Source organism: Tachyglossus aculeatus, chromosome 18, assembly GCF_015852505.1.
Source record: "Tachyglossus aculeatus isolate mTacAcu1 chromosome 18, mTacAcu1.pri, whole genome shotgun sequence".
NCBI classification, from domain to species: domain Eukaryota; kingdom Metazoa; phylum Chordata; class Mammalia; order Monotremata; family Tachyglossidae; genus Tachyglossus; species Tachyglossus aculeatus.
Window position 1 is genome coordinate 21688018 of NC_052083.1, and position 72089 is coordinate 21760106.

General features: G+C 45.8%; 1 protein-coding gene and 1 pseudogene across 1 annotated transcript; both read left to right on the plus strand.

Moving 5' to 3' along the window:
* Positions 1–37310: 37310 nt before the first annotated feature.
* LOC119940046 lies at positions 37311–44799 on the plus strand (annotated as a pseudogene).
* A 444-nt stretch (positions 44800–45243) lies between these two features.
* Positions 45244–56663, plus strand: LOC119940047 (vomeronasal type-2 receptor 26-like). The gene is made up of 7 exons (XM_038760102.1): positions 45244–45298; positions 46712–46718; positions 46808–47099; positions 50333–50464; positions 50571–50798; positions 51841–51964; positions 55744–56663. Exons 1-7 carry the CDS (start codon positions 45244–45246, stop codon positions 56661–56663), a joined length of 1758 nt encoding a protein of 585 aa, XP_038616030.1.
* Positions 56664–72089: the final 15426 nt, after the last annotated feature.

A 72089-nucleotide genomic window follows, 5' to 3' on the forward strand; every position in this document is an offset into this window, starting at 1 on the left:
ATTGAAGGAACATCTCCTCTAAGAGGCTTTCCCTGACTAAGCTCCATTTTCCCTCATTGCCCACTCCCTTTTGTATCACCCTGACTTGTTCTCTCTTTGCTCTTCTCCACCTCACAGCCCGACAGCACTTATGTACATATCTTTAATTTTATATATTTGTATTGATGCCTATCTTCCCCCAGCTAGACCATGAGCTCTTGGTAGGCAGGGAATGTCATAGTTTATTTGTTGCATTGTACTTTCCCAGGCTCATAGTACATTGCTCTGCACACAGTAGATGCTTAATAAACATGACTAAATTAATGAATGAATCCTAATTTTAAAACTAGCCCGAATCTTAAACCTAACCCTAAACCTAACCCCAAACCTAACCTTAACCATAACTTATTCATAACACTAACTCTAATCCCTAACCCTAACCCTAGCCCCCAAACCCCAAACTAAACCCTTACTAGTCCCAGGAACTGTTCACTGAATGTTTGGAGCACCTTATGTTTTTAAGTCCAAATACACAACAGCATTTCCTAAGTATGGAAGAGCAAAGGTAGACATTAAACCCATTATAGTTTAAAAAATATTAAGACCACAAGAACATTAGTTCCATATTCTGATCAGACCTAACATAAGAGCCTCTGAATTTTCAAAAAAAGAAAATCAAGTTCTGCTACGTTTGTTGGATCAAAATGTGCTTTAGAGTATTGCACATATTACACTATCACCGCCACCCTGTTCGAATGTTTGTTCCACCTACTCATACACCTAGCCTTAGCCTAGTGCTAACCCTAACACTAGCCATAAAAATAGTAGTGATATCACAAAGGGTCACAAGATAGCAGCACAGGACAGAATTTGGAAAAAGTTCATAGAGCCAAGCATTACAAATGTCCACTAGAGGGTAGCAGAAAACCCACTTTTTAAAAACCTTGCAGAAATTTCTTTTTTTTTTTTCTTAGAAGAACTTCGTTCTCTGTGCATTGCCTCAACTTTTTTTTACTGGTACAAGACTTTTTTTCCTTAATTGGGTGACCAAGCTTTTGAAAGTTTTATTTCGGGCCTGTAAAGCAACAGACAGGTTAGCCTGGTTGGGAAAATCTCAGACTTCTCTAGAAGCACTAAAAATCATTCTCAATATGACAAGGGACTCTTCGTTGATTCTTGCTTTCCTGTTGTGTGACCTTGGGCAGGTCACTTAACATTTCTGTGCCTCCATTTGCTCATCTGTAAAATGGGAATGAATAATAATAATACTGATATCTGTTAAATGCTTACTATGTGCCAAACCCTGTACTAAGCTCTGTGGTTGATGCCAGATAATCAGGTCCTACAAGCTCTCAAGCTCACACTCTAAGTAGGAGGGAAAACAACCATTGAAACCCCATTTTGCAGATGAGGGAATTGAAGAAAACAGCTGTTAAAGTCACTTGCCCAAGGCCACACAGCAGGCAGCTGACAGAGCCAGGATTACAGCCCAGATTTTTTGACTCCTAGGAAGAGTCCGCCTCTTTCCACTAGACCACACTCCTTTCCAGGAAATACCTGTTCTCCTCAATGATTAGAAAATGAGCTTCATGTGGGACAGAGACTGTGTCCTACTATATCATTTTTATGTAGTTCTGTGCTTAGCACAGTGCTTGGTGCTTAACAAATACCACTCTTATTATTAAGATAAAATTTGGGAAACCTGTATTCTGTGTTTAACTTTGTTTTCTGCTAGCACTCTTGCCTGCTCATACAATTTGGAAAATCTTCTGGTTTGAAGCCACAGTTCACTTTGTGAAGTGAATTGCTGGATGGATTAGATAAATGGTGGACAACAACTGACGGCCCATCCCTAGTGGTTAGAGAAACCTTTTCCCTCTGCATAAAGGGAGATGCAAGACAAGAATTTGGGAGTGTTTTGCAACCTGTGCTTATTTATGTTTAATTTGGTTTCCTGCTGACAACACCACCATCTTCCCTGACAAGCCCCCTCCACCCAGTACTTTATACTGCTGCCTAGATATTTTTTAAAAATGTCCTGTTTTATCTCCCTTTCCTGCAAAACCTCCAATGATTGCCCATCCATTTCTGCACCAAACAGACACTTCTCACAATTTAGTTTGATGCTAAGATACATAGAGAGAAAGTGTAGGGTTTTGTGAAGAGGGGAGATGTGGATCATGCAGTGTTTCAAGAAGATGATCTGTGCTTTAGAATATGGTATAGACTGAATAGGGGAGAAGATGCAGGCTGAGAGAGCAGTAAGAAGGCTAGGGGAACAGCCTATCCCTGTCCAGGCCAGAGCTTCTCCTCAGGAGGTGGCAGTTTGGGTGGAGAGGAAGGGAGGGAAGTGGGAGACGTTGTCCAGGAAAAATTGGTAGGATTTAGGAGCAGACTGAATGTAAGAGCTGAACTATAATGAAGACTTGAGGATGAGAACAAAGTTTCAGACTTCTTGGACAGGGAAAATGGTAGTGTTATTGACTGAGATGAGAAAGACAGTGGGAGTAGTGGGCCGAGGGGAAAAGATGAGGAGTTCTGTTTTAAAGATGTAGAGTGTGAGAAGTGCTGGGGGGACAGCCAAGGGGAAATGTCTTGGAAGCAAGAGGAGATGCAGGATTGCAGTCAGTTGAGAGGTCCATGCCACAAAGAAAGATTTGAGGGCCATCTTCATACAGGAGGTAACTGAAACTCTGGGAGCAGATGAGCTTCTTAAGAATGTGGGGTAAACTACAAGACTGGAGGGCTTGGAACAAAGACTAGGGTTCACCCGTGATAACTAATCAATCCTAACAATCAATGATATCTATTCACCATTGGTATTTATATTGAGCACTTACTATGTGCAGAGCACTGTATTATGTGCATGGGAGACTACATAACAGCAGTTAGTTGACACATCCCCCACCCACAATTGACTTACAATCTAGAGGTGGAGGCAGACAATAAAATGAATTACAGAAAGGGGATGTGGCATAAAGTAAGGATATGAACCTAGGTGCTATGGGACAGAGATGGGATGACTATCAAGTACTTTAGGGCTCATATCCAAGTGCATAGGCAATGCAGAAGGGAGGGTAAATAGGAGAAATGAGAGCTTAATTGATGAAGGCCTCGGAGGAGATTTTAAAGAGAGTTTTGAAGGTAGGTAATGTGGAGTTGTATGGAGTTGGAGGATTTTGAGGAGCTGGGAGACAAGGTCTGAACTCACAGATTAGGAGTTGTTAAACACTTATATAACAGGCACGGTACTAAAAGCTGGAGTAGGTACAAGATAATTAGATTGGGCTTAGTCCCTGTCCCACACAAGGCTCACAGTATTAATCCTCATTTTACAGATGAGATAACTGAGGCACAGAGGAGTTAAGTGATTCCAAGGTCACACAGCTGACAAGTGGCAGAGCTGAAATTAGAACTCAGGTCCTCTGCCTACCAGTCCTGTGCTCTTTCCACCAGGCCACATAACTTCCTACCTCTCTGTATTGCAACAATTACAACTATTGTAATGAGTGCCCTCCTCCTGGACCTCATGTTCCATCGCCTGACCCCCACCTGGACAATTCTTCTTCCCGAATTCCCCTCTCACCATACTGATGTTTCACCATATCCCCTATTGGACCGTCCTGTCTTCACTTTGATTGAGCAGCAACGTTTACCATAACAGAGCCTCGAATTTGCATTCCTTTTCAAGAATAGCCCTGAGGCTTCCATTGGAAGGGAGGGAACATCTTTGTCCCAACCGAGATTCGTCCTATCTGGAGGCTGTGATTTGAGAATGATTTCTCCTAGAAGGCAAAATAGGGAGGGTAGGGATTTGGGGGTTTAAATGAATATGACTCAGAGGGGAGATAATTAGTGAGTCCTTAAAAAATGGATAGAAATAGAGTTTAATTATCAAATAGACTGTAAGCTCCTTGTGGGAAGTGATTGTGTCCACTAATTCTTGTATTATTCTCTCCCAAGCACTTAGTATAGTGGTCTGCTCACAGAAAATGTGCAATAAATATAATTGATTGATGGATTGAAAGGGGTATAAAGGAGGGATGTAGACTAAACTATGTCTGATTGGATTATGGCAAGCCATCCCTGGGGCCTCTCTCTAATCTTCTTTAACTCAGCTAAAGGATTTAATTTACCACACCGTTATATGAGATACTACTGAATGAATGACTCCCCACAGCACATATGTATCTATCTGTATATATCTGTAATTGATTGTTTTACCTATTTGTATTAATGTCTGTCTCCCCCTCTAGACCGTGAGCTCGTTGTTGGGTAGGGACCGTCTCTATGTGTTTCCAACTTGGACTTCCCAAGCACTTAGTACAGTGCTCCACACACAGTAAGCGCTCAATAAATACGATTGAATGAATGAATGAATGAGATGCCATTTTCAGTGGTTACACGTGACATGAGCCTCTTTAATTAAAACTTTTCCTTGCTGACAGGATCTGAAATTTTATTTAAATTTTATTAGAGACAGACAGGTGGAGAGAATGCTTCTGAAAAATTGAAATTAGTATCTGGCTGGGGTTTGGAGCCAGGGTCTTCCCGCTGAAAGGATGTTATATTTTATTAAAGAAGCAGCACGAGAAGCAGCATGGCTCAGTGGAAAGAGCACAGGCTTAGGAGTCAGAGGTCATGGATTCTAATCTCGGCTCTGCAATTTGTCAGCTGTATGACTTTGGGTGAGTTACATAACATATCTGTGCCTCAGTTACCTCATCTGTAAAATGGGGATTAGGACTGTGAGTCCCACGTGGGACAACCTGATCACCTTGTATCATCTCAAGCGTTTAGAATAGTGCTTCGCACATAGTAAGTGCTTACCAAATGCCATTATCATTATTATTATTATTGTTATTAAAACTTTATTAGAGGAATGTGTATCCTTAGAACAGTGCTTCACATAGAGCAAATGCTTACCAAATACCATTATTATTATTATTATTATTAATAAAACTTTATTAGAGGAGAGAATGTGTATCCTTCCCCATCCCAGTCCCCACCTCCATTGTCCCTGCTTTGGGAGGGGTTTAGAGTCAGTGCTACCACATCTCAGCAGATGGTGTGGTGGGTGCTGGAGTTTAGTAAAATTCTCTTGTTACCAGGTAATAGTGAGACTACCGTGGAATACTGACACTGAGAGATGGAGAATATGTTTCTAAAAAATCAAAAGCAATATCCTTTCTCCTTTCTCCACTGCTTCTGCTACAGGAAGGGTTTGGAGACTAAGCCAACACTTCTCTGTGCCTGTAGGCACTCCTGCTCCTCGGGAATAGAGTCACAGAGTGGGATGAGGAGGCAGAGAGGGGCTGGGAGGAGTAGAGGCTGGGTTTCCCAAATGTCCCACCTGAGCTGGGGCCACCCACAGCCACCTCAGCTACTTGGGGCAAAGAGCCATGAAGGAGGACAGAAAGGAGGTGGGATGTGGCTCGGGCAGATAGAAAGGGTAGAATCTAGGCTCATCAGAACCAAAAGGCTTATTTTTCATTTCTTTTTAAATGAGGAGAGTGTCTGCTGCTGCGTCTCCCCAGCCAGTCAACTCCACAGATGGGGGAGTGTCAGAGACAGGGGATTTTTTTATTTTTTATTTAGGCCAGCAGTAAAATCAGTTATCTGGCTACCTCACTCCCCTCCCACAGCCCCAAGAATGGAAGCAGCTGTAGTAGGAGCAGCTGCTCTCCTTGACCAGCCTGGAGGGCAACAGGGGTCAGCTCCAGGTTCACCCACACGTGCTTCAGTTTGGGAAGAAACCATGCTTGCTCCCATGTTCATCCTGTGTTCCTTCCTACCCACCTTCACAGAAAGTGCCACCTTCCTATTCTCAGGTTCCTCTTCCTATTTGCCAGATTGGGTGATCAAGTCATTCCTTAGAAGAGAGAGACTGTTCCAGAGATATTTGAGAATGTTGCCTGCTATATCATTTTGTAGGATTTAGCCTGAATGATGTGCCATAGTGAAAAAAAAAATCTGCTGCTCTGTCATGGAAACATTGAAACATTAGCTTTTATTAGCTAAAAGATTAGCTTTTATCTTCACCTAAATTATAGGCAACATTTGCTTGATGAAGACTTCTTTGGGATTCTTTTTCCTTTTCAGTGCAAGTGACTACCCTTTGGTAAACATAGAGACCATTAGGCAATCTTGATTAATTTATAATTCTTGATTCCACTATTATTCCAAAAGTTAACAATCTTCACTTTGAGTTGAGTACTCCAAAATGGATCAAGAACAATGACAACACTAATTCAAAATGTAAACAAGTGACCTGTGTGAACTCAACATTTTGTAACAGAGAAGGCAAACATTCCTGAAATCAATCAATCAATCAATAGTATTTATTGAGCACTTAGTACTGTTGCAGGGCATTTTACTAACTGATTGGGAGAGTACAATATAACAATATAGCAGACACATTCCCTGCCCAAAGGTTACCGTGTAATGGGGGAGACAGACTTTAATACAAATAAATAAATTATGGGTATATACATAAATACTATGGGTCTGAGATGGTTATGAATAAAGGGAGAAAATCAGGGTGACAGAGAAGGAAGAAGGAGAAGAGTAAAGCAGGGCTTAGTCACAGGAGCCTCTTGGTGGAGATGGGCCTTCAATAAGGCTTTGAAGGGTGGGGAGAGATTAACTGTCAGTCAGATGTCACATTCCAGGCTCAAAGCAGGACGTAGGTGAGAGGTTCAGACTCCTGATGGGATACACACTGCATTTCAAGGATCAAGGTAAGATAAATGGAAGAAAACATTTAAAATATCAAAGTCAGTGCATTTGGTATTTTGTGACAGAGAGATTAAAAGGCTTTTATTTCTAGAATATGGTGATTAATATTTAGACTCAAACACTGTGAAATCGTATATATATATATAGAAGATAGTATAAAATAGAGTATAAAAATATTCATTTACAGAACTAGTGATTCCTTTAAGGTTTCCAGAAAGCAATGTAGATCATGAGATGATGGGATCATGACCAAAAATGCAAGGCACAAATATTCCAACAAAGTCAGAAAACCTTGCGTTCTGTTTTGACAACGTTGTTATTGTTTCAAGGCTGCTATCTGAGAATCTGGTCAATTTCACAAATGGAATCAAACATTCACTTATCTTGCCTACTTTTGAAGAATAGAAGAAAAAATGGGACATGAAGGAGACTGCACTCCTGCTGGGCTGCATACGCCCTTCCCGAATCAGTGTTGGTATCTTCTGTTACCGTAGTATCATCATCATCATCATCAATCGTATTCATTGAGCACTTACTGTGTGCAGAGCACTGTACTAAGCGCTTGGGAAGTACAAGTTGACAACATATAGAGACAGTCCCTACCCAACAGTGGGCTCACAGTCTAAGAGGGGGAGACAGAGAACAAAACCAAACATACTAACAAAATAAAATAAATACAATAGATATGTACAAGTAAAATAAATAAATAAATAAATAAATAGAGTAATAAATATGTACAAACACATATACATATATACAGGTGCTGTGGGGTAGGGAAGGAGGTAAGATGGGGGTATGGAGAGGGGGATGAGGGGGAGAGGAAGGAAGGGGCTCAGTCTGGGAAGGCCTCCTGGAGTAGGTGAGCTCTCAGTAGGGCCTTGAAGGGAGGAAGAGAGTTAGCTAGGTGGATGGGCAGAGGGAGGGCATTCCAGGCCTGGGGGATCACGTGGGCCGGGGGTCGATGGCGGGACAGGTGAGAACGAGGTACGGTGAGGAGATTAGCAACAGAGGAGTGGAGGGTGCGGGGTGGGCTGTAGAAGGAGAGAAGGGAGGTGAGGTAGGAGGGTGCGAGGTGATGGAGAGCCTTGAAGCCCAGGGTGAGGAGTTTCTGCCTAATGCACAGATTGACTGGTAGCCACTGGAGATTTCTGAGGAGGGGAGTAACATGCCCAGAGCATTTCTGGACAAAGACAATCCGGGCAGTAGCATGAAGTATGGATTGAAGTGGGGAGAGACACGAGGATGGGAGATCAGAGAGAAGGCTGATGCAGTAGTCCAGACGGGATAGGATGAGAGCTTGAACGAGTAGGGTAGCAGTATGGATGAAGAGGAAAGGGCAGATCTTGGCAATGTAGTACCTTAACATTTATAATTTTTAAAAAAACCTATTCAGCCTATCGTTCCAGATGGGGCTCAACATTACTGACTTTGACCGAATTGAGAGAAAAACTCATTCACTTGTGTTTCTTACTTAACACGATAGAAGAAAAATGATATGTGGAGAAGACTGGCCTCTGATGTGCTGTAAACTGTAAAGTAACGATCAGTACAGATACTATACTGTTACATAATATCTAAACTGAAAAATTGAAATAACAAGGAGCCAACTCATTCTTAAGTGCAAAACGTGTTGAACTGTAAGTTAGTTTGACAGATTGGAGAGAAAAACACGTTCATGTTTAGAAGACTAGCATCTAGATGCATAGTACCCTTGAAAAGATGGATGGGAGCGAGATAGTTTCTATACATGAAATTGAACAGTTTAAATTTCAAGAGGACATTTCAGAAATTGGTTTAGCATGGTGATTTCAGCATAGTGATTTCTACAGATTTCAGCACTGAAATTTGATCAATTCAGTTCTCTGTGAAAACAATGCATTGAAGAGACTATACAGAAAGTCATATTTGCTTTACTTGACTACTTAGCAGGGATACTGTATTATTATTGGACACGGAACTGAACATTAAAAATTTCAAGAAGCTATTTGTTTTTTTTGCACCAGAAAGTTTCAAAGTGACTTAACAGAATATCAAGAAACACACACTCACTTTTCTTCCTTAGTATTATAGAAGAAATGAGACATAGAAAGATGAGACTTGTTATAACACAGATCAGTGTAAACTGCCTCCGTACATGCTAACTAAATATATGAAATTTGAAATAGAGGGAATTTGGTAATTGGTGCTAAACGGGTTTCAACATCAGTTAATGTTATGTATTGAGCTCTCAGCTGAAGTAGTTCTTTGGGTAGAATAGCCAGAAACTTACATTCACTTATCTTGTCTAAAGACATACGGATGACTAGACTTGTTCCCTTGATGAGATGTTAACTACAGGGAAACAGTGAGGGGTCTAGTATCTTCTGTTACTGTATACGTTGAACTGAACATTTAAAATTCTAAAGGGACCCATTTGGCATTTCAAGGCAAATGGATTTCAAAGGAAGTGATTTTAACCTAATGGAGAGAAACACACATCCATTCCACTTTCATTACAAGATAGGAATAGCATGTTCAGAACACTAGATTTGTACATTCTCCTGCTCTATGCTGCAGAATAAGGTTCAGTGAAGATATATTCTCCTAATGTATTCCTATTTTACAAGGTGTTGAGTACTTGTAATTTCAAGAAGCGCTCATTTAGCATTCCAAGTCTGACAGATTTCCATGCAAGTGATTTCTACAATTCAGAGAGTCGTGACTAGTGTTTAGATTCAACACATTGCAACAACATCAGCTGTATACAGAGAACCATTTTTATCCACCCATCAGGGATAAGCTTTCTAGGCATATTATATATGTTTTAGGATAATGGCTTAAGCTTATCAGTGGGACCACCCTGTGACTTTATTTCCCAACATACGGCAAAACAGAAAAACTTGAGCGAAGAAAAAAAGTTATTGTTCCAAGTGTGCTCTTTAAGAATGCATTTAATTTAATGCAACACACATTCATTTATAATGGGACATGCAGAAGTTCCTTATGGGCTGCATACTGCACCTCAAAATCAGTGCAGGTATCTTCTGTTATTGTAGTACTACTCTGCATGGACTGAACATTTGAAATTTTAAGAAGCTCCCATATGACATTTCTTGCAAAGCGGGTTTCAATGCAAGTGACTGATAGAATGGGGGGAAATACACATTCAATTATCTTTTTTACATAACAAGAGAGAAGAAAAATGGCAAATAGCAAAGAATAGACTCTGATATGCTGTACCCTGTAGAACAAAGGTCAGTGTAGATAGCGTCCACAGGGGAAACTGAACATTTGATATTTCAACTGAAGCCATTCGCAATTGGTGCTAAATGAGTTTCAGTGCAGTGTGTTATTTCAATTGTGCTGTCTTGGAACACAGTGCAGTTGAAAGAATGGACAGAATCCCACATTCACTTAACTTACAGGACAGATGAAAAATGATTATTAGCAGAAGACTAGACTCCTGATTAGATGTACACTGCATTGTAAGGATAATTGCAGATATAATCTTACTGAATGTGGAACTGAAAAATTGAAATTTCAAGCTAAACTAATTTGTCATTTTGTGCTAAACAGATTTCAATATACATGACTTTGACAGGCTGCAAAGATGCACCACTTTACTTATTTTTCTTACTAAACAAGATAGAAGAAAAGTGACTCATAGAATAAACTAAACTGCAGATGGGCTGTACACTGCAAGCAAGGCTCAGTGCAGTGATCTTCTGTTATTGTATTAACTAATGTACATGGAAGTGAGCAAATTATATTTCAAAAGGCCCATTTTGACTCGCTAACCCATGTCCTTACCAAACCCCTAAACCTAAATCTAACCCTAACCCTATAACTAACATTAACCCTAAATATGAATGAAATTCTAATCCTAAACCTAACTCTAACAGTAGACCTAGTGATAATACCTAACTTGGCTTATCCCTAAACCTTAACCTAAACCTAACCTGAACTGTAACTCTCACCCTAACTGTAACTAACCTTATCCTGAGCCTTAACCGTAACCCTAATTCTAAATATAAGCCTCAACACTAACTTTAACCTTAATCCAGGCCTCGTCCTAATAATTTGTCATTTGTTTCAGATAGTCCTGATCAAAGGAGAGTCCCAAGACCAGGAAGAAAAGCAGGGATAAGGCCCGCCAGGGCCAAGGAGTGGAGGAGGGTGAGGACCAGGTGGTGGAGGAGGGGAAATCGGCATAAAAGGGCTAAGACAAGGAAGAGGAGAAAAGCCAGGACCAACCAAAAGAGGAGGACCAGGTCCAGTTGCAGGAGGAGTTCCAGGACTAAGCATAGCCATAGGCCAGGACCAGGGGGAGGAAGAGAAAGGCCAGGATAAGACAAAGGAGCAGGGCCAAGACTGGGCAGAAGAAGAAAGAGGAAGGGAAAGGTGGAGGAAGACATCCAGGGCATGATGGAAAAAGAGGCCCAGGACCAGGCAGAGGAGGAGGACCAGGACCAGGTGGAGGTGGTGGACTGGGACAAGGTAAAGGAACAAAACCAAGAGGAAGGGGAGGAAGGCCAGTGCCAAGCACAGGAGGAGAAGAAGGGTCAGGAGGAGCAGGAGCCAATACCAGTCGGAGGATGACCAGGACCAGGCAGAGGAGATCCAGGACCAGGCTGAGGTGGAGGGCCAACACCAGATCGACAAAGCAGGCCAGGACCAGGCAGAGGAACAGGGCCAGGAGCAGGCATAAGAGGAGGAGAATGTATAGGAAAACTCATTACCCACACCTATCACTATGCGCGTGACACCGAAATCTATATTTCTTCCCCTGTCTCTCTCAATTCTTAAACTCACCTCTCTTGTTGTCTTTAGGACATTGTTATTTGGATGTCGTTCTGCCACCTCAAACTCAACATGTGCAAGACATAAATCATTACCTTCTCTTCCAAACCCTGTCCTCTCAGGAACTTTGTCATTACTGTAGACGACACAGCCAATCCTTCCCATCTCACAAGTCTGTGACCTTCATGTCATCCTTGACTGTGCTGTCTCATCCACCCCTCATATCCAAATACTGTCAGTCACACCTTCATAACTTCGCTAATATCTCCCGTTCTCTCTCGATCCAAACCACTACCCTTTTAGAACAATCTCAGCCTACTGGATTGGATTGGATTACTTCCTCACCTTCTTTTCTGATCTTCCATCCTCCTGTCTCTACCCATTTCTAGTCCATACTTTACTCCACTGCCTGGATTATCTTTCTATAGAAAAGTTCAAGACATGTGATCCCCTTCTGCAAAAATCTCCATTGGCTGCCTATCAATATCTGTGTCAAATAGAAACTCCTCACTATTGGCTCTAAGATTTCCTATAATTATACTAATAAAGAAATTTTTTAGCATTTATTGTGTCAAGCACTGTAGGGCTTAAAGTTTTAATACCTATTTAACAGATAAGAGAACTGGGGCACAGAGAGTTGGGACACGGTGGAGCAGCAGGGCCAGGACAATGTAGAGGAGAAGCAGGACCAGTGAAGGAGGAGGCAGGCCAGCAGTAGACAAAGGAGGATGGCCAGGTCCAGGAACTCGGTAAGAAAGATGACATGGATTGGGCTGTGTATGAGGGCCAGGAGCAGACAAGGTAGAAAACCAATACTGAGAAGGCCAGAACTGGGCCAAGGAGGATGGCCAAGACTAGTCAAAGGAGGAGATCCAGAAACCGAGTATAGGAAGGGCTAAGACTAGGGGGACGGACGTCCATTTGGCATTTGGTGGCAGATGTGTTTCAACTTTTATCACCTTAGCGAAAGGTGACTAGCGTCTAGACTCAAATACCATAGTCTACGCATAGATGTAGCCTAAGCTCTTTAAACAGTACATGTTTTGAAATACTGACTTAAAATAATCACTTCAAAATCACTACACATATGTCTACACAAACAGTGAAACAGAAAAACTTGAGATAAGTAAAGACAAAATTGTTCTGGCATAGACTGTGTTTCTTGATGTAGGCTCTAAATACGACAAAATGGACATATTCAAATTCACAGGTTAACATTATCTGCCATCTTAGACGTATAGAAGAAAATTGATACTGGCAGAAGGGTAAATTCCTGATGAGTCATATACTGCACTTTAAAGATCAGCATAGATATCTTCTGTTACAATTAAAATTTTAAGTACAGCCCATTTTGCTTATCATGCAAAACGGTTTCTTAAGCAAGTGACTTTGAAAAATGGCAAGAAACACACAATCACTCAACTTTTCTATTAGCAGAACAAAACTTGGTGCAGAAAACGAGACTCCTGATGACCTGTAGACTGAAGGGTAAGGGTAAGGATAGATTTCATTTGTTAGCTATTGTACATGCAATGAAACATTTGAAATTGCAGGAAAACTGATTTTTCATTTCGTGTCAGATGCGTTTCAAAGCAAGGTGACCTGCTAGAGTGAGAATTCAAGCACCATCCCCTTGAATAAGAGGAGTATAGAGAACATGTAAATCCACACACAGTGATGAGGACAAGCTTTCATGAACGCAATATAGATCCACGAGACAGTGCCTGAAAATTAGTAACAAAAGATCCCTTCACCTATGTGAGCTTTAGTATACTGACATACAGTAAATAAGAAAAACTTAAGTTAGGTAGTGTCAAAATTAGTTTCATGTTGTGTGCAATCTGTGAACTCATTCCATTTCACAAATGGAGAGAATTACACATCCACTTATCATGCCTACTTTGTAAGATAGAAGAAAATAGTACCTGTAGAAAGCTGGGCTCCTGACTGTACTTCAAGAAACAGAGTAGAACTACTGTAGATGGACTGAACATTTCAAATGTCGAAAAGAGTCCATTTAAGTATTTCATACCAGATGGGCTTCAAAACAAGTGATTTTCAACAATGGGGAGAAACTCACATTCACTTATCTTTCTTAGCACGATAGCAGATAAATAAGATATAGAGAGGAATGTGGTTTACACTGCAAAGAAAGGATCAGTGTAAACTGCATTCTGTAAGGGCAACTTAACATTTGAAATACCAAGACTGAAACTATTTGGTTACTGGCGCTACATGAGTTTCAGGTGCATCAAGAGTGTTGTCTGTAAAGGCAGTCCAGTTGAAGAATGGATAGAAACCCATATTCACTTAACTTGCCTATTTAAAAGGATAGAAAAAAATGACACGTGTGCCTGATGTACATTACATTGCAAGAATCAATGCAGCTGACCTCTGTTACTGAATTGCTATTGTACCTGTTATTGAAATTTCAAGAAAAGCCCTTTCGGTTTTTCGTTTAAAAATAGGATTGTATCAGAATGGAGATGAAAACTCTTCCATTTTTCTTAGGAGGATAGAAGGAAAATGACACATGGAGAAGACTAGTTTCTTGATAAGCACAACACTGAAAAGGCGTATATGACCAAGATAGCTTCTCGGCAGACAATTGAACAATTGAAATTCCAAGCAGACAGTGCTGGACGTATTTCAGGGGAAGACAATTTGATCAGTTGACTTCTCTTTGAAAGCAATCCATTGAACAGACTGGACAGAAAGTCACGAAAGTCACTCATTTTACTTGCCTTACCTAGCAGGATACAAGGGAAATGGTACTTACTAAAATCAAGGCTCTAGATGATATGTAAACTGCATAGCAAAGATCAGAGTAGATAGCTTCTGTTACAGAATTGCTGTTGTGCCTGCAGCTTAGCAGTACAGAAAACAATTGATTCATACTGAAGAGCAAGCACCCAATGGGATGTATGCCGCAATACATTCATCATTATAGATATCTTCTGTTTTTGCAATACTATGAACTTGAGCATTTCAAATTTTAAGAAGAGTCTATTTGGCATTTCATGCTAAAAGGGTTTTTGAGGCAAGTTGAAAAAAGGCTAATACAGAATAGACTCTGACTTTCAGAGCAAGTGCAGAGCAAGGTTTAATATACTTATCTTCTATTATTGCATTCCTATTGCACATGGAAAGGAACATCTGAAATATCAGGAAGAAACCACTTATCTTTGTTCCAAACACGTTTCAACACATATGAATTACTGGAGAGTGATGACCGGTGTTTGGACTCAAAAACATGGCAGAGGACGAGGGCCAGGATCAAGCAGAGCAAAAGGGCTAAGACCACTCCCTTGAGGAGGTACAGGAGACACAGAGGCGGTGGGCCACGACCTGATAGAGGGAGAGCATCACCATCAGACAGAGGAGTAGGGCCAGGACCAGGAGAGGAGGCAGGGTCGGGATCAGGAGGGTCAGGACCAGGTGGAGGAAGGGTGCCAGGGCTAGGGAGAGGAGCAGGGCCATGACCAGGCCCAGGAAGACCGCCAGGACCAGTCCCTGGAGGAGGGCCAGGACTAGGACAGGAAGAAGGGTTAAGACCAGGCAGAGGAAGGGGGTCAGGGCTAGACAGGGGAACAAGGCCAGTACCAGACCCAGGAAGAGTGCCAGGGCCAGTCCCTGGAAGAGGGCCAGGATCAGGTGGAGTAAGAGGGTCAGGAACAGGACAGGGAAGAGGGCCAGGACCAAGAAGAAGCAGAGCGCCAGTACCTGGTGGGGGAGGAAGGCAAGGACAAGGCCCAGGAAGAAAACCAGGACCAGACCCTGTAGGAAGGGCAGGAGACGGCTGAGGTGGAGTTCCAGGACCTGGCTACCAGGAGTGCCAGGACAAAGTGGCGAGTAGGGCCAAGACCAGAATGGGGAGGAGGGCCAGTACCAGTCGGGGAGGAGGGCCAGGGCAAGGCAGAGAGAAATGACCAGGTCGAGGAGGAAGGCCAGGATCAGAAGTCCAGGACAAGTCTCTGGAGGAGGGACAGGAAAAGGCAGAGGAGGAAGGCCAGGAAAATGCAGAGGAGGAGGGCCAGCACGAGTCCCTGGAGGAAGGATGAGGACAAGGAGGCAGAGTAACCTGGCAGAGCAGGAAGACTAGGACAAAGTAGAGGGGTAGGGGAAGGACCAAGTAGGGAAAGAGGGCCAGGACCAGGCAGGGGAGGAGGGCCATGACATAGTGGAGTTAGAGCACCAGGATATGGTGGAGGAGGAGGGCCAGGATCAAGCAGAGGAAAAGAGCCAGGACCACTCCCTTGAGAAGGGACAGGAGAGGTAGAGGAGGTGGACCAGTACCTGATAGGGGAGGAGGATCACCGCCAGACAGAAGAGTAGGGCTAGGACCAGGAGAGAAAGGAGGGTCAGCATCAGAAAGGGAAGGGGGGGTCAGTAACAGTCTGAGGAAGGGCGCCAGAGCTAAGGAGAGGAACAGGGCCAGGACCAGGTGGAGGAAGAGGGTCTGGAACAGTTCAGGGAGCAGGGCCAAGTCCAGGTGGAGGCAGAGTGCCAGTACCTGAAAAAGAAGAAAGGCTAGGACAAGGTCCAGGACAAGAGCAACGACTAGTCCCTGGAGGAAGGCCAGGAGTAGGTTGAGGAGGTCCGGGACCTGGACGAGTATGTGAGCCAGCAAACGTTGGAGTAGGTCCGGACCAGATAAGCAGGCAGGCCGAGAAAAGGCAGAAGCAGAGCATCAGGACCTGGCGAAGGAGGAGGGCCGGGACCAGGCCCAGGAAACCTGCCGTAATCAATCTCTGCAGGAGGGTCAGGGCCAGCTGGATGAGGAAGGTCAGGACAAAGGGGAGGAGGGCCAGGGCCAGGCAGGGTAGGATGGCCAGGTGCAGGCCCAGGAACATTGCCAGGACCAATTCCTGAAGGAAGGATATGAACAAGATGGACAAGGAGGGCCAGGACCTGGCTGAACAGGAGGACCAGGGCCAGTCAGATGATGAGCACCAGGAACTGGTGGATGTTAAGGTTCAGGACCTTGCCGAAGAAGAGGGCTAGGACCAAGCAGAGGATTAGGGCAAGGACCAACAGGGAAAGAGGACCAGGACCAGGCAGGGGAGGAGGGTCAGGACCAGGTGGAGAAAGAGGGCCAGGACCAGATGGAGGCAGAGCCCCAGGATCTGGCAGAGGAGGAGGGCTAGGACCAGGTCCAAGAAGGGTGCCAGAATTAATCCCTGGAGAAAGGCCAGGCCCAGCCCCACGAAGAACACCAGGACCAGGCAGAGTAAGAGATCCAGGACCAGTCCCTGGAGGAGGGACAGGAAAAGGCAGAGGAAGACAGCCAGGATGAGTGTCTGTAGGAAGGAAAAGGACAAGGTGGGGAAGGAGCATGGATCAGTGGAAATAGCCCGGGCTTGGGAGTCAGAGGTCATGGGTTCAAATCCCGTCTCAGCCGCTTGTCAGCTGTGTGACTTTGGGCAAGTCACTTAACTTCTCTGTGCCTCAGTTACCTCACCTGTAAAATAGGGATTAAGACTGTGAGCCCCACATGGGATAGACAACCTGATCACCTTGTATCCTTCCCAGCGCTTAGAACAATGCTTTGCACATAGTAAGTGCTTAACAAATGACATTATTATAATTATAATTATTATTATTAAGAAGACCTAGGACCTGGCCGAGCAGGAAGGCTAGGACAAAGTGGAGGCGTAGGGCAAGGACCATGCAGAAAAAGAGGGCCAGGACCAGGCAGGGGAGGAGGGCCAGGACATGGTGCAGTCAGAGCGCCAGGACATGGCAGAGGAGGAGGGCCAGGATCAGGAAGAGGAAGTGGGCCAGGACCTGATAGAGGAGGAGTATCACCAACAGACCAAGGAATAGGGCCAGGACCAGGAGAGGAAGGAGGGTCAGGACCAGGAGGGGAAGGAGGGTCATGAACAGGCAGAGGAAGGGCGCCAGGGCTAGACAGAAGAACAGGGACAGGACCAGGACCAGGAAAAGCATCAGGACTAGTCCCTGGAGGAGAGTCAGGGCCAGGTGGATGAGGAAGCCAAGGAAAACGGGGAGCAGGGCCTCGCAGGGAAGGAGGGACAGGCATAGGCCCAGAAATATAGCCAGGACTAATGCCAGGAGGAAAGATAAGGATAAGGCAGAGAAGGAGGGCCAAGACCTGCCTGAACAGGAGGACAAGGACCAGTCAGAGGAGGAGCGCCAGGAACAGATGGAGCATAAGGTCCAGGGCATTGCCGAGCAGGAGGGCTAGGACCAGGTGGAGGATTAGGGCCAGGACTAGGCAGAGAAGGAGGGTCAGGACCAGGTGGAGAAAGACGGCCAGGGACAGGAGTGGTAAAAGGGCGAGGTCAAGGAATCAATCAATCAATCAGTCGTATTTATTGAGCGCTTACCGTGTGCAGAGCACTGCACTAAGCGCTTGGGAAATACAAGTTGGCAACATATAGAGACAGTTCCTACCCAACAGTGGGCTCACAGTCGAGAAGGGGGAGACAGAGCTCTCATCCTATCCCGTCTGGACTACTGCATCAGCCTTCTCTCTGATCTCCCATCCTCGTGTCTCTCCCCACTTCAATCCATACTTCATGCTGCTGCCCGGATTGTCTTTGTCCAGAACGCTCAGGGCATTTTACTCCCCTCCTCAAAAATCTCCAGTGGCTACCAATCAATCTGCACATCAGGCAGAAACTCCTCACCCTGGGCTTGAAGGCTGTCCATCACCTCGACCCCTCCTACCTCACCTCCCGTCTCTCCTTCTACAGCCCAGCCCGCACCCTCTGCTCCTCTGCCACTAATCTCCTCCTCTGCCGCTAATCTCCTCACTGTGCCTCGTTCTCGCCTGTCCCGCCATCGACCCCCGGCCCACATCATCCCCCGGGCCTGGAATGCCCTCTCTCTGCCCATCCGCCAAGCTAGCTCTCTTCCTCCCTTCAAGGCCCTACTGAGAGCTCACCTCCTCCAGGCGGCCTTCCCAGACTGAGCTCCTTCCTTCCTCTTCCCCTCGTCTTCCTCTCCATCCCCCCATCTTACCTCCTTCCCTTCCCCACAACACCTGTATATATGTATATATGTTTGTACATATTTATTACTCTATTTATTTTTTATCTTACTTGTACATATCTATTCTATTTATTTTATTTTGTTAGTATGTTTGGTTTTGTTCTCTGTCTCCCCCCTCTAAACGTGAGCCCACTGTTGGGTAGGGACTGTCACTATGTGTTGCCGACTTGTACTTCCCAAGCGCTTAGTACAGTGCTCTGCACACAGTAAGTGCTCAATAAATACGATTGATTGATTGATTGATTGATTGAGATAGAGAACAAAACCAAACATATGAACAAAATAAAATAAATAGAATAGATATGTACAAGTAAAATAAAGAGTAATAAATATGTACAAACATATATACATATATACAGGTGCTGTCGGGAAGGGAAGGAGGTAAGACGGGGGGGATGGAGAGGGGGATGAGGAGGAGAGGAAGGAGGGGGCTCAGTCTGGGAAGGCCTCCTGGAGGAGGTGAGCTCTCAGTAGGGCCTTGAAGGGAGGAAGATAGCTAGCTTGGTGGATGTGCGGATGGAGGGCATTCCAGGCCAAGGGGATGATGTGGGCCTGGGGTCGATGGCGGGACAGGCGGGAACGAGGCACAGTGAGGAGATTAGCGGCAGAGGAGCGGAGGGTGTGGGCTGGGCTGTAGAAGGAGAGAAGGGAAGTGAGGTAGGAGGGGGCGAGGTGATGGAGAGCCTTGAAGCCGACAGTGAGGAGTTTTTGCCTGATGCGTAGGTTGATTGGTAGCCACTGGAGATTTTTGAGGATTTTTAAGGAGGGGAGTAACATGCCCAGTCCATATTTCACTCTGCTGACCGGATCGTTTTTCTACAAAACCGTTCAGTCCACATCTCCGCTCTCCTTAAGCCCCTCCAGTAGTTTTCCCTCACCCGGAATCAAACAGAAATTCCTCAATGTCAGCTTGCTTTAAAGCCCTCAATAAGTTCACCCCCTCCTACCTCACTTAGCTTCTGTCTGCCTACAACCCAGCCCACACACTCTGCTCATCTAATGCCAACCTACGCAGTGCACCTCAATAATGATGATCATAATTAAAGTGCTTACTATGTGATGAACACTGTTCTAAGTGCTGTGGCCCCATTGGGTGGACATAAAATTGGGATGCCATAGACCCAATACCATTCTGAGTGGGTGCAAGTGATTTTGAAACAGGTGGGTACATTCTATCCCCCTCACATATGTATAGTAGACCCAACCAATGAATGGGTCCACTATCAAGAGTTCATGAGCGGCTTTACAGAAACCAAGGTCGAGAATCCCTGCTCGGTGTCAATATCCCAATAGTTCAGCAGTTTCTCCCAGGGTTTGGTCTTATTCATAACTTCATATGATCTCAGGGTTCTCTTCTGATCACTCTGGAACCTGCTTAGGGCGGGATGCATGGATCCAGGTGGTTTGTCCCCAACCCTGTATCGCAGTTCCTGTAGTAATCAACACCCGATAAGGTCCCTTCCACGGTGGCTCAAGGACATTCTATCATGTGAAGGAATTAACACCTATCCAGTCACCTGGTTTGAGTCTATGGCTCTGGTTTGGGTCTGATATTGGCAGTGCTTGTTGTACTTGTGAATGTAAGGCCTTAAGGAAGTCACTGACCAATTTACAATAGCCCAATAAGGCATCATCGATAAGGGTTATATTCCATATTTGCCAGCCCACAAATAGGCACATAGGCACAGAGAGGCACATAGGCTTCCCCATCAGCCCGTAGTGTGGGCTCAAGCCTGTCTTTCTACTAGGCAGGTTTTCCAGACCTAACAGGGTCAGGGGAAGGCTTTCTGACCATTTCAATCCAGTGGCAGAACACAGTTTTACTCATCTGTTTTTCAGCATCCTCTTGTACCGGGGATCGATGGTGGGAAAGGCGGGAACGAGGCACGGTGAGGAGACTAGTGGCAGAGGAGCGGAGGGTGCATATTGGGCTGTAGAAGGAGAGAAGGGAGGTGAGGTAGGAGGGGGCGAGGTGATGGAGAGAGTCCTCTGCTTGGTCCTGGCCCTCTTGCTCAGCTAGGTCCTGGACCTCCTTATCCATCTAGTTCTGGACCTCCTTACCCCGCCTGGTCATGTCCCTCCTTAAGGGGCTGATCCTGGCCCTCTTTCTTTGCAGATCCTGGCCCTCCTACTCCGCCAGATCCTGGTGCTCTGACTCCCCCTTGTCCTGGCCTTCCTTCGCTACCTGGTTCTAGCCATCCTGCACAGCCCAATCGTGGACTGCCTCCAATTCCTTTTCCTGGCCCTCCTACCCCTCCTGCTCCTTGGCCCGCTTCTTCACCCTGGTCCTGACCCTCCTCCAGGGACTGCTGCTGGCTCTCTTTCCCTACTTGGTCCTTGCCCTACTCCTCCGCTTGGTCCTAGCCCTAATGCTCAGCAAGGTCCTCGACCTTCTCCTCTACCTGTTCCTTGGAGCTCTTCATCCGACTCATCCTAGTCCTCCCGTTCAGCCAGGTCCTGGACCTCTTCCTCCTCCTTGTCCTTATCCGTCCTCCAGGGACTGGTTCAGGCCCTCATTTTATGTCTAGTCCTCTCCCACCCCCAGGGTCTGGTCCTTGACCTCCTCCTCAGCCAGGTCCTGGCCCTCCTCGTAGAACTTGTCCTAGCGCTCTGACTCCTCCTTGTCCTGGTCGTAGGCCTCTGCCTGGTCCTGGACCTCCTCCCCCACTTGGCCTTGGCCCTCCACTCAATTCTAGCCCTTGCCCTCCTCCTCCACATTGTCCTGTCCCTGCTCAAGTCAGTGGTCCTGACGTTCGTCCTGGGCTTGATCCTGGCCTTCCTCCTCTGCCTGGCCCTGGGCTTCCTCCTCTGCCTGGTCCTTGGTCGCCACAGTGCTTGGCTCATAGCAAGCGCTTAACAAATGCCATCATCATCATTATTATTAGAACAGTGCTTGGCACATAGTAGGCATTTAACAAATGCCACCATCATCATCATCATTATTATTATTATCATTATTATTAAAACAGTGCTTGGCACATAGCAAGTGCTTAACACATGCCATCATCATCATTATTATTAGAACAGTTCTTGGCACACAGAAAGCGCTTAACAAATGCCATTATTATCATTATTAATTATTAGAACAGTGCTTGGCACATAGAAAGCGCTTAACAAATGCCATCATCATCCATCCTCCTTTTCCAGAAGGGGTACCTGAGGCCCAGAGAAGTGAAACGACTTGACGAAGGTCACCCGGCAGACAGGTGGCGGGGCCGGGATTCGAACCCGCGACCTCAAAGGCCACATTGGTTTCCTCGCTGCCTCCGATGGCCTGCAGGCCGCTCCTCCTCCGGACGCTCCCTTCTTCAAACTGTCTTTTTCCCGCCAACGCGGCCCAAGGAGGAAGTCTGACGTCACACGCTCCTGCGTCGTCACGCTTACCGCATGAGACAGGACGATTCGCCGGGCGCGCGCACTGTCTCCACAGGCACGTCCTCGGCTCGCGCACGCGCACGTTCTCGTCCTCGGCTCGCGCACGCGCACGTTCTCGTCCTCGGCTCGCGCACGCGCACGAGCTCGTGGGCTGCTGGAGGGTGCGGTCCTGCCGCTCTTGCACCTGTTCATTCGGTCAGTCATTCAGTCGTATTTATTGAGCGCTTACTGTGTGCAGAACACTGTAGCAAACGCTTGGGAAAGTACAATTCTGTATCAGAGACAGTCCCTATCGAACAGCTATTTGTTAAGCGCTTAGTATGTTCCAGGCACTGTATTAAGCGAGGGGTTCTAATCCCCTCCCTCAATAATAATAATAATGACATTTCTTAAGTGCTTACTGTGTACAAAGCACTGTTCTAAGCGCTGGGGGCGATACAAGGTGATTAGGTTGTCCCCTGCGGGACTCACTGTCTTAATCCCTATTTTCCAGATGACGTAACTGAGTTAAGTGACTTGCTCAAAGTCACACAGCTGACAAGTGGTGGAGCCGGGATTAGAACCCATGACCTCTGACTCCCAAGCCCGTACTCTTCCCTCTGAGCCATGCTGCTTCTCTCCCAGCCTCTTGGCTGGGTGACCTTGGGCAAGTCACTTCACTTCTCTGGGCCTCAGATGCCTCATCTGTAAAATGGGGATTGAGGCTGTGATCCCTATGAGGGACAGGGACTGTGTCCAACCTGGTTACCTTGTATCTACCCCAGTGCTTAGAAGCACATAGTAAGTGCTTAGCAAATACCATTATTATTAGTAGTAATAATTATGGCATTTATTAAGCACTTACTTTGTGCAAAGCACTGTTCAATGCGCTGGGGAGGTTACCAGGTGATCAGGGTGTCCCACATGGAGCTCACAGTCTTCATTCCCATTTTACAGCAGAGGGAACTGAGACACAGAAAAGTAAAGTGACTTGCCCAAAGTCGCAGAGCTGACAATTGGTGGAGCCGGGATTTGAACCCATGACCTCTGACCCCAAAGCCCGTGCTCTTTCCACTGATCCATGCAGCTTCTACCAGGCCACGGAGTATTATTATTATTATTATCATTATTATTATTAAGAGGAGGGATTAGAATCCACGACTTCTGACTCCCAAGCCCGTCCTCTTGCCACTCGGGTGTGCTGCTTCTACTAGGCCACAGAGTAAGCACTTAACAAATACCATAATTATTATTAATCCCCCTTTGACAGGTGAGGTAGTGAAGCACAGAAAAGTGAAACGATTTGCTCAAGGTCACGCAGCAGAGAAGTGGTGGAGTGGGGATTAGATTCATTTATTCAGTTGCATTTATTAACTCCTTGCCTGCAAGGAGTTTACCCTCTCAGGGGTAGGGGCATGGGTGCAAAATCATTTACGGGTTGGGGGAAAGAGGAAATGGAAGGTGGGTAGGCGAATAAATGCGGATTTATCTTGAGGGCGAGAGCTGGCTGTTTCCGTTAGTGCTCAGTAACTGGGAGATTTCCTGGGTGGAAGAGGACGGGAGGCCTCTCGGCGTAAATGGAATCGCAAAAGGTTTTCGAAAATGGGAGGAGTGGTGGTTGGCTGGTCATGAAGTGGGGAGAGGGCTGGGAAAATTGCCCAAAAAGTTAGAGTAAAGGAGGAAGGTTGCAAGCTGGGGTATGGTGGGAGGGAGGGGGTTCACGTTGAGGAGGTTCTGCTTGATGAGTTGGATGGACAACCTAAGGAGGGGTTTGAAGAATGCAGCTGGGGGTAAGGATGTCAGCGAGGCGGCTTATGCAGTTGTCTGGGTGGGAAGCAGCATGGCGTAATGGTTAGCGCACAGGCCTGGGAGCCAGAAGGTCATGGGATCTAGTCCTGGCTCTGCCACTCATCTGCTGTATGGCCTTGGGCAAGTCATGTCACTTCTCAACCCAATTTGCTTGTATCCACCCCAGCGCTTAGTACAGTGGCTGGCACATACTAAGCATTTAACAAATACCATAATTATCATTATATGGCAAGCCCCCGAGTACAGTACAGCACCGTACTAACTGCTTGGGAGAATGCAGTATAGCCGAATTAATAGACGTGGTTCGTACCCGTAATGAGCTTTATAGTCTAGAGGGGGAACTGGACTGCTGGGGGGAAAAGACGGGACTGCCGCTCCTTCCCTCCTTCCTCTGCCTGTGGGACAGAGGACCAGAGGGAAGGCCAGCAGGTGGGCCAGTGACCCATCAGGGTGTCGGCTGTGTTGGAGAAGACCTTGGCCGAGGGCTGCTACCACGCTGGCAGAAGTGCTGCTCCAAGTCCTTCCGTGGAAGCGTTATGTCACAGGGCCGCTATCCAAGGCCAGGTGGGCCATAAAGTGAGGAGGAGTTGTCCCTGGGCTGGGGGTGACGGCAGGTCAAGGGTCGTGGGGGATGGGAGAGGGCGACTGGGGTCCTGCAGTGGCTGGAGAGAAGGAAGGGGAGATGGGGACCTTAGCTCAGGGTCCAGCCCCCAACCTGTGCTGCTCCCTCCATTTCTCCCCCAGATCTGGCCCCACCAGCACACCAAGCACCTGCTCTGCACTTCCCTGGGGGGCGTAGAAGGAGAGGTGTTGTGATTACTTCCCTCAGGAACTGACTAAAGGGATCCTTCCTCCAAACCCACATCACCCCTGTCTAAGCAGAGGTCAGCCCTCCATCTGGTTGGGGCTGGACTGAGGTAGTGAGGCCGGGCTCTAGGGGAAGGCAGGGGCTGGGGCAGGCCCTGTAGCTGGAGGCCAAGGGGCAGCATCTGTGCCTGAGGAGAGAGTGTAGCTTGGGGAGCCTGAACTTGGGTTCTGGTCCCTGCTCTGCCCCTGGCCTGCTGGGTGACCTTGGGTAGGTCACTTACCTTCTCTGAGCCCCAACTTCCCCACCTGTGGACCGGGGATCATATCACAGCGTTTCCTCCTAGACCCTAAGCCCCATTTGGGACATGGCCTGCGTCCCATTGGTTCTGTTGCATATTCCTTGGAGCTTAGCGTGGTGCTTATAATAATAATGTCATTTATTAAGTGCTTACTATGTGCAAAGCACTGCTGTAAGCGCCGGGGAGGTTACAAGGTAATCAGGTTGTCCCATGGGGGGCTCACACTCTTAATCCCCATTTTACAGGTGAGGTAACTGAAGCACAGAGAAGTTAAGTGACTTGCCCAAAGTCACACTGCTGACAATTGGCGGAGCTGGGATTTGAACCCATGACCTCTGACTCCAAAGTCCGTGCTCTTTCCACTGAGCCACGCTGCTTAGCACCCGGGGAGCATGCTCAGTTGCCACTGTCATCAGCGCCACTGTTAGGCCCTTCTAGTGTCCTTCTAGACTGCAAACTGGTTGTGGGCAGGGAATGAGTCTACCAACTCTGTATATATGTATATATGTTTGTACATATTTATTACTGTATTTATTAATTTTATTTGTACATATTTATTCTATTTATTTTATTTTGTTAATATGTTTTGTTGTCTGCCTCCCCCTTCTAGACTGTGAGCCCGCTGTTTGTGGCAGACCTAACATCTGGGCCACCAGATGTTAGATGCCAGTAAGCCAGGCCACCTGGCCTTCTGTGCTCACAGGAAGACCTACAATGAGCAATGAAGGAAGTCAGACTGCTAGATGAATAACTTGACGCTGTTCTGAGAATTGCCTTGGGAGCGCGCCGATCTAGGCATGAGCTCAGCCTTGCTGATAAGCACAGCCTAACTGATGAGCTCAGTCTTGCTGATAAGCTCAGCCTTGCTGATGAGCTCAGTCTTGCTGATGAGCTCAATCTTGCTGATAAGTTCAGCCTTGCTGAGCTCATGCCTAAATCGGCACGTTCCCAAGGCAATTCTCAGAACAGCGTCAAATTATTCATCTAGCAGTCTGACTTCCTTCATTGCTCCTTGTAGGTCTTCCTGTGAGCACAGAAGGCCAGGTGGCCTGGCTTACTACCTAGGCCCAGGTGTTAGGTCTGCCACAGCTGTTGGGTAGGAACCGTCTCTATATGTTGGCAACTTGTACTTCCCAAGCTCTTAGTACAGTGCTCTGCACTCAGTAAGCGCTCAATAAATACAGTTGAATGAATGAAATGCTTACTATGTGCAGGGCACTGTGCTAAGCGCTTGGGAAAGTACAATACAGCAATAAAGAGTGACAATCCCTGCCCACAACGAGCTCACATACATCAATACAAATAAACCGATACCAATATAAATAAATAAAATTACAGATCTACACATAAGTGCTGTGGGGCGGGGTGGGGGGGGAAGAGCAACGGGAGCAAGTCAGGGTGACACAACAGGGAGTGCGAGATGAGGACAATTGGGGAGTAGTCTGGGAAGGCCTCTTGGAGGAGATGGGCCTTCAGTAAGGCTTTACAGTGGGGGAAAGTCATCGATGATGATGGTATTTTTTAAATGCTTACTATGTGCCAACCACTGTTCTAAGCGCTTAGGGGGAATACAAGGTAATCCGGTTGTCCCACGTGGGGCTCACAGTCTTAATCCCCATTTTCCAGTTGAGGTAAGTGAGGCACAGAGAAGTTAAATGACTTGCCCAAAGTCACACAGCTGATAAGTGGCGGAGGCAGATTGTCTGGCAGATCCTTCCGACTCCCAGGCCCGTGATTTCTCCACTAGGCCACGCTGCTTCCTAGCATCTCCATCACGAAAAAGCTCAGGCTGCCCCATCGTAGTCATCATTCAATCATATTTATTGAGCTCTTACTGTGTGCAGAGCACTGTACTAAGCACTGGAGAGAGTGCACAAGAACAATAAACAGACACATTCCCTGCCCTCAGCCCCAGTCCCGGAGACAGTCTGGCAATAGTATTATTATTACTATTTCTTGAACTGTTTTCCCCAGCCATTTCCAACACATGCATTCATTTACACCCATTGTCAGTACTTAAGTGATTTCTGTATTTACCCTAGATGTTAATATTTTTCTGCCCGACTTTTCCATTAGAGAATAAGCTCCTTAGGGGCAGAGGTTATTTCTCTTCTTTATCTTGTACTTTCCCAACTGTTTAGTGCAAGTATTTGGCCCAGTGGGTGCTCAATAGATACTATTGCTATTAGGGAAATGTGTGTGATCTTTCTTCGTTTATTTTATAAAACTGGAAGCCTATTTTGATAGAAAACTGAAGCAGCATGGCCTAGTGGATAGAGCATGGGCCTGGGAGTCAGAAGGACCTGGGTTCTAATCCTGGCTCTGCCACGTATCTGCTGTGTGACCTTTGGCAAGTCACTTCACTTCTCTAAATCTCGGTTACCTCATCTATGGAATGGGGATTAAGACTGTGAGCCCCGTGTGGGACATGGACTGTGTCGAACCCGATCGGTTTATTTATCTACCCCAGCACTGAGAAGCAGCATGGCTCAGTGGAAAGAACACGGGCTTGGGAGTCGGAGATAGTGGGTTCTAATCCCGGCTCCACCAGCTGTTAGCTGTGTGACTTTGGGCAAGTAGCTTAATTTCTCAGTACCTCCGTTACCTCATCTAAAAAATGGGGATGAAGACTGTGAGCCCCTCATAGGACAACCTGATCACCTTGTAACCTCCCCAGCGCTTAGAACAGTGCTTCGCACATTGTAAGAACTTAACAAATACCATTATTATTATTATTATTATTATTGTTATTATTATTATTATTAACACAGTGCCTGGCACATACCATTAAAAAAAGTCTATGCGTCTAATTCTGGCAAATCAAGTTTATATAGTGTCCGCGCTATGATGGGAAGAGTTGGGATTCAGAAAACCCCTTCGGTAGTTTGAGACAGAGTAACTCTCAAAGTGTCTGCCGGGATTTGCAATCTCTGAACATCAGGAACCTGACCCCAGAAGGCATGGCTCGATGACATTGGTAGTGGTAGCAAACGTCCACGGGACAGCAGCAGAGCCCAGACGTTGCGCACCTCGCTGAGACAGCAGGTGATGTCGTAGACTTTCCCGTGGATGACCACCTACATCTCCAGGTGCGAGTTGCGCTTGACCACCTCCTCCAGGCAGTATTTAGTTTCGTGTCTCGGATTTGCACTCATAGCCGAAGAGACACAATTTGTTCTGATTTATAAAGCAGTGAATTGAGACTAGGCCTTTGCTCAAGGAAAGGAGAGTTTGTTTATGTTGATGAAGCTTAGAGCTATGGCACGTGGGACTAACCGTAATGGAAAGGTCTAAACTGAAACGTCAAAGTCGATTTGCCCATGCTGTGCAGCAGTGGCATCGGAAAGAGTCAAAGGCAGATGATCAAGGGATCAAAACGCCGATCAAAGAAAACCACAGAGAGCCTGCACACTCTGCTCTTCTGGTGCTAACCTCCTCATTGCCTCATTCTTGCCTGTCCCTCCATTGACCCCTGGCCCACGTCCGACTTCTGGCCTGGAATGTCCTCCTTCCTCACATCCGCCAATCACACTTCCCCCCCTTCAAAGCTCTACTGAAGGCGCACCTCCTCCAAGAGGCCTTCCCAGACAAAGACCCCCTTTTCCTTAGTTCCCTCTCCCCATCGCCCCGACTCACTCCCTTTGCTCTACCCCCTCTCCCCACGTCACAGCACTTGTGAATACATGTACATATCTGTAATTGTATTTACTTACATTAATGCTGGACTCACTCCCTTTGCTCTACCCCCTCTCCCCACGTCACAGCACTTGTGAATACATGTACATATCTGTAATTGTATTTACTTACATTAATGCCTGTTTACTTGTTTTGATGTGTATATTTCTGTAATTCTATTCATATTGGTGCTGTTGATGCCTTTTACTTCTTTTGCTGTGTGTATGCATCTATATTTCTATTTATCTCGATGCTCTGATGCCTGTTTACTTGTTTAGACTGTGAGCCCGTTGTTGGGTAGGGGCCATCTCTATCTGTTGCAAATTGTAGTTTCCAAACTCTTAGTCCATTGCCCTGCACACAGTAAACACTCAATACATACGATTGAATGAATGGAGAAGCAGAGTGGCTCAGTGGAAAGAGCCCGGGCTGGGGAGCCAGAGGTCATGGGTTCACATTCCTGCACTGCCAATTGTCAGCTGTGTGACTTTGGGCGAGTCACTTAACTTCTCTTTACCTCAGTTACCTCATCTGTAAAATGGGGATAAAGACTATGAGCCCCACGTGGGACAACCTGATCACCTTGTATCCTTCCCAGCGCTTAGAGTAGTGCTTTGCACATAGTAAGTGCTTAACAAATGTCATCAGTTATTTTCTTTTTTATTTATATATGTGGTGCAGGGACATGTCAGGAGCCCCGGCCCATGTCCTTCCCCTGCCTGGAATGCCCTCCCTCCACACATCCACCAAGCTAGCTCTCTTCCTCCCTTCAAAGCCCTACTGAGAGCTCACCTCCCCCAGGAGGCCTTCCCAGACTGAGCCCCCTTTTTCCTCTCCTCCTCCCCATCCCCCCCACCCTACCTTCTTCCCCTCCCCACAGCACTTGTATATATATATATAATATATGTATATATATATATATATTTATGCAGATTCATTATTCTATTTATTTTACTTGTACATATTTACTATTCTATTTATTATGTTAATGATGTGCATCCAGCTTTAATTCTATTTGTTCTGACGACTTTGACACCTGTCTACATGTTTTGTTTTGTTGTTTGTCTCCCCCTTCTAGACTGTGAGCCTGTTGTTAGGTGGGTACCATCTCTATCTGTTGCCAACTTGTACTTCCAGCGCTTAGAACGGTGCTTTGCAAATAGTAAGCGCTTAATAAATGCCATCATAATAATTCCCAAGCGCTTAGTCCAGTGCTCAGCACCCAGTAAGCGCTCAATAAATACGATTGAACTAATTAAAGGGAGCACACCTCCTCCAAGAGGCCTTCCCAGACTGAGCCCCCTCCTTCCTTTCCCCCTCCTCCCCCTCCCCATCCCCCTGCCCTACCTCTTTCCCGTCCCCACAGCACCTATATATTTGTTTGTACAGATTTATTACTCTCTTTTACTTGTACATATTTACTATTCTATTTATTTTATTTTGTTAATATGTTTTGTTTTGTTGCCTGTCTCCCCCTTCTAGACCTTGTACCCGCTGTTGAGTAGGGACCGTCTCTATATGTTGCCAACTTGTACTTCCCAAGCGCTTAGTACAGTGCTGTGCACACAGTAAGCACTCAATAAATGCTATTGAATGAATGAATGAATGAATGAATGAATGAATAAATGAAAAGTCCAGTGCTAGCCATCGATCGATTTTGGTCAAGCCAATAATAACATTAATCTAGTGGAAAGAGCATGGGCCTGGGACTCAGAGGACTTGGGTTCTGCCACTTGTCTGCTGTGTGGCCTTGAGTGGGTCACTTCTCTGTGCTTCAGGGTTCCCATGTGTAAAACGCTGGATTCAATTCTCTTAAGCCCCAGTGTGGGGGGGAAAAGAAAAACTGAGTCCAACCTGATTATCTTATTATTATCTTGATTATTAACCTGATTACCTCATTGCTTAGCTCAGTGGCTGACATATAGTGTTTAACAAATGTCGCTATTATTAATGATGATGCTGATGCTGATAATAGACTGAGCTATTCTCAAGAAATATGGGATGTATTCGGTCAGGGCAAATCTCAATTATGCCATACCTTACTTGCCTGGATCATGTGTGCTACCTAATTAAGTAAAAAAAAATTCCAAGAATCTCATCATATTGGTTGCTTCTGTAGTAGCCTAAAAGTACTAGAACTTGAACCAAGGTAGGGGCTGTGCCAATCCATCAGTGGCATTTATTGAGCGCTTATTATGAGAAGAGCATTGTATTAAGCACTTGGGAGAGAACAATACAACAGTTAGCAATCAATCAATCAATCAGTCGTATTTATTGAGCTCTTACTGTGTGCAGAGCACTGTACTAAGCGCTTGGGAAGTACAAGTTGGCAACATATAGAGACGGTCCCTACCCAACAGTGGGCTCACAGTCTAGAAGGGGGAGACAGAGAACAAAACAAAACAAAACATATTAACAAAATAAAATATAGAATAGATATGTACAAGTAAAATAAATAAATAAATAAATAAATAGAGTAATAAATACGTACAAACATATGTACATATATACAGGTGCTGTGGGGAAGGGAAGGAGGTAAGGCGGGGGGATGAAGAGGGGGAGGAGGGGGAGAGGAAGGAGGGGGCTCAGTCTGGGAAGGCCTCCTGGAGGAGGTGAGCTCTCAGTAAGGCCTTGAAGGGAAGAAGAGAGCTAGCTTGGCGGATGTGGGGAGGAAGGGCATTCCAGGCCAGGGGGATGACATGGGCCGGGGGTCGATGGCGGGACAGGGGAGAACGAGGCACGGTGAGGAGATTAGCGGCAGAGGAGTGGAGGGTGCGGGCTGGGTGTATAAGCAGACTCGTTCCCTTCCCACAGTGAGTTTACAGGAGGTGTCAGACATCAAAATAAGCAAATAATATATAATCTGTAACTTAAAGATAGGTACGTAAGTACTATGAGGTCTAGGATAGGGTTATTATCAAATGTCCAAAGGTCACAGATCCAACCGCATAGACAATGCAGAAGGGAGAGGGAGCTGCGGGGAAAAGAGCTTATTCGGGGAAGGCCTCTTGGAGAAGGTATGACCTTAATCATGTTTTGAAGGTGAGGAGAGTGGTAGTCTGCAGAATATGGAGGGAAGAGGGAGTGGGAAAAGGGTTGGCGGTGAGATAAACGAGATCGGGGCACAGATGTTAAACTGGCACTGCAGGAGTGAAGTGTGAGGGCCGGGCTGTAGTAGATGGTGAGGAGAGGTAGGATGGGTCGAACTGATGGTAAGTCGATGGTCAGGATTGCAGGGGGAGAAGGATGAGAGGTGGCACCTGGGCAGGATCACAGGGATGGGACCCCCTTTTACCTCACCCCCCTTCTGTCCTTCTACTGCCCAGGCAAGACACTTCACTCCTCTAGTGCCAACCTACTCACTGTACCTTGATCTCGTCTGTCTCGCCGCCACCCCCTCGCCCTCGTCCTGTCTCTGGCCTGAAACGCCTTTCCCTCCTCATATCTGATGGACCAAAAGTCTCCCCACCTTCAAAGCCTTACTGAAGACACATCTCCTCCAAGAGGCCCTCCCTGACTAAACCCTCGTTCCCTCTTCTTCTACTCCCTTCTGCCTCGCTTTGCCTCACTCCCTTTATTCATCCCCCCGACCAGCCCCACACCATTCATGTTCATATCTTCGTATCTGTAATGTATTTATTTCTAGTCATGTCTTTCCCCCCTACCGAGATTGCACATTGTAATAATAATGGTAACAGTGGTATTTGTTAAGCTCTTACTATGTGCCAAGCACTGTTCTAAGCGCTGGGGGAGATACAGAGTAATCAGGATTTCCAACATGAAGCTCACAATCTTAATGCCCATTTTACAGATGAGGTAACTGAGGCACAGAGAAGTGAAATAACTCGCCCGAAGTCATACAGCTGACTAGTGGCGGAGCCGGGATTAGAACCCACGACCTCTGACTCCCAACACCTTTCCACTGAGCCACGCTGCTTCAGTGTACTATCCAAGCGCTTAGTACAGTGTTCTGCACAGGGTAAGCGCTCAATAAATACGATTGAATGAATGAACTACGGCAGTTGATCGGTAAAGCCCAGTGGGTAATAATAATAATAATAATAGTATTTGTTAAGTGCTTATTATGTGCCAGGTATGTTTCTCTGGTATGTGGCGACTCAGCAGCTCCCAGCTAGGTGGAACCACAAATCCTTAAACTGAGATTAGCAAATCATTAGAGCAACTGTCCGGAGTGAATGGGTGGGTGTTAGGTCATTAGTTGTCAGTGGGGGGATTATTAAAACGGTGTTATCACCTTGGTGAGTCGCTGTCCTGCTTCTTTGGCAGGGCGTCTGGATCCCGGTGGGCGAAGGGTAGGGATGGTGGAAAGAATGGCGGTTCCTTTCTTGTGCTGTACCAAACTCCCGGGACACGGATGTGGGGAAGGAGGGAAAGGAGGTTGTCTATGTCTCCCCCGGTGCAGTTCCAGGCTTCCGGTGCCCGGGCTTGGGGAGAGGGACCCAGGAGGCCGGGGTCTTTTCCTTCTGGGCAGACCCTTCCCCCAGGGGTGATCCTAGGCCTCCGGTGGGAACGGGAGGGTAAATTTAGAGAAGCAGTGTGGCTTAGTCGAAGGAGCACTGGCTTGGGAGTCAGAGGTCTTGAGTTCTAATTCGGCTCTGCCACTTGTCTGCTGTGTGATTTTGGGCAAGCCAGTTAACTTCTCTGTGCCTCAGTTACCTCATCAGCAAAATGGACATTAAGACCGTGAGCCCCAAGTGGGACAGGGACTCTGTCCAACCCAATTTGCTTTTATCCATCCTAGGGTTTACACAATCAATATTATTATTATCATTATTATTATTATTACCCTTCTGGTTGGAGATCTACCCCTCTCGACAAGGGGCACAATCGTAGAAGCAGATGGTCATCCCCACCCCAGCTGTTTTCCTCAGTCCAGGGGTGCAGGTTTCGCTGCAAATGGAACTTGGAACCTGAGCATCAAGAAAGGACAGATATGCACACACACACCCAAACACACACACACGAGAGAGAGAGAAAAGTATTAGCATTTGGAGGAATGGCCACAGGCTGATAATGCCCTCACACCCAGAACTGCCCCTTTCCTATCTAGCTGAAGCTGTTTTCCCAAATGATGACCTCTTCACTAATGGTCAAGCCATTGCCCACAAAAACCTCGCAGTGGAACTCTCCCACCTTCACTTGTGTGAAGGAGACACGTCCATCATCAGAGCCAACAACCGCGGCCTCAGCAACGTCCTCCTCGTCACCCTCATGCTCTCCTTCCTCTGTTCCCTCATCTTCTTCTGCCGTCCCAGTACAGCGTCCTGCCACCTCTGACACACCGCCTTCAGCATCATATTTTCCGTGGCCGTGGCTTCGGTGCTGGCCAAAACCATCACAGTGGTCCTGGCCTTCCGGGCCACCAAGTCGGGGAGCAGGTTCCGGGGATGCTTTGATCCCCGAATATCTAACTTTGTCATCCTCATCTGCCCCCTGATCCAAGTGACCATCTGGGGGTGTGGTTGGGGACCTCTTCCCCTTTCCCTGACTTCAACACACAAGCTGAGTTTGGCCACATTGTTCTTGAGTGCAACGAGGGCTCCATCACCGCCTTCTACTGCGTCCTGGGCTACATGGGCTTCCTGGCCCAGGTCAGCTTCAGCGTGGCCTTACTGGCATGGAATCTGCCGGACACCTTCAACGAGACCGATTCCATCACGTTCAGCATGCTGGTGTTCTGCAGCATCTGGATCTCCTTCCTGCCCACCTACCTGAGCACCAAGGGCAAGGCCATGGTGGCCATGGAGATCTTCTCCATCTTGGCCTCCAGCGCTGGGCTCCTGGGTTGTATCTTCGGACCCAAGGTTCATGTGATCCTGCTGAAGCTGGACAAACACCCGGAAAGAGTTACTGAGTAAATTCAATGTCAACATTAAAACCACTTGATATTTCTACCATTGACTAGTACTAGGTAAATTCATGTTCCCCTCCGTCCCTTATCACAATTTTGGTTTTGAAAGGTCCCCATTATGTTCCAACTCTGATGAGTCATTGAGTCGTTTCCGATTCATAGCGACTCTATTGATATAGTTTCCCAGAACATCCTATCCACTGCTTTAAATCGTAACCTTTCAAACGGCTCTTCCGTTATCATTGTGGTTTCTAATCCATCTAGCTGCTGATCTGCCTCTTCTACATTTTCCTTGGACTTTTCCTAGCATTAGTGTCTTCTCCAGAGAAAAACTGTCCTCCTGGTGATGTGTCTGCAATCTGCTCTTCTAAGTCCAGCCATTTGGCCTTCCAAAGACGACATTGGTTTAATTTGCTCCAAAACTCATTTGTTTGTTTTTTGGGCAGCCCATGGTATTTGCAAAAGCTTTCTCCAGCTGCACATTTCCAGAGACTCGATTGTTTTGCTATCGTTTTTTTCACACTCCAGCTCTCAGTTCCATACAATGTCACTGGAAACACCATAGAATTAATCATTTGTATTTTTGTAGCAATTGTTACTTCAGCACATGATTTTTTTCAAGGCTTGTCATAGCAAGTCTTCCTAACATTAATCTTCGGCGTATTCTTGAACTAGTAGTTCCTTTATTATTGAGTATATATCCCAGGAGAGAAAAATTGTCAACGATTTCAATATTCTCTCCATCTCATATAAATATGTTTAAACCTTCAGTTGTCATGATCTTTGTTTTCTTGACATTCAAATGCAGGCCCATCTTTTTTCTCCGCTCCATAACTTTTAATGATAAACCCTTCAAATCTTCCTCACTTTTGACTAGTAGGGTAGTATCATCAACATACCTATATTTATATATATGTGTGTATATATATATATATATATATATATATATATATATATATATATATATAGTGTGTGTGTGTGTGTGGATTATGTATATTTAATGTATATATACTCATTATATATATTAATTTCTGTGACGTCAGTTTATTTAAAATCACTCCTGATGGTTTCTCTGCTCTACTGAGTCTTTGATAACTGTGTAACTGTGATTTGGAAAAAGATACCATCATTATTCTTCTAGACTGTGAGCCCGCTGTTGGGTAGGGACCGTCTCTGTATCTTGCAAACGTGTACTTCCCAAGCTCTTAGTACAGTGCTCTTCACACAGTAAGCGCTCAGTAAACACGATTGAATGAATGAATTATTCACACTGGTGCTGGAAGATAGTTTTCTGTTTCGAACATGGCGCTAAGGCCTTTGTCACAGCGAGCTGCTTTTCAATTCTTTGTTTAGAGTAATACCACAATTTTGGAGCAGGTGAGTTGATGGTCTCTCTCTCCCCAACTTCAAAGCCTTATTGTAGGCACATCTCTTCCAAGAGGCTTTCCCAGACTAATTCCCACTTTTCCTCATCTCCCACTCCCTTTTGTGCCACCCTGACGTGCTCCTTTGGCTCTTCCCCTATACCAGCCCCACAGTACTTATGGACATATATGGAATTTTATGTATATTTATTGATGTCTGTTTCTCCCCGCCCCTATACTGTAAATTCGTTATGGGCAGGGAATGTGACTGTTTATTACTGTGTTCTATTCTCCTAAACGCCTAGTACAGTGTTCTGCACACAGAAAACACTGAGTAAATACAATTGCATGAATCCTGGACCCCACACCCTTACATCTTTCAAATCCCACCGAGGGCCCATGGCATTCCATGATTTCTTTCCAGTTTGGAGAAATTGATGGTCTTTACAACCAACATCAGGATTTTGCAGCCAAGTGCAAGTGAGTCCATCAGAACTCATCCTTCCTTCATAGAGCAACCCAACTCAGCCCCTGACACTGAACCATTTCCCGTCCTGAGATTGGCACTGTCTGTTGCTCAATGTATTGTAATTTATTTCTCATTTCTAAAGCATGTCTTCCCCAACCTAAACAGTGAGACTTTAGAGAGCTCGTGTGTGGGTTCATATATCTGTTCATTTGTATTTATACTTGTTTTGCTCTCATACCGACTCTTGGCAAAGAATTATTCTCATCCCAAGGCAAATAATAAATATCATTACTACACTATCAGATCATAATTTATTTCCTTCAGGCTCATGTGGTCTTCTTTCAGATTTCCCATACTGGAGTTTCACGACTCATCTATTGATAACCATTCCCTTCAGGTGTTCCCCCACCTCTACCACCCCCTTACTTATATTTCCATTGCTAGTGATACTGAGATCTTATTCATTTGCATGGGAATGTGGCTCAGATAGGCATGAGTGAATTCTAAATATGATCTAACGCTTTGTTACATTATATGAGATTTCAGTTCACAATATATTCAAATCGTGTTTTCCACTCTCCTGACTCGTGACCTATGGACATTTTCTCAAATGATGCAAACATTGCTGGAATGTCATCTCAAATTTTAAGGAGGAAGCAATTATCCAGACACTAGACTTTCGTTGGCTTGGGCATGAGACACAAAAGCCATGTTTGTTTAACATGTTTCCAAGGGTTTGTATTGGGGTCAGAACTCTATCTACCCTGCGAGATGGTATGAACAGGTGAGGAGAAGGAGGGAAGAGAAGTCTTTTTGCCTTCTGCAGTTTCTGAATCATGTCATTCCTCTATTTCACCTGCAGATGTTTTCCCTGAATCAGAGATTTCCCTTGGAAAACTCCCTGACACTTTGAGTGTGGTTAGCGGTGCCTAGTTGCCCCAGCTCCATTCCCATGCACCAGGAATGACGGCAAACCCGTGATATTTCAGGTCGACGGACAGTGCCCTGCCCCCTTTTGCTCTCGGCCTAGAGCTGATCATTTAGTGGTATTAACTGAACGCTCACTGTCCAGGTTTGGTGTCTCTATCTACCCGGCACCTTGCTGTGACATTACTGGGGCAGTTACTGTTTGTCCTGTTTCTACAGCAATGTTGAAGGGAGCAGAATCTAAAGAGGGTGGGTCTTAGTAGTGCTAACATATCGATCGTGACTCACAGTAGATCCTGGAGACCATACTTACAAAATCCTGGGTTCCATGCCTCCTTAGGGATAGAAGAAGGCCTCATACAGAAAGTCTAAAAGTGTGTCAGGCACTCTCTATACATAAGCTATTTGAGAAACTCAGGGATTTAAAACAGGTGCTTCACTAGGCTCACCTCGTTGGCATGTGATACTTTCCACAGTACTCACTACTAGCTTCATTTTCGGGAACTTTCTGATTCTACCCAGCTCTCCCTGAACCCTGCCTCGGGCTAGATTTTGTAGTCCAAAAACGCAACTGAAACCAAAATGGAAGTTTGAGGACGGGAAATAAGGACAGAACGTGGTTAGAAGAAGGCTGACAAAAGTTTGATCCCAAGGATTGAGGTAAGCAGTAAAAAAGCTGATAAAAGACCTAAATGGACTCAGAAAAGACAGGTCAGGACTGGATAGAGAAGGCAGGACAGAGAACTCGAATGGTTTGGGCAACCAAAATGAAGGAATCTGTGAAGTCTGAAAATCATCACCTGCAAATAAGGTGAGGCTGATGAAGCTGCTTTTTGAAATCCACGCAAAAGATTCTCAATGAAAAAGGTAGAGGATCCCAGAAAGACTAGTTGGAGTATAAATCTAATCTCAGGAAAACAAGTTAAAATTCCATCAGAGTTTGTCATTCCGGCCTGTAGCCTGCAATTTAAAATCCCTATGGAGCTTCCCAGTTTTCGTCAATGACTTCTTTTGTACACTCCATCGTTTTCTTTTGGCATAACTCTTTGACCATAAATTCCCAAAGTTCTTCACTTTTGGAGAGAAGCCTCCCTTTCACTTTGGCTGTTATGTAAGCATCCCACCTCCATCCAGACTATTGGTGGTGTCTGCATATTCATTCCACAGCAAGGTGGAAGGGATCCTGCTTCTCTTCCTAGCTTTGCTGAGTACTGGTTGGACCAGGCTATTTAGGAACGAGAGTGAAAGTGGGAGAAAATTCAATTTACTGGAACCAGGGACATGAATTTAAGTGAGATCAGTCCGGCCCCACTTCTTATACTCTGGGTGAAAAAGGAAGGGTGAGGGGAAGGAGGAAGATTTATTTTGTCCAGGTACAGGTCTTCTCGACAGAGACAGTCGCGAGAGTGAATCAGAGCACGGGGCTGTGGTGGTTTCTGCTTGAGCAGAAGGTAAGGGAGGGAGGAGAAAGAGGAGACCATTATGCCCCATCCCTATCAGGGGAAATCTGAGCCTGTGAAAAGGTCTCCTCACACAGTATCAGCCCAGAGCCTATAAAAGCTCTCTGAACCGCTCCTCGCTGGGGCTGGCCAGGACTCAGACTGTTTGCCTGGGCGAGTCAGTTTCTGAGTCTGTGCCAGCTCCCTTAAGAGGACGTTATAGCTGGCAGGGGGCATCGGTTTTGAATGGGACTGCAGCAGCCAGGTGATCTGGGACTCAGCATCGTCGTCAGCTCAGGGTAGGCTCAGGGCTACAGCTCTGGGACCGGGACACGCAGTCCTGATGCTGCTGCGGCAGATCTTGCTTCTTTGCTCACGGCTCCTGATGCCAGCGGTCTCTGTGTCGGGGAGCCAATGCTCCTTGCGCAGGGAATATTCGTGGGGGTACTACACAGATGGGGACCTGGTGATTGGAGCGCTCTTAGCTCTGAATGTGTTTGAGGGATATCTGCCAGAATTTAACAAATATCCTTTTTGGTTTGATAAAAAAATTTGCGTGTGTCATTTGCGCTGGTAATATGTCTGTGTGAAATTTTAAATGGATACGGATGAACAGGGATGTATTTCCATTCTCTGAGAGACGGAGGGATTGGGGCATGCTTTGCCACTGTCACGATTGCTGTTTTTCCTGTCACATTTGCCGAGCGATCTCCCCACTCCCTTGTCTCGCTACCTGCTGTTCTTCTCGTTGCCTTCCACGGGTCTGATTGATTTTTAGTGCCAGAGAGGAGGTAGCAGTTCCTTATGGCGCTTTCTGAATTCCCCCGCACCCCTTGCATTGTTAAACAGAGATTGATTGATCTCCCAGTAACAACAGGCTGCTTCTGCTCAATGGGAACAAACTGTAGCACACAACCCCTCAGCCTCTTACTTCCCAGGTCCTAATAACTCTCATCCCTGATATTCCCAGTCCCCAGGTCTCAGCCCTACCACCAAGCCCTCGAACTCTACTCCAACAACACCTGGAACAGAGCTCTCCCCATTTCCTTTTAGCCGCGTTTCCAAACATAACCAGCACGTCCTGGTCCTGCTTTTTGCCCTGTCTCTGATCCTGCTCTCGGGCCCAGGCCGGACAGTTCGCGATTACAGCTGCGAGGGGTGGCGTAAATTGGTGGCCGTCATCCGGGGAATCAGGTCGACCTTGTCCATGCCATGGCCAACGTCATCGGATTCCACAAGGTAGGGCATCTCAACCTAGTCGTAATCGCTATCACTGTATTATACTCAATGCTCCCTAAACCCTTCCCCACAAGCCGAGGTCTGGAAATAGGTAATTATTTTTAGAAAAATTCTGCAACTTACTAAATTGAGTTGTCAGGGTGCATTTTATGACCTAACTGTCGAGAGCAACTCGGAAATCTGCAGGGATATACGTTCGTTTCTCATATCAGTTAGATGTTTCCTGCCTTTCCACTGCTTCTTTCCACATGTCACTGGATGAATATTCCGGTTTCGAATATTTGGTTTGTTCTTGGGTAGAGAGACGTCCCGAGAAAGGGGAGGCTGGGAATTCCTTGACCGCTCTAATGTCCGGATAATATATTAAATATAATATAATATATTTATAGAATTTATATAATATATTGAATACATTAATAATATATACATATAGATACATATATATATAAATATATATAATATACATTTTAATTGCTTGAGGGGATACACGTGTACTGTTTTGATGAATTTGGGGGGAAATCTTGGGATGGCATCAACTTGCTTTACTTAATTTCCCATCAAAAATGACATTGGGTGATGGGTGATGCTCTTTTGGTAATACAGAACTTTCTTTAGAGAGATTAAAAATGCCAACTGGGCATAGCAATGCATATTGATTAGCTGCATAACAAAGCTGTTGGCCTGAAATCCAGTTCTTACCATGTCAATGTTCTACTTTATGCCTCCAAATCCAAATGCTTAAGCGATAACTGAACTTTGTTGTTTCTCATCCAGATCATTTACGGACGCTTCGATGCCTCCCTGAGGAATTCGGCACAGTTCCCTCCCTTTATCAGATGGCCCCCAGGGACACCACTCAGCAGTGCGGAATAGTTCTGTTGTTGCTGCATTTTGGCTGGACTTGGGTCAGTCTCATTGTTTCCAATAACATTGAAGGTAAAACCTTCACCAGACACCTGACATAGGAGATGAGCAGACACGTAGTCTGTGTGGCCTTAACAGAATGGATTCCTGAGACTGACTACTATGACACAAAGGATGTCCAAGTATTGTATCAAACGATTAATGATTTGTCAGCCAATGTGTCCATTGTCTATGGTGACATCGACTCCCTCATCATGTTTAAATGGGTTGTCTGTTGGTTTGATGTTATCGGTAAGGTTTGGGTCAACACGGCTCACTTTGATGACACTGTGAGTAACGATTATCACCTAAGGGGCAATTCTTTCAGGGGCTCTTTGTCATTCTCCATCCACTACGATGATATGCCTCATTTTAAGGATTTCCTCCTAGCAGTTAACCCGTCTAAGTACCCCAGTGACGTTTTTCTCAAGGATATCTGGCAAGCTCGAATAGCCTGTGACTTTCAAGCATCACAGCATACAGACCCTACAAGTAACAAAGCCTGTATAGGAAATGAGAGCTTTGTCATCCTAGGCTTACAGAACAGTGACATGGAGCTGACTGGGATAAAGCTCATTTTGTACAGTGCTATGTATAGCGTGGCCCGTGGGCTTCATGAAGTGCTTTCATCCAGGTCAGAAAGGGAAATGTCCGGGACAGAGGACACAGTGGTGCCCCATCCATGGCAGGTAAGAGTCCCCGACATTCCCCTGCGGCAGAGCTCTCTCCGTGCAGTTTGCAACTTCTCTCTGTCATGCAAGTTTCTTTGTCCTTTCATTTCTCACTACACTCTCTCCATGGCAGCTCCACCCGTTCCTGAACTAGCAGCATCAGTTCAACGCCAGCACTGGTGGTCGGTCAGCAATACATTGATGGAAAAACTCAGTCAGCCCTAAGATATGATATACTAAATTTACAGGAACCCCAATGGGAGAAGTTGAAATGAGTGAAGCTCGGAGAGTTTAAGCCTCAGGCATCTGAAGGAAATGACCTGATCATTAACAAAGAGGCCATTGTGTGGAGTTTAGTATTCCACCAGGTGAGGAAAGAGACAGTTTCTGTTGTGAAGGCATTATCAAGTCAACTAAACCTTTGATCATCCCCCACATCCCCAAGTGTCCACAAAGGGGGAGGGCCTCTGCTTCTGAGTAAGCCCCTCCTCGCCTGCTCCCACACCTATTTCGTCTGACTGGTATGTGGTCACCTTATTGACAATCTCCCAAACTCTCTCCCCATCACTTCTCAATTCCCTGGGGGTGGTGCCTATGGAATTTTTAACAACAGAAAGGCCAATCTCCCATCATGGGGGGGAAAGTAAGGATCTAGAAAGGGCATATTAGACATTGATGATCATTCATCTTTAGTCTTGGGGTTCTTGTCCACGAGGATAACCAGAATATGGTCCTTCCACGAGTCCTGGCGCTGCTCCCTTGGACAGAGACCTTAGTTGAATCTGATTCAGTAATAATATTTCCCCTGGTCTCATAGTTCGTGGGGACTAACAACATCGTTTGGTCAAGGTCTTACCTTCTTACTGTCTTTGGGAAAATATTTTCCAGGTCTCCCCTATGGACTCCACTAGCAATATCTGTGCTCCTACCATTTCTAACCAGAAAATCCTTGACAAATGAAACCAAACCCTAAAACGCAAAAAACCAACCCAAAAAAGCAACCCCAAACATACCAACAAAAGAGAAACCTATTGACCTTTTGCTGTTCAGGTACTCTGAGTAAACTTTCATGTCCCCACAGATGGCCTGCATTTCTCGATTCACATTTCTCTATAGATATCCTGAGGTGGGATTCTTTTGAGGCATTTCTATGGGGCAAAGACTAAGGCATTTCAATTGAACATTTAATTGATAGCAGAGTGTAGAGGAAGTTTCATGGACCTGGGAGTCAGAGGATCTGAGTTCTATCTCCGTCTCTACCACTTGCCTTTTGTGTGACCCTGGGAAAGTGACTTCACTTCTCCCTGCCTCAATTTTCTCATCTGTAATATGGTGATTAAATTCTACTCCCTCCTATTTAGACTATAAACTCCAAGTGGGACAGGAAATGAATCCACCTGGAGTATTTTGGATCTGCCCAAGAGCTTAGTATTTTGCTTGGGAAATAGTGAGTACTTAACAAATACAATAATTATAATATTGCTATAACTAGTGTTAGTATTTTTATTGTCATTACTGAAGGGGCTGTTCGGCTCAAGAGAAAAGGCCTGATCTGAGTAATGTTTCTGAGGAAAAATGAACAGGTTCTAGCAAAAGATTGGATGTGAGAGAGGAATTCCACTGATTACCTAGTGATGGTACCAAGATTCAGGATTTGAGGATGTCAGTGCTGTCAGCGGAACTGGGTAAGTTGGAAGGAAGGGACGTCTTAAAGGGGCCTCTTACATTATCCTTTCCTTACTGATTCTCAGACCCCTCCTCATTCCGTGTGCAGCAAAACCTGCCTCCATGGATTCAGGAAAACTGCTCTGGACAGGAAGGCCATCTGCTGCTACGATTGTACCCTGTGGCCCGAGGGCGAGATCTCCAACCAGACAGGTAAAGGTCTGAGGGAACCAGGCATCCAGTGGCCAGTGCAAAGGTGACTGACCATATCAATGATTCTGGAATGTCTATCGAATCACCATGGTGGCTGTTGAGCACACAGCATTCACTCCCACTGTCTTACCATCTACACTGAATTCTACATAGCAACTAGTGATAAATCTGCATTTTTATGGTTTGGTAATGCCCTTCCTATGTGCTACTCACTGTGCTATGTGATGAGAGAAACAAACTAATCAGATCGGACACAGTCCATGCAGCCCAGGGGGCACACGCTCTCAATCCCCATTTAGCATAATAAATAACGGAGGCAAAGAGAAGTTAATTGACTTGCTAAAAGTCTCACAGCAGAGAAGTGGCAGAGCTGGAACGTTAACTCGCATCCTTCTGATTCCAAGGCCCATGCTTTATTTACTAGGCCAAGCTGTTTCTCATAAAGGGACTAGCCCATAGTAAGCACTTAACAAATACCACAATTATTATTATTATTATTATCATTACTCATCCATATATCCATCTTTCCAATCTTATCTTCTTCCTTTCTCCACTTTATTTCATGTCTGTCTCCCCAGCTAGACTACAGTTCCTTCAAGGCAGAAAGCATATCTCTTAACTCTATAGTGGGGGCAAATAGATATGTATATCCCTTACAGATGCAACTCACTGTATGAAGTGCCCTGACGATGAATATCCTAGTAAGCAGAGAGATCGCCGCCTCACCAGAGTCATGACTTTCCTCTCCTATGATGAGCATTTGGGGATCGTGCTGGTTTGTTCGACTCTTTCCTTCTCCCTGATCACAGCCCTGATCTTGGGGATCTTTATCCGGCAACGAGACACGCCCATCGTCAGAGCCAACAACCGCGGCCTCAGCTACATCTTCCTCATCTCCCAAATGTTCTCCTTCCTCTGCTCCCTCATCTTCATTGGGAGCCCCAGCACAGCGTCCTGCCTCCTCCCACAAACTGCCTTCAGCATCATATTCTCCATGGCCGTGGCTTCGGTGCTGGCCGAAAACTATCACAATGGTCCTGGCCTTCCGGGCCACCAAGCCAGGGAGCAGTTTCTGGGGATGGATAGGTCCCCGAATAAGTAGCTTTGTCGTCCTCGTCTGCTCCCTGATCCAAGTGACCATCTGCGGGGTCTGGCTGGGGACCTCTCCCCCTTTCCCTGACTCCAACACGCAGGCTGGGTTTGGCCACGTCGTTCTTGAGTACAACGAGGGCTTCATCACTGCCTTCTTCTGCGTCCTGGGCTACATGGGCTTCCTGGCCCTAGTCACTTTCACAGTGGCCTTTCTGGCCCGGAATCCTCCGGACACATTCAACGCGGCCAAATTCATCATGTTCAGTATGCTGGTGTTCTGCCGCATTTGTATCTCCTTCCCGCCCACCTACCTGAGCACCAAGGGCAAGGACATGGTGGCCATGGAGATCTTCTCCATCTTGGCCTCCAGCGCTGGGCTCCTGGGCTGTATCTTTGGGTTCAAGGTCTATGTGATCCTGCTGAGGCCGGATAGGAACACCTGGTACCAGTTACTGAGGAAACCCAATATCGGCATTCAATCCCCTTGATATTTGTCCCATAGACTAATGCAACGTAAACTAATGTTCCCCCACTTCCCCTCTCGAAATTTAGGTTTTGGAGGGCCTCTATATTGTTCCAACTCTGCTCAGATACAAGGCATTCTTAATACATATTTCAATGTACTTTGGAACAGAAATCTATAAATATCTTTGCCATCATTAAAAAAATACTCCTGGCTACTATCTGCTTTATTTATTCTTTAATTTAATTTATTACTATAAAAAGGTTGCAATCGTTATTCATGTTGGTACAGGAAGCTAAGTTTCTGCTTCCAATACGGCCCTCACAACACTGTCACTGAGAGCTGCTTTTTGATTCTTCGGTTAAAGTGCTACCATAGATTTGGAGAAGGTGAGTTGATGTTCACTCTAGATCCATACATCTTTCAAATCCCCCTGAGGGTCCATGACATCCTATGATTTCTTTCCGATATGGAGAAATTGACGGTCTTTACAACCAGCACAGGGATATTGCAGCCATACACAAGTGATTCCATCAGAACTCATCCTTCCTTCACACAACAGCCCAACTCAGCCCTTGCCATGGAACCATTTCCTTTTCTGGGTTTGCCACTGTCTGCTGCTCAATGCTTCTGATTTATTTCTCATTTTGAAAGTCTGTCCTCCTGAACCTAAACAGTGAGACCTTTGGGACCTCTGGTGTGTGTCTTAATCTGTTCATTCGTATTTATGCTTTTTTTAATCCCAACTCGTTACGAAAAATCGTTCTTACCCCATAAATAAATAAATACCATTACTACACTAGCTGATCTTCATTTCATTTCTTCACGTTCATGTTGTCTTCCTTCAAACTACGTGTACTGCAGTGTTTTGACTAATCTGTTCATATCCATTCTCTTCCCATTTCCCACCCCCCACACCTTATTGATATTCCAATTATTGGTAATAGTGAGATCGCAGTCATATGCATGGGAATGTGGCTGAGATAAGCATGAGTGAATTCTAAAAAATGATCTAACACTTTGTTACATTATATGAGGCTGTGGTTAGTGATGCATTCAAAACTCAGTTTCAACACTCCCGGTTTGTAACCTATTGGGATTTCAATTGAAATTTTCTCAAATGATGCAAACATTGCTGGAAATCTCATATCAAATTTCAAGGAGGAAGCAAATATCCAGGCACCAGGGTTTCTGTGCCTTGGGCTTGAGACATAATAATCACTCTTGTCTGAGATATTTCCAGAGGTTTGCATCAGAGGCCTGAGCTGTTTCTTCTAATAACAACAATAATAATAATAACGGCATTCATTAAGCGCTTACTATGTGCAAAGCACTGTTTTAAGCGCTGGGGAGATTCCATGGTGATCATCTTGTCCCACGAGGGGCTCACAGTCTTAATCCCCATTTTACAGATGAGGTAACTGAGGCAAAGATAAGTTAAGTGACTTGCCAAAAGTCACACAGCTGACATTTGGCAGAGCCGGGATTTGAACCAATGAACTCTGACTCCAAAGCCCGTGCTCTTTCCACTGAGCCACGCTGCTTCTCTGTGAGATGGTATGGGTGCAGGAAGTGAAAGGCGGAAACAGCAGGCATCTTGCCTGCCACAGTTTTTGAATGAGTTCATTCTTCGATTTCACTCGCAAATGCTGTTTTCCCTGCCACCTTTGCTGACCGTTCTCCCCGCTCCATTGTCTCTCTACCTGCTTCTCTTCTCGCTGTCTTCCACGAGTCTGGTTGATTTTTAGTGCCGAAGTGGAGGCAGCAGTTCATTATGGCTCTTTCAGAATTCCCCCAGGCCCCTTACACAGTTAGGCAGAGACTGCTTTGCTCTCCCTCCTCGCAAAGACAGGCTCAATGTACACAAACTGCAGCCCACACCCTCCTCAGCCTCTTACTTCTCAGGCCCTAATAACCCTCATCCCTGATGTTCCCAGTCTCCAGGTCTCAGTCCCTACCCTCCGACACTTCGAACCCCACTCCAACAACACCTGGAACAGGGCTGTGAGAATTCTCTCCCTTCTTCCTTATAGCCACATTTCCCAACATAACCATCACGTCCTGGCCCTGGTGTTTGCCATGGAGCAGATCAACAAAGACCCCAGCCTCCTGCCCAAGGTCTCCTTGGGATTCCACATCTCCGATAATCTATTCCGGGAGAGGCTGGCCATAGAGCAGTCTCTGGTCTTGCTCTCGGGAGCGGGCCGGACAATTCCCAATTACAGCTGCGAGGGGAGGCGTAAATTGGTGGCCGTCATCGGGGGAATCAGGTCTACCTTGTCCGTTGCCATGGCCAGCGTCATCGGATTCCACAAGTTCCCCCAGGTAGGGAATCTCTGCTTAGTCCTAATCACTGCCCTAATGCAGTAGATGTCCCCTCAATCTCTCCCCCCAACAACCAGGTCTGGAAACGGCTACTTCTTTGGGAGAATTTCTCCAGATTCCCACAGTTGTGTTGTCAGGACCATCCTCTGCCTGATCTGCAGAGAGGGATTCAGAAATCTCAGTTTGTTTCTCCTATAAGTTCGAGGTTTCCTGCCTTTCCTCTGCTCCTTTGGTTCAAGAATTTGCTGGGTGATGATTCTGGTGTGAAATGTTTGTGTGCTTGTTAGGCAGGGACAGCCAAAAGAGGGAGAAACTGGAAAGCCCTTTTCTGTGCTGGAGTCCTGGTCCCTGAATCTTTCTGCCGGGGGTTGGGAAACAGAGCAGTGGTACCCACTGAGACTTGTCCTGTTCTGTTGTGCAGAAGGAGATAGAAAGTGGGGTCTGGCCTTTTTGCTACACATCCTTGTGTGGGGAAAAGGGACTGGTCCCTCTATTTTGGTGGCCACGGAAGGAATTTCTACAGCAGAATATGAAGAACCTAGGGTTCCAAGGTGCAATTACCCCCCAGGGGTGACTGGGCCCCCAGTGACCTGGAGAAGAGAATGTTCCTGAGAGGGAGATGGACTGGCTTTGTGGCTTCCAGGCCCTGGCTCTGTCATCTCTCCCACTGGGGCCAGTGACTGGCACGAGATCAATCAATCAATCAATCGTATTTATTGAGAGCTTACTGTGTGCAGAGCACTGTACTAAGCGCTTGGGAAGTACAACTGGCAACATATAGAGACAGTCCCTACCCAACAGTGGGCTCACAGTCTAGAAGGGGGAGACAGAGAACAAAAACAAACATACTAACAAAATAAAATAAATACAATAGATAGGTACAAGTAAAATAAATACATAAATAGAGTAATAAATATGTACAAACACATATACATATATACAGGTGCTGTGGGTAAGGGAAAGAGGTAAGATGCGGGGGATGGAGAGGGGGACGAGGGGGAGAGGAAGGAAGGGGCTCAGTCTGGGAAGGCCTCCTGGAGGAGATGAGCTCTCAGTAGGGCCTTGAAGGGAGGAAGAGAGCTAGCTTGGCGGATGGGCAGAGGGAGGGCATTCCAGGCCCGGGGGAGGACGTGGGCCGGGGGTCGATGGCGGGACAGGAAGGCTGAGTAGGTGCGAATGAGTTTGTCGTTAATGTAACTTGGTGATAATAAGGGCCTTTTTCCCGGGGTGGGGGCGGGGAGTCAGTCAGGACCGGACCGGGAAGGGGGGTTGGGGGGCACTATAAGGAAGGTCGCTTAAGTGGGTGGGGGTGGAAGCAGGAGGCGTCTATGGCGGTGCTCGGAGGAGAGGAGCCTTCCGGGAGCACCTGGGGCCACGCGGTGTGATGGCGGGTGGGTCTCTCAGGAACAAAGTCCCGGGGGTCTATGGCGGGCCTCTCTGGCGCTCGGAGGAGAGGATCCTTCCGGGAGCAGCGGGGTCCATGCGGTGTGATGGCGGGCGGGCCTCTTGGGAACGGGGTCCCGGGCGTCTATGGGGGCCCTCTGAGGAGAGGATCATTCCTGGAGCAGCGGGGGCCACGCGGTGTGATGGCGGGCGGGCCTCTCGGGAACGGAGTCCCGGGCGTCTATGGCGGCGCGCTCTGAGGAGAGGATCCTTCCAGGAGCAGCAAGGCCGCGCGGTGTGATGGCGATCAGAAATTAATCAGGGTGGGAAGATCATGAATAAAGCCAAACCTGGGATCTGCAGCACATACTGTTGAGAAATGGGAAGCGGGGAAGGGCAGGGATTTTGGCAGGCTGATTTGTCCCGGGAAAACTGAGCTCTCTGCTTAAGGAATGTCAAAGCTGTCTGGTGTGAAATGATGCACTGGAAATATTGGTGAATAGGGAGAGCAATCAGAATGGGGTGACATTTTTCTTCCTTGACCTGACTCAGCCCAATGCCATTTTGCCGTATGCCCTGTAACTTCAGTGACAGTATTTCAGTGATCAAATACAGGGATCCCCTCTTGTACTGCTCTTCTTTGAGAGAGGTTTTCATGATGACCCCATGATATTTTCATACTATTAATTGGAAGTACTAGTAATAGGGCAATCACATGTAAATTAAGTGTGTGTGTGTATGTGGAGGGGGTTAATATGTGACACATATGTTAACGTATAGCTGATCAAAATCATGAATTTGAGTGATCACATATGTTAATGAACAATGTTAATTAGAAAATTCATTAATTATATTTCTTGCCATTTTCACTGCGTTTCAACGCTATATGTATTTTTCTTGATAGTTATGGGGTAACCTTGGGGAGGGCTAGACCTTTTTTACATTATTTCCTATGATACATTATACTTGGTTTATGCTCTTTTGTTTAAAAGAGAATTTTCTTTAAACAAATTAAAAATGCTAACTGGGTGTAGCAATGCATATCAATATGCTGCATAACAATGGGGTTTTCCTGCAATCCAGTTCCCAGCATGTCGATATTCTGCTTTGTGGTTCTAAATCCAAATGTTTGAACAATTACTGAGCTTCGTTGTCTTCCATCCAGATCACCTACGGCCCCTTTGATGCCTCTCTGAGGGATCCGGTGCAGTTCCCCTCTCTCTACCAGGTGGCCCCCAGGGACACCGCTCAGCAGCAGGGAATAGTCCGGTTGTTGGTGCATTTTGGCTGGACCTGGGTCAGCCTGATAGTCTCCAATAACATTCAAGGTGAAATATTCACCCGGGACGACACAGGAGATGAGCAGACACGGAGTCTGTGTGGCCTTAACAGAAAGGATCCCTGAAACTGACTACTATGGCACAAGACAAGTACAAATATTGAATAAAAAGACGACTGATTTGTCGACCAATGTGGCCGTTGTCTGTGGTGACATCGATTCCCTCATCACGTATAAATGGGTTGTCGGTTGGTTTGGTGTTACCGGGAAGGTTTGGGTCAACACGATTCATTTTGGTGACAGTGTATATAATAATTACAACAAATTTGAAAATTCCTTCATAGGTTCTTTGTCATTTTCTGTCCACACGGATGGTGTGCCTGGATACCAAGATTTCCTCCGTGCAGCTAACCCTTCAAAGTACCCCAATGATGTTTTTCTCAAGGATTTCTGGAAAGCCTGATTAGGCTGTGTCTTTAAAGCTTCCCAACATACTGAACACGCACGGTTCGCTCTCTGCTCTGGAAATGAGAGCTATGACATCCTAAACCTGCCTAGCTTTGACATGGAGCTGACAGGGCTGAAACACAATGAGTACAGTGCTGTGTATAAGGTGGCACACACGCTTCATGAAATGATTTCGTCCAGGTCAGAAATGCAAACGTCCGGGCCAGAGGACACAATGGTGCCCCCTCCGTGGCAGGTAAGATTCCTCCACAGTCCTCTATGGCAGAGCTCCCTCTGGGCAGTTTGCAACTACTCTCTCCATGTGCTCTTTCACCTCTCACTATTCTCTCTCTCTCTGGCAGCTCCACTCCTTCCTGAGACAGAGACCATTCAACGCCAGCATTGGGGACCACCAAGATACTTATGGAAGGACTGAATCAGTCCCGAGTTATGATATACTTAATTTACAGCCGTACAATTTTCCTGAGTGCCTGCGAGTGAAGGTCGGAGAGTTTAAACCTCAAGCATCTATGGGGAATGATTTGATCATTAATGAGGAGGCCATTGTATGGAACCCAGGATTCTACCAGGTGAGGAAAGCAAGAGTTTTGAGTGTGAAGGCATTATCAGTCCGGCTAAATCCTTCAGCTGTCCACTAAGCTGCCCCTGGCTAAAAACCTCTCCTTCCCCTCGCACACACTATTTCTTCTGATTGGCACCTGGTCTCTCCAAAACCCTTCTCCTATAGCCACTCAGCCCACGGGGGATTTAGCTTATGGAATTTCTCATACCAAAGCTGTAGCAGAAGAAAATATCAGTCAATTAAAGCATGCTTTGAATAAATTCATAGACCAATGGCCCATGATGAAGGGGAACTTAAAGATGTAGAAGGAGAATATTAGAAGTTAATGATCATTCCTCTTTAACCATGAAGATCTTTGTCCAGGAGGACAATGTGAGTCCTGGTGCTGCAGTCCAGTTGTGTATGATTCAGTAATGACATTTCTCCCTGGCCACACGGTTCAAGTGTGGAAAAATGATATGGTAGACCAAGGGCCTGAGAGCCAGAGGACCTGGGTTCTAATCCTGTCTCAACTACTTGTCTGCTGTGTGACCTTGGGCAAGTCACTTAACTTCTCTGAGTCTCAGTTACCTCATCTGAAAAATGGGGATCAAGACTATGAACCCCATGCGGGACGTGGACTGTGTCCCAAACTGATTGGGCTGAATCTGCCCCAGTGCTTAGTACAGAGTCTGGCATGTAATAAGTGTTAAACGAATACCTGTTTTTTGAAATGCGGTGGAAATTGTGTAATCATTAGAGGTTTTGAAGAGAGGGGATATGTCGTGTGAATGGCATTTCCCTTCAGTCCTGATAGGATGAGTCTTACAACCAAGGAAGGGACTGTTTTGTTGGAGAGAAAGGGCCCCAGTGTGAGATTTATTTTAGGAAAAATCAACTGGTTCTGCCAGTCAATTGGATATGAGAGCAGAATGGCAGTGAGAAGCTGAGGCTGAATCCAAGATTCTGGGTTTGGGGATGTCAGCATCGTTAGCGGACATAGGCCAGCTGGGAGGAGGGGAGCATTTAAGAGGGACTTCGATGTTGCCCTTTCCTATCTCAATGCTCAGATGCCTCAGTCCACATGCAGTGAGAGCTGCCTCCCTGGATTCAAGAAAGCAGCACGGGAGAGGAAGGCCGTCTGCTGCTATGATTGTACCCCGTGCCTCAAGGATGAGATCTCCAACCAGACAGGTAAGAGTCTGCAGAGAACCAGGCATCCAGTGGCCTGGGCACTGCTGACTGCCTTTATCAATGTCTCTGGAATTTCTATTCAATCACCACGGTGTCTGTTTTGGGCACACCAAGTTGACTCACACCATCTGGCTCTCTAAACTGAATTCTGGAGAGCAGCGATGAAGACTCCACATTTTTAAATTAGCATTTGTTAAGTGCTTTCTATATGTCAAGCACTGTATAATTATGATTAATATTATTTGTACTACGCCTTGGGTTAGAAACAATCTGATCAGGTTAAATAAACACAGTCCATATCCCACATGGGGCTCACAGTCTTAATCCCCATATTACAATTGAGGAAACTGGTGCACAGATAAATCCAGTCACTTGCCCAAGTTTACATAAAAGGCAAGTGGCAGAGACAGAATTAAAACCCACGTCTTCTGTCTCTCAAGCACTTGCTCTATCCATTAGGCCATGCTGCTTCTTGTAGACTGCTGAAATTGAAAGCACCACCGATGTATCAGCCTGCCCCTAACATCAAGGCCATGATGGGCATGTCATCTACCTAAGCTCTCCCCATCCCTTTCACATCACTGTTGACAACTCCACAGCCTCTCTGCCAAATGATAAATTAATCAATCAATCAATGGTATTGGTTGAGCGTTTACTGTGTACACAGAACTGTACTAAGCACTTGGGGGAGTAATATACAATGGAATTTGTCGACACAGTCCCGGGCCTTCCCCACAGGGAGTTTACAGTCTAAAAGGGGAGGTGGACATGAAAATAAATTACAGATGGGGGAAATTTTAGAATCCAAGGATATGACGATAAGTGCTGTGGGGCTGGGAATGGGGTGATAACACAGCCATGGAGTAATCTTTTATTCTGTCCCCAAATCCAAGCCCTCTGAAACTTCTGCCAATTCTTTCTCAGTAATAGCCCAAAGAAACTTCCCTTCACCTCCACCTTATAGCCAGAATCCTGGAATCATAATCTAATTGCTCACTTGCCAATCATTGTCATCCTCTAGACTGTAAATGTGTCATGGTCAGAGAACGTGTCTTCCAATTCTGTTGCACTGGACTTTCCCAAGCACTTAGTACAGTGCTCTGCACCTAGTAAGTACTCAATAAATTCAGTTGATTAATCAATTATTGGCATTTACTGAATGTTTAAAAGGTGCAGAGCAGTGTACTAAGGACCTGGGAGAGTCCAATACAAAAGTATTAACAGACATGTTTCCTACCCACACGAGCTGTAATACCCTCTCTTCTGGCCTCCTGGCTTCCAGTCTTCTCCCAATCTAGTCTATGTTACATCAGTGGCAGCAGTACACCTCACTTTTTCTGTCCTTCTACAGCCCAGCCCGCACCCTCCACTCCTCTGCCACTTACCACCTCACTGTGTCTCGTTCTTGCCTGTCCCTCCATCGACCCCCGACCTATGTCCTTCCCCTGGCCTGGAATGCCCTCCATCTGCACATCCACCAGACTAGCTCTCTTCCTCCCTTCAAAGCCCTACCGATAACTCACCTTCTCCAGGAGGCCTTCCCAGACTGAGCCCCCTCTTTCCTCACCCCCTCCTCATCCTCCCCGCCATACCTCCTTCCCCTCCCCACAGCACCTGTATATATGCTTGTACAGTTTTATTACTCTATTTATTTTACTTGTACATATTTACTATTCTATTTATTTTAATGACGTGCATCTAGCTTTACTTCTATTTATTCTTATGACTTGACACCTGTCCACACGTTTTGTTTTGTTGTCTGTCTCCCCCCTCTATCAATCAATCAATCGTATTTATTGAGATTTTACTGTGTGCAGAGCACTGTACTAAGCGCTTGGGAAGTACAGTTGGCAACATATAGAGACAGTCCCTACCCAACAGTGGGCTCGCAGTCTAAAATGGGGAGACAGAGAACAAAACCAAACATACTAACAAAATAAAATTAATAGAATAGATATGTACAAGTAAAATAAACAGAGTAATAAATATGTACAAACATATATACATAAATACAGGTGCTGTAGGGAAGGAGGTAAGATGTGGGATTAAGAGGGGGACGAGGGGAGAAGAAGGAAGGGGCTCAGTCTGGGAAAGCCTCCTGGAGGAGGTGAGCTCTCAGTAGGGCCTTGAAGGGAGGAAGAGAGCTAGCTTGGCGGATGGGCAGAGGGAGGGCATTCCAGGCCCGGGGGATGACGTGGGCTGGGGGTCGATGGCAGGACAGGCGAGAATGAGGCACGGTGAGGAGATTAGCGGCAGAGGAGCAGAGGGTGCGGGGAGGGCTGTAGAAGGAGAGAAGGGAGGTGAGGCAGGAGGGGGCGAGGTGATGGAGAGCCTTGAAGCCCAGGGTGAGGAATTTCTGCCTGATGTGGAGATTGAGTGCTAGCCACTGGAGATTTTTGAGGAGGGGAGTAACATGCCCAGAGCGTTTCTGGACACAGACAATCCGGGCAGCAGCGTGAAGTAGACTGTGATCCCGTTGTTGGGTAGGGACCGTCTCTGTATGTTGCCAACTTGTACTTCCCAAGCGCTTAGTACAGTGCTGTGCACACAGAAAGCGCTCAATAAATACGATTGATTGAATAAATGAATAATAATAAAGACAATATCACTAATAGTGGCATTTGTTAACCTCCTGCCATTTGCCAAATAAAGTCCTAAACGCCAAAGTAATCTATTAGACACTTCCTGTGCCACATGGGGTTCCCAGTTTAATGGGGAGGGAGAACAGGTATTCACTCCCAATTTTACAGAGGAGGAAACTGGGGCACAGAGAAGGTCTCGCAATAGGAATGTGGTGGAGTTGTGATTAAGACAGAGTTTTCCTAAATTCTTGTTCTGTGGTTTTTCCACTAGCCTTTCCTGTTCAAACTGGCTTTTATATTTCTCTAGGGGATCAGCTCTGGTTCCTTCCCAGTTTACATTTCTGAGGTTATAGGGTTAATCAACTTAGTATATTGTTTCTGCCTGAGTTTGTATCTGAACCTGAATAACTGTCTGTTACTGAACAGCAAGCTCCTGACCATCAGATTTAAGGAATCCTATCAGTTGTCTCCCTCTTACTTAAATATGTTCTCACACTATACTCCATCTTCCACACGCCGTTTCTCTCAAACTAAACTACTTTTTCCCCCTCTTTCTTTCTTTATGGCATTTGTTCAGTACTTACAATGTGTCAAACACTGTTCTAAATTCTGGGAGCAAATACAATTTAATCAGGTTGGCCTCATTCCCATCTCTCTTGTAGGCTGTAGGCTCCTAGAAGGCAGGGAGAGCATCTGCTAGCTCTCTCTACTGTATTGTACAATACCAAGCACTTAGTTTGAACAGAAACTGTTCAATACGATTGATGGATTGATCTCACGGCGGACTTCTTCTTCGTGCCCTCGTTCCCCTCTGGAATTCTTTTCTCCTTCAAATCTGCCCAATCTCAACTCCCCTTACATGCAAAACCCTTCTCAATTCTCTCCCCACTTCCTATAGGAAGTCTTCCCAGATTATATTTCCTTTCTATGTTGTCCCATCTAGCATTTTGAAATGTAAACACACCCACCCTAATAAATTTGCATTCATACCCAAACTTAGTAATTATGCGCACTTACTGACCCTATTATTTAAGCACCCTACTCATCCACATAGCCATCTTTCCATTCATGTCTTCATCTTTTCTGTACTTTATTTCAAGTCTGTCTCCCCACCTAGAATACAGTTCCTATAAGGCAGGAATCATGTCTCTTAACTCTATTGTGGGGCAAATTGTTATGTAGGACTTTGCCTTTCAGACGCGGCTCACTGTTGGAAGTGCCCTGACGATGAGTATCCCAATGAGCAGAGAGATGACTGCCTCCCCAGAGTCACGATTTTCCTCTCTTTCGACGAGCCGCTGGGGATTGTTCTGGTTTCTACAGCTCTTTCTTTCTCCCTGATTACAGTCCTGACCTTGGGGATCTTTACCAAGTACCGGGACACGCCCATCGTCAGAGCCAACAACCGCGGCCTCAGCTACATCCTCCTCATCTCCCTCTTGCTCTGCTTCCTCTGCTCCCTCATCTTCATCGGCTGCCCCAGCAGAGCGACCTGCCTCCTTAGACAAACTGCCTTCGGCATCATATTCTCCATGGCTGTGGCTTCGGGGCTGGCCAAAACTATCACAGTGGTTCTGGCCTTCCGGGCCACCAAGCCGGGGAGCAGATTCCGGGGATGGTTGGGTCCCCCAGTGTCTAACTCTGTCGTCCTTATCTGTTCCCTGATCCAAGTGACCATCTGCGTGGTCTGGTTGGGAACCTCTCCCCCTTTCCCTGACTCCAACACGCAGGCTGAGTTTGGCCGCGTAGTTCTTGAGTGCAACGAGGGCTCCATCACTGCCTTCTACTTCGTCCTGGGCTACATGGGCTTCCTGGCTCTGGTCAGCTTCACGGTGGCCTTTCTGGCCCGAAATCTGCCAGACAACTTCAACGAGGCCAAATTCATCACGTTCAGCATGCTGGTGTTCTGCAGCGTCTGGATCTCGTTCCTGCCCACCTACCTGAGCACCAAGGGCAAAGCCATGGTGGCTGTGGAAAACTTCTCCATCTTGGCCTCCAGCGCTGGGCTCCTGGGATGTATCTTTGGACCCAAGGTCCATGTGATCTTGCTGAGGCCTGGAAGGATTACCCGAGACCAGTTACTGAGGAAACCCAATTCCATTAACAAATCTACATGACAATTGTTCCTGAGGCCAGGGCAAAGTAAGCTCCTTTGACTCCTCTTCCTCACAAAACTTCATAATCGTCTAATGACTCCATTTTGTTATAATTCTGAAGAGTGACTTGAATTTCTTGTACTGACCTTTTTTTTTTCTAATCAGTCTTAATGATGTGTCTTCGTTGAACTTCCTGTTTGGATGATTCATTGATTCACTCAATCGTATTTATTGAGCTCTTACTGTGTGCAGAGCACTGTACTAAGTGCTTGGAAAGTACAATCCGGCAACAAATAGAGGCAATCCCTACCCATAACACTTTGGAGAAATGCACTCTCACATAACAACACTTGGATCTGTGCTGCTTGTTCCAATAAAGCCACTGTGGTGTTCCTACCCAGAGCTGCTTTCCTGTGCTTCGGTTGTATGGGCAACTTGGATTTGAAGTCGGTGAGCTAATGGTCCCTCCAGCAGCTGGTCTAACTGTAGTAATGCAACTGTAGTGATTCAACTCTCTCTGAAGGACCCATCATGAGATGGCATAGTTTAGGCCTTGGGAGCATCCATTATTCTTATATTTTCTTATATTTTGGGAGGTGGACGATAGTACTAGTCTTTGCTCTCTAAAACAAAGCACTTTTATTGCATTATTTAGTTTTCAGGTTCCACGAGATTTGATGGATTTTTCCATATTTAGCCACCACTACTGACTTGGGCAATGAAGTGTCTCAGTTTGATCAGGTTGATAGGGTTTGGAACCACTTTGACAAGCCTTTCTAGATCCTTATATACATATATATATATATATATATATATATATATATATATATATATATATATATCATTCCCTTCCTTACTGATTATCAATGTCAGACCAAACATGCTAAGGATTGTAACAAGATACCTTCACTGAATGTTTACTGTTATATTGTACTCTCCCAAGCAATGCTCTGCACAGAGTAAGTGCTCAGTGTACACGATTGAATGAATGAATGAATACAGGGAGAGACCCTTTGATCTTACTGGGCTACTAGCAGTAATTCCACACTAACTGCATCTCCCTTTCATATGCAGTCACTTCTTATTCCTTTTTCCTCCTGTCCTGTTCTTATCGGATGTCACCAGCATCCCTGATTCATCCTCTCTACTGCTCCTCAGCTCAAAACTCCTCAACCTATTGTCCCTTCATTAATTTATTCAATCATATTTATTGAGCATGTACTGTGAGCAGAACACTGTATGAAGTGCTTGGGGGAGTACAGTGCAAAAATTAACAGGCACATTACCTGTCCACAACGAGCTTACAGTCTAGAGGGGGGGAGACATACATTAATATAAATAAATGAATTACAGATATATACTTAAGTGCTGTGGGGATGGGAGGAGGGAGGAAGAAAGGGAACAAGTCAAGGCAATGCAGAAGGGAGTGAGAGAAGAGAAAAGTGGGGGGCCTTGACAGGGAAAGACTCTTGGAGGAAATGTGTCTTTAGGAAGGCTTTGAAGTAGGGGAGAGTAATTTACTTTCAGATTTGAGAAGGGAGGGCGTTCCAGGACAGAGGCAGGACACGGGCAAGAGTTTGGTGACTAGATAGACAAAACTGAGGCACAGTGAGAAGGTTAGCATTAGAGGAGAAAAGTGTTTGGACTGGGTTTTAGTAAGAGAGTAACAAGGTGAGGTAAGAGGGGGCAAGGTGATTGAGTGCTTGAGCCAATTGTGAGGAGTTTTTTGTTTGATGCAAGGGTGGATGGGCAACCACTGGGGTTTCTGAGTGGGGTGACATGTCTTTAACGTTTCTGTAGAAAAATGCACTAGGAATCAGAGAGAGAAGTATGGACTGTAGTGGGAGAGACCAAGGCAAAGCCATGGAGGCTGGGAGGTCAGCAAGGAGACTGATGCCATAATTCAGGAGGGATAGGATGAGTAACTGTATGACCGTGGTAGCAGTTTGGCTAGATAGTTAAGGGTAGCTTTTAGTGTTGTTGTGAAGGTGGGAATGACAGGATTTAGTGACGGACTGAATGTATGGGTTGAATGAGAGAGATGAGTCAATGATAATGCCAAGGTTACTGGCTTCCTTTCCCCTTCTCGTGGGAGTCCTATAGCGGGAGTGTCTCCATCAACTCACCCACCCTCAAGGTCTCATTTTTTCTGCTCTTTATTATTAGATCGGTCTCACTTGTATAACCTGTAACTTTTCATCACTTAATGATAGCCACCCGTAATTGTCATTCTGGATAGTCCTATAAACAGACAGAAAGTCAAAAAGGTGCCTGCCCATTTTCTTGGCCTATCCATTTCAAAGGAAATCCTAATAACACAGGAAGCCAGGTTCTGTCTAGGAGGATTGTAAGAAGGAAAATTAATCTACATATGTTCTAATTGTCCCCACCTTTCACTCAACTCAGGGGCAGTGAGTTCAGTACAAATTCCACAGGCCCCTCCAAGAATAGCACAGACCATGTGGATATTGATACATTAATAGAGCTAATCTTTCCTAGGGAGTTGATGCATCTGCAGAATAGTATAGGCAGACACAGACCTATAAAGACTGGGATAGACTAATGCAGACAGAGAGAGACATATGTTACTCTGCCAGCGTCCATTCTGCTGCGGGGAACCCCAGTACCATAGCCACACACTGAATGCTCCATGCTTATTGACTAGAGTTCCTCGTCTGGGAAGAAGCCACTGGCTGCATGGGCCCACAGCTTTTTCATATCAGGTAAAGTATTAGAGGAATGTTGACCCAGCTTGATGGAGGTAAGTGCTATTAGTGTTTTACTTGTAGCACCTGGGGGATTTTTGCTACCATCCCTCTGGGTATTTCATCCATCTATTGTCCAGAACAGGCCCCTAGGCCCCAGCCTTGCACGTATGCTGAGACTCAGACTGAACATAGCCACTAAGCATATCTCCTCAGATACAATGGTCTTCCTAATGGATCTCCTTCACTATAAGGTATAAATCCACTATGTATTAGCAGGAATGGAGATACTCAGAGGAGAGGAAAGTACAGGAATGAGGCAGGCCTCCTTCTTTAGTTTTGTTATTTCCCCTTTAACCCATCAATCAATTAATTGTATTTATTGAAGCTTACTATATGCAGAGCACTCTACTAAGTCCTTGGGACAATATAATAGAATTGACAGAAATGTTCCCTGTCCAAAATGAACTTACAGTCTAGAGGAGGAGAAAGACAATAATATAGATAAGTAATTTATAATACATAATTCAAAGATATATAATTTAAAGATAAGATCAACCAGGCCAACCATCAAAACTGGCCCTTTGCCTGGGCAACACCCTTTATGGATTCATCATCTTTTCTTATTTCACTTTAGCTCCAAGTTTCCATTCCTCCCAAGCCCATATCCTCACTCTGTGCCTCTCTCCCAACTTTCCTATTTATAACCCTGGCTTATGTCATTTCTCCTAACTAGAACTCCTGTCCAATTGCAGTGAATCTATCCCAGTGCTGAGCACAATGTTTGGCGTCATAGTAAGTGCTGACAAAAAAACCCACAATTGTCAGTTTTACTCTCTCTAAGATCTCCAATTACCTCCTTCTTACCAACACTAACCATCTCTAATACATCCTAATCGTTGATCTCTCAGCTGCCTTCGACTCTGGGGACATCTTTCACTTTGCTTTTTCTGAAATAGCTCTGTCTTAGTAGGAGCCCTAGCTTTTATTAAGTGCTTATTGTGTGCAGAGCATCATACTACATGCTAGAAAAGAATACATAGGCGAGAAGATGAATTGGTCATTGACACTCAGGGTGCTCACAATCTAACATTATAAGGGGGAGAGAGGACTGGTGACAGACACATAAAGAGAGATGAAACATAACACTCTGTAGCATAAAGACACGGATAAATGCACACCATCAAACCCACGTATCTACAGGGGACTGTGACTAGGGAAGTAGATTTTCAGGTTCCTGAAGCTCAGCACGCTTTAGTCACAATCTCTAGTGACCACTACAGCAGCAGCAGCAGCTGCCATAGCCTTTCCAAGATTCTGCAGAGGCAGCACCAGGATGCCCCTGCTTTTCTCTGTCCCACTGGGGTGGTGCAAGTCAGGCCAGAATGAAGACTCCTTGGTGATGTGGACGGGAGCTTGTACAGAATCTTGGTAGGCGGCACAGGGGTCCAGCAGAAGGACACAACGAGGGCCTGGGATGTCACAATGGGAAGATGACAGGTCCAAGGTGGACTTGCTCAGCAATACTTCTCTGACTAATCCTTCTATCTCTTTTTTTGGCTGTCTCTTTTCCTACATCCCCTAACTGTGGGTGTCCTTCAAGTCTCCTTCTCTCCTCAAGTTTTAGTCATTCCCTTGGGGAGGTCACCTGCTTCCACAGCTATGATTTCCACTTCTAGGTAGATGACCTCTAAATCTGGCTCATTAGCCTTGACCTCTCTCCTGCTCTGTAATTTCATATTGTCTACCAGGACAGCTATACATGGATGCCATTCAGCACCACAATCTCAGTATGATGGAAACTGAACTTCACTGTCTAAGTCCCTGTCTTTGGCATTATCATTGATTTCCCCCTCTCTTTCGATTCTCATATTGAACCTATTACAAAACCCTGTTGGATTTTCCTCTGCAACATTTTTATATCTCATCCTTTCATCTGTATCCAAACACCCACTATACTGGTCCTGGCTTGAATATTGCATCAGCCTTTTTGCTGGTCTCCCTGCCTCCAGTCTCTCCCCTATCCAGTCCATTCTTTACTTTGATCCCTAGATCAGATTTCTAAAGCATTTCTGCACACATCTCCCCACTCCTCAAAAATCTCCAACGATTGTACATTCATTTCCCCATCGAACAGAAATTCCCACTCATTGGCATCAAGGCACTCACCTTTCTCTCTCCTACTTATTCACTCTCTTCTCCCTCTCCAGCCTAGCCTAGTTTGCCTTCTCCATTCGTCCCAAATTAAGCTATTCACTGGGTCTCCTTCTCATTTCTCTCACCATTAACCTCTTTCCCAAGCCCTTGCCCCAAACCGGAACTGCCTCTTCCTTTAAATCTGAACTGTTTCTCACCTCCTAGTTAGCTGATGTTGATCATGACAGCTGAAAAAAAGAGCCAGATGATCAAAGAAAAGTCGTGAATGCTCAGGCTTTGCAGGACTCCAGGATCTCTGGGGATTGATTGGCTGGTGGCCCCAGGAAGGTCAGCTCCATATGCGAGTCAGTATGGGAAATACTCCTCCATACTCATCCTCCACCTGAGTTCCTCCTTTGCATGACTCTGACAACTAGGTAGGGGGAGGACCTGGGAAGTCCCCTTAAAAAAATCATACTCATGCTTCCAAATCTAAGATAGGACCCAAACAGAATCCTGGCTTCGGGGCCCACCAGGTGCCCAGGGTCAGCCTGGGAGGATTCAGAGTCCAGAATTGGCCCCAGAAGGAGAATGTATGGTAGCATCACAGAGTCTGCACCCATGGATTAGAAGCAATGGGAACCCCTGTCCTGACTTCCCAGGCCAGTGCAAGTGACAGAAACTCCACAGTTTAGAACACTACATTTGGGGACCAAATGCTGCTTACCGGGAGCAAGGCATGAAGCTCCATCTTGGCTTCATCTCCAACCCCTTACGGTGTCCAAAGAGAAGGTCTGATTAAGCCACAGCTGTCTAATACTCACAAATTTGTGGGGACCAAGCTAATGGAGTCATGCGCCTGGGACTAAACCCACGGGGAAGGCTGTATCCTCCACTACCAAGGTGTTGGACACGTAGAAAATCATGAATTAATTTTCCATTATAGTCTGCCTTAGACTACCTGGAACCACTTCTGCAGTTGAAAAACTTGATTGAAAGCTGAGATGTTTGAAGATTCATAATAAGAATGGTTGACAAAAATTGCAACCATCACCCTCTACTTTCAAGAATCCTTGTGAAGTCACTTTTGGAGGCAGAACACTGGGCAGGAAAGACCTGGGTCTGATGCCGAATGATGTTGCTCATTGTCTGATGTTTTCAAGCTCTTATTTTGTGTCTTTCAAGGATCATGGTTCCTATGGTGGCCTCCCCGGATCTCAGAAAAACTGTACAGATTCCAGTTTGGTCTTCTATTCCTATCCAGCGCATCTGCTCTTGGCCTCATTACCATACGTTTTCAGGTTCTATCAGTCAGTCAATCAATGGTATTTTTTGAGCACTTACTGGGGGAGAACACCATCTTCGACTGTGAGCCTGTTGTTGTGTAGGGACCATCTCTATATGTTTCCAACTTATACTTCCCATGTGCTTTGTACAGTGCTCTACACACAGTAAGCGCTCAATAAATACGATTGAATGAATGAATGGGGGCAGACCACTGTACTAAGCACTTAGGAGAGTAAACACAATCCCTGACCATCTTCAATTACCTAACAAGCCTATTTCTCTTCATCAATAAATGCTATTTATTAAGAGCTTACTATGTGCAGAGTACTGAACTAAATGGTAAACACTGAATTAATATCTTTTTAATGATCAGATCTTCAAATCAGTCAATCAATCAATCCATCATATTTATTGAGCGCTTACTGTGTGCAGAGCACTGTACTAAGCGCTTGGGAAGTCAAGTGGGCAACATATAGAGACAGTCAATCAATCAATCAATCGTATTTATTAAGCGCTTACTGTGTGCAGAGCACTGTACTAAGCGCTTCGGAAGTACAAGTCGGCAACACATAGAGACAGTCCCTACCCAACAGCAGGCTCACAGTCTAGAAGGGGGAGACAGAGAACAAAAGCAAACATACTAACAAGATAAAATAAATGGAATAGATATGTACAAGATAAATAAATAAATCAATAGAGTAATAAATAGGTACAAACATATATACAGGTGCTGTGGGGAAGGGAAGAAGGTAAGATGTGGAGATGGAGACGGGGACGAGGGGGAGAGGAAGGAAGGGGCTCAGTCTGGAAAGGCCCCCTGGAGGAGGTGAGCTCTCAGTAGGGCCTTGAAGGGAGGAAGAGAGCTAGCTTGGCGGATGTGGGGAGGTAGGGCATTCCAGGCCAGGGGGATGACGTGGGCCGGGGGTCGACGGCGGGGCAGGCGAGAACGAGGCACGGTGAGGGGATTAGCGGCAGGGGAATGGAGGGTGCAGGCTGGGCTGTAGAAGGAGAGAAGGGAGGTGAGGTAGGAGGGGGCGAGGTGATGGAGATCCTTGAAGCCAAGGGTGAGGAGTTTCTGCCTGATGCGTAGGTTGATTGGTAGCCACTGGAGATTTTCGAGGAGGGGAGTAACATGCCCAGAGCGTTTCTGGACAAAGACAATCCGGGCAGCGGCTTGAAGTATGGATTGAAATGGGGAGAGACAAGAGGATGGGAGATCGGAGAGGAGGCTGATACAGTAGTCCAGACGGGATAGGATGATAGCTTGAACGAGCAGGGTAGCAGTTTGGATGGAGAGGAAATGGCGGATATTGGCAATGTTGTGTAGCTGAGACCGGCAGGGTTTGGTGACGGCTTGGATGTGAGGGGTGAATGAGAGAGCGGAGTCGAGGAATGATCTTTCACTGTCCAAAGGGACTTACAAATTCATGCAAAGTTACCTTTAGCACATATGTGTCATCTTCAGAACTAGGATGTACTTTGGAATAATAATAATAATTGCATTTATTAAGCGCTTACTATGTGCAAAGCACTGTTCTAAGCACTGGGGAGGTTACAAGGTGATCAGGTTGTCCCACGTGGGGCTCACAGTCTTCATCCCCATTTTACAGATGAGGTAACTGAGGCCCAGAGAAGTCAAGTGACTTGCCCAAAATCACACAGCTGACAACTAGTGGAGCTGGGATTTGAACACACGACCTCTGACTCCAAAGCCCGGGCTCTTTCCACTGAGCCACGCTGCTTCTCAGGAATGTGATATCTGGATGTTTGTTCAATTTCAAATGACATAATAACGTAACGACAAATGCCACGAGAATGAAAAATGACACAAATAACACGAGAAGCACTGTGTCAGTGGAAAGACCATGGTCTTGGGAGTCAGAGGTCGTGGGTTGAAATCCCAGATCCACCACATCAGCTGTGTGACTTTGGGGAAATCACTTCATTTCTCTGTGCCTCAGTTACCTCATCTGTAAAATGGGGATTAAGACTATGAGCCCCACGTGGGACAACCTGATTACCTTGTATCTACCCCAGCACTTAAAGCAGTACGCAGCACATAGTAAGAACATAACAAATACCATCATTATCATCATTATTATGATTATAATGATCTCTTTTGATCCTTTGACCCCATCCAATTTTCTCAACTCATAATGCTTCATTTAGCCTACGTACTCAAAATACCTTCCCTTGATTACCTAAACGACACTCTCAAAACCTCCCTCTCTACTGAACTCCACTCACTAGCTCCCCTAACCCTTTACTGATCTCATAGTACTAACCCACAACCCTGGATCACCTCCACAGTCTGCTTCCTTTGTTCTTGGGCACGAGCTGCAGAGCAGTGCTGGTGGAAATCGAAATATCAGCCGCTCCTCATCCACTTCAGGCTTATCTATTAACTTTAACTCTACCCTCTCGTCTACCTGGCAGAATTATTTCTCTATCCTTTTTGACATCCAAGCTCATTGCCCTCACCAGTTGTTCCAAACGTTTAATTCCCTAATCAAATCCCTTGTCACCCCTACCACACCTACCCCCCAGCAATATCTTACTCCTAATCACCTGGCCACCTACTTTATTAAGGAAAATAACACCATAAGATGTGAGCTCCCTAAAATCCCCCCTGCCCCTCCCCAGTCTCTCCCCCTTTAACCTCCTCTTCAACTCTCCCATCCTTCCTAATTGTATCTTAAGAGGAAATCTCCTGCCTCCTCTCAAAAGCTACCCCCTCCACCTGTACATCCAACTCCATTCCTTCACACCTTATCAAAACTCTTGCCCCTTCCCTTCTTCCCTCCTTAACAACCATCTTCAACCATTCGCTCTCCAAAGTCTTCTTTCCCATTGCTTTCAAACATATCCATGTCTCACCTATCCTAAGAAAAATCCTCCATGATCCCACAGCTCCCTCCAGTTATTACCCCATCTCCCTCCTAACATTCTTCTGCAAACTCCTTGAGCGAGTTTTCTATGCCGACTGTCTCACGTTCCTCTCCTCTAATTATTTCCTTGACCCCCTCCAATCTGCCTTCCACCCCCTTTACTCCAGAGAAACTGCCCTTTAAATGGTCACAAATGATCTCTTTCTTTCCAAGTCCAATGGTCTGTACTCTATCCTAATCCTCTGCAACTGCTCAGCTACCATCGACATTGTCTACTACCCCCTTCTCCTGGAAACATTATCCAACCTAAGCATAACTGACATTGTCCTCTCCTGGTTCTCCTCCTATCTCTCTGGTCACTCATTTTCAATCTCTTCTGTGGGCTCCTCCTCTACCTCCCACAACTATGGGGGTCCCTCAAAGTTCAGTTCTATGTTCCCTTCTATTCCCCACCTACACCCACTCCCTTGGAGAACTCATTCGTGCCCATGGCTTCCACTACGGCTTCTATGTGGATGATTTCCAAATCTACATATCCAACCCTGATCTCTCTCCCTCTCTGTAGTCTTGCATTTCCTTCTGCCTTCAAGACATCTCTACCTGGATGTCCAGCCACCACCTCAAACTTAACACATCAGAAATAAAACTCATCTTCTCACCCAAACCCTGCCCTTCCCTTGACTTTCCCATCACTGTAGACAGCATCACTGTCTTTGCTTTCTCACAAGCCCATAGCCTTGGCATTATCCTTGACTCCTCCTCTCATTCAACCAACCTATTCAGTCTATCACTATATCCTGTTAGTTCTACCTCCACACATTGCAAAAATCCATCCTTTCCTCTGCATCCAAACTGCTACCAACGTTAATCCAAGCACTTATCTTATGCCACCTTGATTACTGAATCAGTCTTCTTGTTGACTTCCCTGCCTTCTCTCTTTCCTCACTCCAGTCCATACTTCACGATACTGCCAGATCATTTTCCAAGAAAAACATTCAGGCTACATTTCCGCACAACTCAAGAACCTCCAGGGGTTGCCCATCCACCTCTGCAACAAGCATAAACTCCTTACCATCATCTTTGAAGCACTTGATCACCTTGCCCCCTTCTAGCTGACCTTGCTACTCTCTTTTTTAAAAATTGGTATTTGTTCAACGCATCCTATGTGCCAGACACTGTACTCTCCTACTACAACCCAGCCTGCACACTTTGTTACTCTGATGACATCCTGCTCTCTGTACCTCAATACCATCCTTCTTGCTGCTGACCTCCCACATACGTCCTGTCTTGGGCCTGGAATGTCATATCTGACCAACAATTAATCTCTCCCCACCCTTCAAAGCCTTATTGAAGGAACCTCTCCTCCAAGAGGCTTCCCTGACCAAGCCCTCCTTTACTCTTCTCCTCCCTCCTGTGTCACCCTGATTTGCCCCCTTTATTCGGATCCATCCCAGACCCATAACAATTCTGTACAAACCCAGAATTTATTTATTGGTATTAAATTCTGTCTCCCCCATTACATTGTAACATCATTTTGGGCAGGGAATGTGTCTGCTATATTGTTGTATTGTACTCTCCCAATGAATTAGTACAATGCCTTGGACACAGTACTAAGTTCTCAATAAATACTATTGATTGATTGATTGAGTGACAGATTTTAGGAATGTTTGCCTTCTCCTCTGTACAAAATGTTGAGTTTCCACAGGTCACTTGTTGTTTACATTTTGAATCAGTGTTGTCATTCTTCTTGATCCATTTGAGATAATTCGAAGTTAAGATTGTTAACTTTTGGAATAATAGTGGAATCAAGAATCCCAATTTAACCAAGATTGCCTTAAGATTGCTATGTTTGCTAAAGGGTTTTCACTTGCTCTGAAAGGGAATAAGAATATCAAGGAAGTCTTCATCAACCAAATGTTGCATGTAAAATATGTGAAGATAAAAGCTAATCTTTTATCCAATAAAAGATAAAAAAAGCTAATCTTTAACTAATAAAAGCTAAAGTTTCAATGTTTCCATGACAGAGCAGCATATCTTTTCACTATGGCACATCATTCAGGCTAAATCTTTGAAAACAATATGGCAGGCAGCATTCTCAAATATCTATGGGACAGTCTCTCTCTCATAATGAATTACTTGATCTCCTAATCTCGCAAACAGGAAGACAAACCTGAGAATAGGGAGGTGGGACTTTCGGTGAAGCTAGGTAGGTAGGAACACAAGATGATCATAGGAGCAAGCATGGTTTCCTCCAAAACTGAAGTGCATGTGCTTGAACCTGGAGCTGACCCCCTTGGCCCTCCAGGCTGGTCAAGGAAAGCAACAACTCCTACTATGGACATTTGGGTAGCCCAGCCTCTACTCCTCCCACCCCATCTCTGCCTTCTCATCCCACTCATTGCCTCTGTACCCTGAGGAGCAGGAGTACCTGCAGGCACGGAGAAGGGTTGCCTCGGGCTCCAAACCCTTCCTGGAGCAGAAGCAGTGGCGATGGGCATGGGAAAGGATATTGATTTTGATTTTTCAGAAAAATTCTGTCAATCTCTCAGTTTCTGTATTCCACTGTGGTCTCACAATTACCTGGGAGCAGGGGAATTTTACTAAACTCCAGCACCCCCCACACCATCTGCTGAGATGTGGTAGCACTGATTCTAAACCCCTCCTGAAACAGAGACAAAGGAGTTGGGGACTGGGATGGGGAAGGATACACATTCTCTCCTTCTCTAAAAAAGTTTTAACAAAACATCACATCCTGTCAGCAGGAAGATCCTGGATCCAAACTCCAGCCAGATACTAATTTCAATATTTCAGAAGCATTCTCTCCACCTGTCTGTCTCTAATAAAGTTGAAATAAAATTTCAGATCCTGCCAGCGAGGAACAATTTTAATAAAAGGGGCTCGACATGAATAACGAAAGAAAATGGCATCTCATATAATGGTGTGGTAAATTAAATCCTTTAGCTGAGTTTAGGAAGACTAGAGAGAGGCACAAGGGATTGCGGGCCATAATCCAGTCAGATATAGTTTAGTCTGCATCCCTCCTGTATACCCTTTTCAATCAATCAATTAATTGTGTTCACTGCACATTTTCTGTGAGTGGACCACTATACTAAGTGCTTGGGAGAGAATAATACAAGAATTAGTAGACACAATCACTGCTCACAAGGAGTTTACACTCAAAGTATTTGAAAATTAAACTATTTCTATCCATTTTTAAGGACTCACTAATTCCCTCCCTACAGAATCATATTGATTTAAACCCCAAAATCCATACCCTACCTTATTTTGCCTTCTAGGAGAAATCATTCACAGATCACAGCCTCTAGATAGGACCAGTCAAGCTTAGGACGAATTGTTCGCTCCTCCCCAATAGAAGCCTCAGGGCTGATCTTGAAAAGGAATGCAAATTCGAGGCTATGTTAGGGTAAGGGTTACTTGCCCAATCCAAGCAAAGACAGAAAGGTCCAATAGGGGATTTGGTGAAACATCTTTTGTGGGAGTTGAGGGCACAAACTATGAGTTTTGGAGGCAGAGAGACCAAAGATCATGACATTAGAATGGTGAGAGGGGAATTTGGGAAGAAGAATTGTCCAGGTGGGGGCCAGGTGAGGGAACATGAAGTCCAAGGGGAGGGCAATCATTACAATAGTTGCAATAATTGCAATACAGAGAAGTAGGAAGTTATGTGGCATGGTGAAAAAAACACGGGACTGGTAGGCAGAGGACCTGAGTTCTAATTTCAGCTCTGCCACATGTCAGCTGTGGGACCTTGGGGAGTCACTAAACTTCTCTGTGCCTCAGTTATCTGTAATATGAGGATTAAGAAAGTGAGCCTTGGGTGGGGCAGGGACTAAGGGACTAAATCCAATTCAATTATCTTGTACCTACTCCAGCTTTTAGTACATGGCCTGTTATATAATAAGTGTTTAACAGCTCCTAATCTGTGAGTTAAGACCTTGTCTACCCACTCCTCAAAATACTCCAACTCCATCCAACTCCACGTCACCTACCTTCAATGCCTTCTTAAAATATCTTCTCCACGAGGCCTTCATCAATTAAGCTCTCATTTCCCCTATTCACCCTCCCTTCTGCATTGCCTATGCACTTGAATTTGAAACCCTAAAATACTTGATAGTCATCCGATCTCTGTTCCTTAGCACCTAGGTTCATATTCTTACTTTCTGCCACAACTCCTTTCTGTAATTTATTTTATCGTCTGCCTCCACCTTTAGACTGCCAGTCAATTGTGACTGGGGAATGCGTCAACTACCTCCACTGTATTGTAGTCTTCCAAGCACTTAGTACAGTGCTCTGCACATGGTAATTGCTCAATAAATACCAATGGGAAAAAATAACATTGATTGATAGGATTGATTAATTACCATGGGTGACCCCAAGTCTTTGTTCCAAGCCTTCCACTCTTCTATTTTACCCCACACTCTTAGGAAGCTCATCTGCTCCCATAGCTTCAATTACCTCCTGCATGAAGATGACTCTTAAATCTATCTTTGTGGCATAGACCTCTCAACGGTCTGCAATCCTGCATCTCCTCTTGCTTCCAAGACATTTCCCCTTGGCTATACTGCCAGCACTTCTCACACTCTACATCATCTTCTTCTACATCTTCTAGATTGTGAGCCCACTGTTGGGTAGGGACTGTCTCTATATGTTGCCAACTTGTACTTCCCAAGCACTTAGTACAGTGCTCTGCACACTGTAAGTGCTCAATAAATACTGGTCACTACGAGTGACCAGTCAGAGGATAGAGGACAGAGTTGTGAGCAAAGGTATCACAAGACCCTTGTAGGGTCAAAGGAAGAAGGACTCAAAAGGGACAAGTCGCCAGAGCAGAAAGGCAGGAAAGTGGCTGTCCGCCCTTTCACCGCGGTGGGGTATGAGTGATGAACAGCCCCAATCCCATATCCCACTGCAGCCTTTATTACAGCTTCAACCAATCAGACTCAATGAGAAGTGTAACAATCTAACAGCAACGTCCTGTTTACTTGGTTTGATGATCAGGAACTTCTGATAAGATGTCGTGTCTTCTTGCCCAGTACTGATAAGAGGTATTCCTTTGTCAAAATGGAGCCACTTAGGCCAAGTCCTTGAGCAAAATGGAGTTATCTAGTCTAAGAGTTCCTAATAAACTCCCCCCTTTGATCCTGAGGGTCATCCATGACAGTGGGTTTAAACTGTGAGTGGTGAATCCAAGAGGGGCTTTCTGCTACTCGACTGCCCGATTCACCATGTAAAGACAAACAAATACTGGCTTTCCCGAGTGACTGGGATTGTTAAAAAGCACTAGTCAAATTGATGCAAGTAATGCTTACTGCTGAGCGGGAATCCACTGATGTTTACGTTGGGACTAGGGACGATAGCATGTAAAGGAGCCATCTAAGCACCTGTAGATCCTGCACGATCCGGTAGGTTGGTGGGTTGCCTGGCTTTCTTACAGGCAGTACTGGCGTATTGCAAGGGGAATGGCATTCCCAGAAGATACCCTATGCAAGAAAATGCTGAACTGTAGGTTCGAGGCCCAAACGTCTTTCTGGGGACATAGGCTAGTGCCGGATACAAGAGACTGGTCTGTCGGGCAAAACTGATACTCGAAACGGTTCCACCCCCCACAGGAGGCCGACATCAGTCGACCCCTGACTTCAAAGGTCAGAGGGTAAACTCTTTAAATCTTCACTTAATTCCTCACCACTTTCAACATCAGCCTCTTCTAGAAGGCATTGGGCAATCGGCTATGGTTTACCTAACATGCCTCCACTTATCAAAGATAATTCTTGGGGTACACACTTGATAGTGGCCCGATGTTTACACAGCAAATCCCTTCCAAGTAAGGGTGAAGGTGTGAAAGGAATGATCAGCAATGATCAAGCACTTAGTACAGTGCTCTGCACACAGTAAGCGCTCAATAAATATGATTGAATGAATGATCAGGAAAGGATAATGAAATCGAATCCCTTCGATACAAACCTGCAAGGGTTGTGTTTGTAGCACCGTTTGGACCTTGCCTCCCATCCCCACAATCTTTATCCGAATCTCATCCTTTGCCCCAGGGGGGAATTCGGGGATCGCCCACCAGGAGACTCCTGTATTAGGTAAATACCTATAGGACTTAGGATTTATCACTACCTTGCATAAGGGTTGAGGAATCAAAGAAAAATTCAGAGGGGCCATATCATATGGTTCATAACACTCTTCGTCCTCAAGCCCCAAATAGGGGACATCTACCCCGATCCACAAACTAGGATTTTCTTCTATATCGGGGTACTCTGAGAGATAATTTCCTATTCATTGGGGCCCCTCAGGATCCTATCGGCTCAAAATCAGGTCCATTGTTCCTGGGACACGGGGGTTGTGGAGCTCAGGACCTTTGTTCATGTTTGCCTGGGGGTGGTCTTGGATAAACCGGGTGTTTCCTT

Bases quoted from the DNA above. Each gene is read 5' to 3' on its own strand.
- LOC119940047 (XM_038760102.1), top strand. From the start codon at position 45,244: ATGGAGAAATTGACGGTCTTTACAACCAGCACAGGGATATTGCAGCCA. The intron at 47,100-50,332 runs GTAGGGAATCTC...TTTGACATGGAG, and splicing joins GATTCCACAAGTTCCCCCAG to CTGACAGGGCTGAAACACAA. The intron at 50,465-50,570 runs GTAAGATTCCTC...TCTCTCTGGCAG, and splicing joins TGGTGCCCCCTCCGTGGCAG to CTCCACTCCTTCCTGAGACA.